The 72,089-nt window shown below is 35.6% G+C and overlaps 1 protein-coding gene across 1 annotated transcript; it reads left to right on the top strand.

Moving 5' to 3' along the window:
- The first annotated feature begins 22,185 nt into the window (after positions 1-22,185).
- Kif5b (kinesin family member 5B) lies at positions 22,186-66,011 on the top strand. Its single transcript, XM_026405164.2, has 26 exons — positions 22,186-22,784; positions 29,673-29,760; positions 36,816-36,889; positions 37,810-37,914; positions 38,412-38,460; positions 39,007-39,062; positions 39,156-39,243; positions 39,428-39,552; positions 41,272-41,376; positions 41,635-41,780; positions 42,601-42,749; positions 44,402-44,595; positions 45,226-45,294; positions 46,760-46,966; positions 49,371-49,514; positions 53,989-54,177; positions 54,786-54,903; positions 55,349-55,410; positions 55,515-55,624; positions 56,334-56,435; positions 57,536-57,596; positions 57,723-57,794; positions 57,931-58,035; positions 58,989-59,205; positions 59,713-59,863; positions 63,315-66,011. The coding sequence occupies exons 1-25, from the start codon at positions 22,659-22,661 to the stop codon at positions 59,841-59,843; spliced, it is 2,892 nt and encodes a 963-aa protein (XP_026260949.1). The 5' UTR covers positions 22,186-22,658; the 3' UTR covers positions 59,844-59,863; positions 63,315-66,011.
- Positions 66,012-72,089: the final 6,078 nt, after the last annotated feature.

Below are 72,089 nucleotides of genomic sequence, written 5' to 3'. Positions count from 1 at the left end.
GGGCCCATGGAAAACTAAGAGAATAGAAACAAATTTGTCTTTAAAGGTTGTCTTAATACAGATGTATCAAGAAGCAGGTGCCAAGATAGGATTAAATGTGCAAGAATTTTACTAAGGAAAACAAATTGTTAGAAAATGTGAAGAGGAGGCTGAGGAAATCCAGGAGAACATTCACCCCACATGCAAGTCTGACTCTGAGTGAAGGAGAGACAATCTCAGATGGAGATTTGCCATAGATCACTGTACAGTCAAGAAAAGTCCAGCAAATATAGCAAAGGATTTTTAAGCCAAAACTGGCCATCAGAGAAGTCTCTTGTCTCACAGGAAGATGTGCGTTAGAATTTCTCCTGCACTGTCACTGGCTGCAAGCAGCCCCAGGTAATGGTGGCCTCAGAGCAATGGATTTCAGAGCAGAGCAGCTGGGGCCCTTGTGCAGTTGCACTTCCTGCAGTTGGAAGTCTGTGGGACACATTCTCACGCTGGTCTCAGAAGAGAAACCAAACAAGTTATAACTTATAAGTGATATGACAAGCACCAAACTGTACTTAAAATCTTTTTAACACAGGAAAAAATGTATAATGCTTAATGGTTCTAATGTTTTGAATTATTATGTACTAAATATTAATTTGACTATTTCATTTTTCTATAATTTATAACTGATAGTTTTCCATGTTTTTTTTGGGGGGAGGGGGTAGTAACTGGGGCACTCAACAACTGAGGCACATCCCCAGCCCTATTATCTATTTTATTTAGAAACAGAGTCTCACTGAGTTGCTTAGCTCCTCGCCATTGCTGAGACTGGCTTTGAATTTGGAATCCTCCTGCCTCAGCCTCTAGAGCCTCTGGGATTACAGGTATGCACCAGCTGTTTTTCAGGTCTCGACAAAAAAATTTTAAAGGTCATGGAGCAACTGTAATTTTTCTTATTAGTAATTAGGATCACTTTGCATGCTTTTAGCCTATACGATCATGTTTATAGTCTTACGCTACTGTGCACAGTGAGGACTGCCTACACAAGTTGAAGGGGGTCAAATGGTAACAAAATCATAGAAATTCATATCCCACTGATGGTCTCTTCCTGTTACTAAAATACACTTCTTTATTCTGTGTTGCAAACTGGTGTGTGTGTGTGTGTGTGTGTGTGTGTGTGTGTGTGTGTGTGAAACCCTAAGGTACTCTATCACCAAGCTACATCCCTGATCCTTTTTTTTTTTTTTTTTTTTGAGGGAAGGTCTTGCTAAGTTGCTGAGGCTGACCTCAAATTTGAGATTCTCCTGCCTAAATCTTCTGAATTGCTGGGCAAACTGTCATTTTTAAAAAGTTTTTATTCCAGGAAGCAACCACTTTTAAGTGGTTTTTGAGAGCGCAAACCATTTCAAAGTCTATATGTTTGACAAAAAATAAATAAATACTTTTTTAAGTATCAGAAAAGTTGCCCATGAATGTATTTTACCACATACATCATGGTGAGAACTATTGCATTGTATCCAGTTCCCAATTTCCTAATAAAGTTTAATGGCTACAGGCAATCACTGCATACTGATGCAATCGGAAAAGCATTTCCTTAATTTGAGTTTGGAAGTAGCAACCTTCGACTTTCTGTTCCTTTTTCCATATGTCTTTGTTCCCATGCCCCTGTGAAACCTGACTCCTCGAATGTTATCTCTAGCCCTGCGTGGACACCAGAACGTTACTATACCAGCTTGGACAGGCCCATGACCCCTTATTCTCAACATGTCTAAAATCCAAATCTTCATTCCAAAAGCCCCCTCTTATCTCAAGTATTTCTTTCGATTTTTTATTTTTCTTTTGATTTTGGTTATTTAAATTCTAAAACTTGAAGTTAAAAACTTCTCTCTCTTCCTTGTGCATTATGTACTGTTAAGAATATTTGTTCACTGGTAGATGAGTTTAAACTAATTAAAAAGTATTTTTTTTCATTTTTAAAATTTGTTCTAATTAGTTAAACATGACAGTAGAATGCACTTTGACACATCATACTTAAATGGAGTATTGCTTCTCATTCTTCTGGTTGTTCATGATGTAGAGTTACACAGGTCAGGTAATCATACATGCACATGGGGTAGTATGTCCAATTCATTCTACTATCACTCCTACCTCTCTACCCCCTTCCCTCCCTTCACTCCCTCTGTCTAATCCAAAGTACTTCTATTCTACCCCTCACTTTGTGAATTAGCATCTGCATATCAGAGAAAACATTCTGTCTTTGATTCTTTGGGATTGGCTTATTTCACTTAGTATAATATTCTCCAGTTCCATTAAATAGTACATAATTTTGGATACCATTGTACTAAAAAGTTCTAAAGATACATATACTTTACATATGCTCACAGATACTCCTATTTAGGTAAATGGGTAGATGAAAGGGGAATCAAGGATTTACCTAGGATGTGAAGAAAGTGAATTAAAGAAAAAGGCTTTCTATCTACCATGACTGTCGAGCAGCCAGTAGGTTGGCAGAGGTGGAATTCCCATGAGGCACCTGGAAGAGTTGCCCTGAGGGAAAATTTGGAAGGTGCCAAGAGATGAGTCAGAGGAAGAGCTAGGGATCTACTTCTTCCAGCTGCTCTATTGACGTATGAAACTTTAGCAACACTTTGAAAGGGCAGGTGACAAGGGCTTGTGGAAGCCCAGGTTGTCAGTGTACATGTGGTAGTGGAAACATGTAACCATGATTCTGTCACTGATCTCGTCTCCAACATGGGCACCACCCACTCTTGGAAATGCCCTAGACCTTCCCTTCCTTCTTTCCACACTAGTTCACAGTCTGTTCTGGAAGTGGAATTAGAAGTCATGCTCTCACCCTTTGGATTAGGATTCCCCAAAAGCCTATGTGTTAAAAGCTTGGTTTCCAGATTGTGGCACTATCAGCAGTTGGTGGAACCTCTAGGAGGTTGGAAGAAAGTTAAGTCATTGAAGGTGTGGCCTTCAAGGAGATACTAAGACGCTAGCCCCTCTTTCTTTCTCATTTCTTCCCAGCCTACCATGAGGTGAGCAGGTTCCACCCTGATGTACTGCCTCACCACAGGCCAAAAGCAATGAGGTCAGCTGACTATGGGATGCAACCTTCAAAACTGTGGGCCCAAACAAACCTTTTCTCTTCTTAAGTTGATCCTCTTAGATATTTTGACACAATAATGGAAAGTTGACTAACACTCACTGGAATAAGTGATTAAATTTTAACAGCTTGGCAAATAAGGAGAAGGGCAATTCTATGTACAGAAGTTCCTCTTATCACCAAGGGTTGAATAAAGTAATTTCTTGGGGAGTCTTAAATGATAACTACACAACCAATTTGTGGCTGTCGAGGAGAAGTGACACATTTTCCCTCTGGATCAGCTTTTTGATTTCTTTTTTTTAATATGTATTTTTTAGCTTTAGGTGGACACAGTATCTTTATTTTATTTTTATGTGGTGCTGATAATCGAACCCAGTGCTTCACGCATGCTAGGCGAGCACGCTACCACTTGAGCCATATCCTCAGCCCCAACTTTTTGATTTCTTAAAGGTTGAAAATCTGCTAAGCATGGGACAGCTTAGAAATTAATGTGGAAAGAGGGGTGAGGAATATGGGGCTATGGGTAGAGATAAAGTGAACGATGAGACCATCAGGTAATATTATAGGCTAAATTGTGTCCTCTCAAATTCATATGCTGAAGCTGTAATCCCAGTACCTCAGAATGTGACTGTATTTGGAAAATAGGGCTTCAAAAATGTGATTAAGTTAAACTAAAATGATCTATCTAGATTAAAATGAGACCTTAATCCAATCTGACTGATGTCAGCAGAGAAAATTTGGACAGATACCAGGGATGTATGCACAGAGGAAAGACCATCAGCAAGGAAAGAAGAGAGGCCTTGGGGGGGGAAGGTGGAAAAAAGGAAGAAAAAATTTTTGCCAACACCTTAATTCTGGACTTTTAGCCTCCAGAACTATAAGAAAATAAATTTCTGTCATTTAAGCCACCCAGTCTGTGATATTTTGTTTAGCAGCCTTAGCAAACCTATACCAGTTGGATGAGCTATTAGATAGCTTTGTAGAGTATACTTAGGTATACTTAGGTAGCACACAACTGTAATCCCAACAGCTCAGGAGGCTGAGGCAGGAGATCCTGAGTTCAAAGCCAGCCTCAGCAACTCAGCAAGGTCCTAAGCAACTCAGTAAGAAAGACCCTGTATCTAAATAAAATACAAAATAGTCTGGGGTTAAGTGCCCCTGGGTTCAATCCCTGATTCCAACAGGAGAAGGAGGAGGAGAAGGAGGAGGAGGAGGGGGAGGAGGAGGAGGAGGAGGAGGAGGAGAAAGAAAGAGAGAAAGGAAGGAAGGAAGGAAGAAAATATATCTGAAAATAAAAAGGTATAAATACCTGTCAAGATCATTAAAAACAAGGAAAATCAGAAACTGTCAGAGCCAAAAGAAGCCTAACTGAAGGCATCCTGGACATGATCCTGTAACAGAAAAAGGACATTAGATTAAAAATAAGGAAATCTGAATAATGTACGGATGCTAGTTAATAAGCATCTATTGATATAGATTTATTAGTTGTGACAAATACACAACATACATACAAGATGTTAGTCATAAGGGGAACTAGGTGTGGGAAATACAGAAACTCTTGATACTAGTATTAATGGTAAGAAGAAGTGTTTTTTTCCCACTCTCACTCACTGCTTAACTTCTGACATCAGATATATAAGATTGTTTTCCTGCAAGCAGTTCTTCTGCAATAGACACTTGTGCATGTCCTCTACCTCAATTCTATTCTGATGCTACCTGAAAATAGTATCAGACCCCATAAGTCTGCCCCCTTCTTAAAATGTCACCTGTAAGTAATAGATGGTCACCTATACTTCTGACTGATCTACTATAATTGGCTTCTCTTGACTCCCCACTTGGGTCCCATTAATTTTCTAGAGCAGCTCACAGAACTCAGGGAATCACTTTACCAACATTGTCCATCTATTTTGAAGGACATTGCAAAGGACACAGGTGAGCAGCCAGATGGAAGAGAAGCATGGGGCAAGGCAAATGAAAAGGGACTTAGAGATTCCATGCCCTCTAATATGCCACACTGCAGGCATCTCCATGTGTTCTGCTATTTGTAAGTTCCCCAAGTTGAAGGAAGCTTCATTATTACAGCCATGATTGGTTGATTAAACCACTGGCCATTGATAATCAGTGCAACCTTAGCCCCTCTCCTTTCCCAAGGAGTTGGGGGATGATGCTGAAAGTTTCAACTCTTCTAATTACAGCTTGGACTTTCTAGAGATCCCCCAACTACCCGTCACTCAATAGTCTACAAAAGACACTTTGCGCTCTGGAGATTCTAAGGCATTTAGGAGCTGAGTGCCAGGACCAAAAATATATTTTCAGAATATCACAGCCAGCTTTGCGATTTTTCTGTAAATTTAAAATTTTATTTTAAAAAAGCATTAATATAAAATCCTAAGAACTATAGTAATAGAAAGCTGATCAGAAGTTTAGTAGGAGAAGGGGTCAGGAGAGAAGATCATCAACAAAAGGGGAGTTAGTGAGGGCAAGGGGAGCTGTTCTATATCTTGATTGTGGTGGTGATCACACAGTTGCACACAATTACCAAAATTCATGGAGCACTTTGTAGTATGTGGATTTTATTGTGTGTAGATAATACCTTCATAAAAGGAAAAAAAGGAACTGGAATAGATGTTGCAAGTCTCTTGAGTTGTTGTGTAAGTGATTATGGAAAATTATTTAAGAAGCAGTGCAGGGAATGGTTTGAAGATGAGATCAGCAAGAAGGTGACTGCAGAAGTCCATGCACGAACAAGCCAGAGTCTGAACAAAGAACTGGTAGGTTGAAATGGAGATGAAGGTTGATTTCAAGCTACACTTGAGAGAGGCAACGGCACTGAAAATAATTATCACTTGCTGACTGCTCATGTCCATTGTCTTGCTGGATCCTCCCAATCCTGGAGAAGGAGAGGAGGGGATCCTTGCCTTACAGGGAAGAGTTGACTCAGAGAAGGCAGGACATGCAAATAGACAGGTGTCAGGTGTCAGGACTCTACTTTTCCTTTGAAAAATCATCCCACGGATTTTGAGGTCTTAAGTCCTTCCTTGATCATAAGATTGGTTTATATTGTAAAGTGTGTTTCTTATGTTAAATATTTCTGAATGGCCATCAGATAGTCCTCCATTTACCAGTTGTGATTCAGAAATCACACAGATTAATGGCAAATTGTCCATCACCTTCCGGAACTGTACCACACTTGACATCCACATTCAGGGAAAAGAAAACAAAAACACCCCAAGTCAGACATTAATAAAGGGTTATATTTTAATACCTGATAATTTAAGGTCATAGGTTTCATGCTTCTCCGTATCTCCCAAAGCATCTAGTGCTGTATATTGTTTCTACTTGAAGTATAGCAATTATTTCCTGATGTGTTTGTCTTGTCTGATGGGTGGGGCAAGCATTTTTCAAAGTAGAACAGACTTTAATAACAAACAAAGAAGTTTTTGTTTTGTTTTGTTTAGAGTTTAGTTGTAAGAATGAAAAGTTTCAAAGGAAAAAGAGCTTAACATTTCCCTTCACATCTGTTGACAAATGAAATGTATGCGTTCAAAGACATGATTGAAGGGTCATTTTTTTGGATGATCTTAGATTTTAGGCTCTCCCGTTTACTGGATGCTTGTTTCTCTGAGTATTTGTTTTAAGAACCGCATTCCTCACTAGAGGAGAGACTATCTGTGTTAGTAACTTATAGTTACTGACACATCTAGGAATCAAAAAACTTGAAACTGGGCACAGCGGCCCCACCTGTAATTCCAGCAACTCAGGTGGCTGAGGCAGGAGGACCACAAGTTCAAGGCCAGCCTCAGAAATTTGGTGAGGCCCTAAGTAATTTAGCAAAACCCTGTCTCAAAATTTTAAAAAGTGTGGGGAGGTGCTGGGGATGTGGCTCAGTGATAATGCACCACTGGGTTCAATCCTCACTACCAAAAAAACAAAACAAAACAAATATCTCTTTATTGAATGCCCTTGGTCATGTGTACTGTGGCAGGCACTTTATCTCACTGAACTTTTTCAACAGCCCGATGGTAAGAACCATTCCCATTAGACAGATGAGTAAACCAGAAGTCCTTAGTGACTTGTGCAAGTTCTTATAGGAAGCAAGTGACTATATCAAATAGGAATCTAAAACAGAACTATCTGATCCCAGAAGTCTGGACTCTTTCCATTGAAGAGAGCGAGGACCCACCATATACATCTCTGGAAAAACTTACTAACCCCCCTGCTTTCCAAATCTTCCCTTCTCCTCCTATAAAAAGGGCCTTCAAACACACAGTTTTCAACTCTTCACTGAATAATAATTATATAATCACATTTAGATCTCCTTTATCTCATGAGTTATAAACCTGCAAGCTGAATCTGGTCCTCCAACATGTTTTGTTTGGCATGGTGATTTTCTTGCAATTGAATTTGAATTTTCATCCAGACCTCACTAGACCCTGTGATCTTGGACCATTTTGTTTATTTATGCTTTGTGCCCAACACCTGCTCAGAGCCCCAGAGGGGCTAAATTAAAACCAAATTCCAGTTTAAATGCTAATGCCCCTAAGAGAGGTTAACATGTCAAACCCTTACATTTGTTCCTTATTGGTGATTAAGTTTAAAATCCTCTACTGAAGAAAGTTTTGAAGGAGAAAGACAGAGCAGTGGAGCAAGGAAAGCAACTTAGAAGGTACTGAAAGCTGGAATTTTCCTATGATCCTTCAGATTCCCTGCATCCTCTCCGCCTTTCAACAATTTCCTTTGCCCAGCTGCCTAACTTTCAGGTAGGAATCAGTAGCTAATAATTTCCCACTAGTTAGCATTCAACTCTCTGGAAAATTAAATAACCACAGTAATTAGAAGGTACAGCAATAAATTTCTATAATAATCTATAACTCAGATATGCCTGATGACTCTACCTTATAAGATTTCACTTTCCTTCATGGTGAAATATGAATAGTCTGAACCTCCATTCTATATGACCCATGGAAGTCCAGTATTTTTATTATTAATAATGATTAACTTTTATTAAGTATTTATGTGCCAGGTACTTTGATCTTAGTTTCAACAAGAAACATGAAATACACATGTACATCTACAGGAATAATCAATAATTTTTAAGGACAGAAGAGAGCAAAACCATATTCAACACCAGGCTTGGTGGCACACGCCTGTAATCTCAGCAACTTGGGAGGCTGAGACAGGAGGTTTGCAAATTCGTGGCCAGCCTCAGCAATTTAGTGAGACCCTGCCTCAAAATAAAAAATAAAAAGGGATTGGGATGTAGCTCAATGATAGGATTCCCTAGTTTCAATCCCTAATATGACAATAAAAAGAAAGAAAGAAAGAAATGTTATTCTAAAGAAATCTTAATTGTCAGGAATTAACTCCCAAAATGAAGACAAGTGTTTCAAATACTGTGCAGAACAGTAAAGCTCCTCATTTTTCTGGATTTTTTTAAAATTATAAAGTGGAATTTTTCTTTACCAAAAAGTCCAGTAACATGTTCTTCCAGAAACCAGGAAATAAGGGAACAGTCTGCTCTCAGAGATAAATTTGAACTTACTCCTCTGGCAACACAAAGTTGAGTCTGTGATTTTATGTTGCTTTTTGTTTTAACGATAACAAGGACCCAGATAATCAGAGTAGCTCCCAGGCTTAAGAGTAACCTGAGCTATATTTGCCTTCCCCTCAAGCAGGCCTTTGTTGTCCCAGATTTGATCATTTTTTATATTTTAATAGGAAATTAAATATTCAAATTTCTGAGATATATAATAGAAAAATTCTGTCATGATAATAGTGAAACTCCGAACTTATTATTAAAGTATAGTACATTTAAAAGTGTAGTGTTGTATATAAGGATCAGTGTACCAGTATCTATAGGTTAACTGAAAATGCACCAAAAGGTGGGTCAATGGATGGATAGAAAAATGTATAACTGGCTGGATACATGAGATAGAAAGAAGAGTGACTCTTAATTGTAGAATCTTAATGGTAAGTGTACCGAGGATTACAATAAAATTCTTTAGACTGCTATAAGTTTTAAAATTTATAAGGTGAGAGAATACACAAATAGATCAGTAAAATCTTATCATCTTTCATCTTAAAGAGCCCAGAAACATAACCAGGGATATATGAATCTTAGTATGTAATAGTAGCATTATAAAGTAGTGATGAACTATTTAATAAATGGTGCAGGGAAAAGAGTCTGTCCATTTAAAAACTTAGATTTCTATCTCAGCTAACCTTGTATCCTAGTCTTTTCATTCCATGGAAATTTGACAGTTCTGCCCTCCGCCTCATTATAACCTCAGGACCCACTGCTTACTAGATGGTCAATCAATATGTGTTAAAGGTGGAATATGAGAATGAAGATGTCAATCCTGGGAAGATACTGCTGTGGGTTGGAGATTCCTCTAATCTGTGCTGTTGCCAAGAGTAGGAGGAAAGAGTGAGGTAGCTGAATTCTGAGTCCACCCTCTTCCCTGTTCCTTGTCAGCTCAGCTAAAGCGCAGACTGTTGATTACAAATAAGAAAAATAAATGATGGGTACTCTAAGGTTGCCCTAGACTTCACTCAGTGGCTGTCAGAGTTCTCTTTCTTGTAACTTTGGACTTGTAGGAATAAAATTTCTTAACTTTTTAGACTTCCAAAAGCTATAATAAATGGAATGCAGAACAGAATTTGGGGAGGTGTAGAAATAATGATGTAGAAATAAATGATTGATCCTAAGTTACAGATATATCTGTATTTACATCTATATCTATCTATAGGTATTTATATATATATATATATATATATATATATATGGATTGACATAAGTATCATATATGTGTGTGAGTGTATATGTGTGTATAAAGAGCTATCAAAGAATTCTAGAATGAGCTTAGCCAGATCTCATATAGATTTTCTTTTGTGCCCTGAAAAGAAGAGCAAGTCATTTCACAGTGAGTAAAATTTGGCAAAAGATAGTTTGAACTACTTTCACATATTGATTTGAAGATTCTGTAGTCAGGACACATATTGTACTTTGATTCTGGTAAGTCATGTGGTTACTCTCAGCATGCCAATGATGAAACAAAAAAGCTGCATTTGAATTATAGATACCATACTTAGAGTTTCCATTTTGACTCCTGAATCAATCAAAGTGTGTTTTCTTCCATTTCATCATAAATATTGGTGTTTGCTTTTAGAATAGTTGAACATTCTTTTAAGTCTACTAAATCTTAAAAGTCAAAAGGATAAACTAAATAAACATGCTCTACAAATGTTTACTTTTCTTTTAGTATAAGGCCAGTGGATACTTGATAAATAGTGTCTCTACTATTGTATATTATATAAACTATGTATTACAGAGACAACTAAAGTAAAATGTATACTTTGCACAAAAAAGAATAGAAGCCTATTTTGTCTTTGCTTAGATAAGACACACATATATCATACTAGGTCCTCCCTTTCTTCTAATATGTAAATCTAAACACCCTTTAGAGTAAATCAAAGAATATGAAATATTGTCCACAAAATAAATAATTAAAAACCATAGTTCTTCTTACCTAAAATCTTTCTTTATTGCTGTTCTAAATAAAATGATACATTTTCCTTCTAGTGGTTTCTTTGTACACCTATAATAATGTCAGTTCTTTAATATCATGAGCTTTGAAATTATGAACTGCAAATGTGCTGAGTACAAATCACTTTCAGAAACATCAAACAATTACATCCTAATGTTGTAAATAAAAGGTTTGGTGCCTAATAGTTTCATGTAGCAAGCAAGCCATTATAACACTAGTTTACTGACAGTGCTATTCAATTACTACCCATAAATGAAATATTTATAGTTCCAGGGTCTTGAAAAAGACCAGATACTTACAAAGATTGAATTTACACAGTAGTACCCCTTTATCCATGGATTTGCTTTCTGTATTTTCAATCATCCTTGGTCAACTGCCATCCAAAAGTATTCAATGGAAAATTCCATTAATAAACAGTTCATATTTTAAATTGCAGGTCATTCTGAGTAGCATGATGAAATACCATGCAGTTCTACTCTCTCTTTTGCCCAGAATGTGAATCATCCCTTTGTCCAGGGTGGCCATGCTATACTGTATGTATGTATAAGAAAAGTAGAGTGTGAAATTGGGTTCAATACTATCCTGCAATTTTAGGTATCCGCTGGGTGCCTTGGAACTCAGATGAGAGGGAACTACTGTATGTCTTTGTTATAGGAATGATTACTTTGAGTATTTATACAGTTGAAACTCAGGGGTGAGGCTGCAGTTGTCCTGATTGAGGTAATGCACTCCTGAAAAAGGTTTAACTAGAACAGACATGTTACAACAGGACAATGATTAGGATGAGAGAAACTTCCCCTTCTTGATTTCAAGAGTCTTCTATTTTAATTCTGTCTATAATTAAGATTGTAGTTGATAAAATATCAGACTATACTTTTATATGGCACCTTAGGTTCTCCAAAATAAGAGAGAAAATCTTTCTACCCCTCTAAATAGGTTTTTTTCTGGCTCCTTATCTTGTGTCCATAATAAACAGAACTGAAAGGGAGGTGGGCAGTGGTGACAGGTCAAGGTTCAAGGCTCCAAAGTTCTTCAACATTAAGAAACACTCTTAGAAAGAGTCTACTATGTCAGTCAGAAAATCTGGAAGGACCTGAATTCTGGAAATGTGTTTCTAAAAATAAATTGCAAATTCTCTGCCTTTCAATTAAGCTAGTTAGCCACTTTGTTTTGATTTTACTTAGTTTTTGGTAAAGAAAAGAGCAGTTGGTAGAAGGGCACAGATTGACAATTTTTACTATATTAAAAATCAAGTCTTTGTAGAAATAAACACTATAGACTCCCCAACTGTTTTGCAACATAGATGTAGTGAGTGCTCATATGTGTTATCTAAGTTCCCCAGTTTTCCATTTATTAATGAGGCTGGTGGTAGCTCACAACTTCCTTGGCAATTGTCTTCCACAGAAGAAAGTTGTTTTTCCTAAAATTGGGCCCCTTCCTCAGAGATAGAAAACATCCCATGTCTAGCCCCTTTTCAATTACAACAAGAAGGATAGTCATCCTGCTTCAAAGCTTCCCCTTAGCCTCAGATGAGGCCTCCATTCCAACTGCATTTCAGTCCAATCTCTCTGCTTAATCCTGCACTCTTCATTCCCTTGTTGACAATGTTAGCTCTCTCTGGTTAATCACCTGAAAGCAAATTTCTGCCACAGATAAGGTATCTTTTCCCAGTGAAACAACCTAAGACACAGGGCAAAATTCTTTGGCATAATTAGAAATAACCACTTTATGTCATTGTAGATTATTGCTTTATTAATCTGATTTGAGTGTTTGGGCTGGTGGCAATAGAATTTCTGCTGGTTTTCCTATGACTTGATCTGCTTAACCCTAGATAGTGGTTGTTATGTATATACACACACATGCATAATACACACACACATATTGAGTATAAAATATATAGAATGTATACAAGTCTTGTTTTTAAAAAATAGAATAAGTAAACTTGCCAATCACCATAAATAAATGAAAAAATAGGAGAGATTCTTCAGTTTCAGCTTTCTGAATTATATCCACTCTCCCAATGATGTAATTAATAGTTAATATTGTATGATTTGCTGAATGCAAACAAAATCATAGCTGATGAAGACATGAGGGAGCTGCTACACCTTGTCAAACCATGAACCCATGATATAATCAGCCCAGTGTTCTGCAAATGAGAGGCAGATTTTGTGAAAGATTTCTACTTTTATGCCTGAAACTAACTTCAAATTGTCAGGAAGTTTTCCCAAAATATCCACTCTATGTTTTCAGGGAACTGCTCTTACTAAAATTACCCCTAAGATTTTGATTATTCTAACTCCCCAATAGACCAGGACTTCCTCAAAGGAAGACTGTTCACATGGAAGCTGTTCACATTTGCATCCTATCACCATCTTGAGCACAGTATGGTAATTAATGGGTTCTTATTGAACTTCAATTTCATTTAATACATGGGATTTAGTGGCACTTAAGAGATCCTGAACACTGAGCTAAATAAACATTTTTGGAGAAGATGAGTCAGAGTCGCTGCCCTCAAGAAACTTGTTATATTCTTGGAGTGATAACTAGAGACTAAGGCAAAAACGGTGGCCAACTTAATATGGCAGATTGAGTGAATTCACATTTACCTTTGATCCTCCCTGAAGCTCCACTAAAATAGTAAAGATATACAAAAATCCTAAAGCTACAAGTATAAGGAAAATTTGATAGAAGACCATCATCAAGCTGGATTTCAGCAAAATTTTGGAAATGTGTAAGTGCCTAAATAGCTGGGAGAATGTTGTGACCTATACTGGCAGGGTAGAAAGTTAAGAATTAAATCTGTTTTCTACAAAGAACACCAGAAAGCCTCAGGAATTACAGATAAGGAAAGGTAGAGGTGCAGGATAGAGCTGAAAATAGAAAGATTTAGTTAGAAGTTCATGTAGAGAGCTGTTAAAATGCAATTCCCCTCAACCAAAAGTGCCAAAATATCTCTCCCTCCCTCAGGACAAAAAAAGGAAAAAAAGTTCACTATCTGGAAAAGTTGGACCAGAGGAGGTTATGGACTCATAGGCACTAGACACAGCTAAAGAGAGGGATGCTTTACTGAAAACAGGGAAATAAAGTCTTCAAATTGAATGTTGAGATTTCTTAACCACACTTATCTGAGAGAAACTGGTAACCAGACTTATGCTAATCTAATAAGAAATTAGAGAGTTCATCTCTGGGGAGAATTAACCAGTTAAAGACATTTAGGTCCATACTGCTCAATGTAATTCCTATCAAAATACCAATATCATTCTTCACAGAAATAGAAAAAGTGCTAAAATTCACATGGAACTACAAAGACCATGAATAGTCTTAAGTAAAAAAGAGAAAAGCTGGAGGCATAATGATTACTGACTTCAAAACACACAAGACTGTAGTAACCAAAACAGCATATAATTAGTGTCAAAACAGACATGTAGACCAACGGAACAAAAAAGGTAACTCTAAAATAAATCCACACCTTTACAGCCAACTGGTTTTCAACAAGAGTACCACAAACAAACCATGGGGATAGGACAGTCTCTTCCATAAATGGTATATTTAATGGCTATTCATATGCAGAAGAATGAAATTAGAACTTGTCTCATACTATATACAAAATCAATTCAAAATGGATTAAAGACTTAAATATAACACCCCAAACTATGTAACTACTAGAAGAAAACATACAGGAAAATCTCCACTACAGTTGCAGAAAAATGATTTTTTGGATATACCCCGAAAAGTACAGGCAACAAAGGCAAAGATCAAAAAATAAGATTACATCAAGCATCTAATAGAAGAAAGTAGACCATAATCTCCATCATGTGGGATTAGGCCCCAACTTCCTTAATAAGACTCCTGTGGCAAAAGAATTAAAATCAAGAATCAATAAATGGGATGGACTCAAATTAAAAAGTTTCTTCTTAGCAAAAGAAACAATCTGTGAGGTGAATAGAGAGCCTTCATCTTGGGAGCAAATCTTTACTCCTCACACATCAGATAGAACACTAATCTCTAGGGTATATAAAGAACTCAAAAAGCTAAGTACCAAAAAAACCAAATAACCCAATTAATAAATGGGCCAGGGACTCAACAGACACTTCTCAGAAGATGATATTCAATAAATCACAAATATATGAAAAAAATGTTCATCAGCACTAGCAATTAGAGAAATGCAAATCAAAACCACTCTAAGATTTCATCTCACTCCAGTCAGAATGGCAGCTATTATGAAGACAAACAACAATAAATGTTGACAAGGATGTGGGGGAAAAGGTACACTCATACACTGCTGGTGGGTCTGCAAATGGTGCAGCCAATATGGAAAGTAGTGACAACAGTAAGTGTTGGCTAGGATGTGGGGGAAAAGGTACACTCATACACTGCTGGTGGGTCTGCAAATTGGTGCAGCCAATATGGAAAGTAGTATGGAGATTTCTTGGAAAATTGGGAATGGAACCACCGTTTGATCCAGCTATCCCTCTCCTCGGTTCTATACCCAAAGGACTTAAAAATAGCATACTACAGGGATACAGCCACATTAATGTTTATAGCAGCACAATTCACAATAGCTAAACTGTGGAACTGATTTAGATGCCCTTCAATTGATGAATGGATAAAAAATTATGGCATATATAGACAATAGACTATTACTCAACAATAAAAGAGAATAAAATCATGGCATTTGCAGGTAAATGGATGAAGTTAGAGAAGATAATGCTAAGTGAAGTTAGCCAATTCTCCCAAACCAAATGCCAAATGTTTTCTCTGATATAAGGAGGCTGATTCATAGTGGGGTAGGAAGCCAGAGCATGGGAGGAATAGACGAACTCTAAATAGGCAGAGGGGTTGAAGGAGAAGGGAAGGGGCAAGGGGTTAGAAATGGTGGTGGAATGTGAGGTCATTATTATCCAAAGTACGTGTATGAAGACACGAATTGGTGTGAATATACTTTGTATACAACCAGAGATATGAAAAATTGTGCTGTATATGTGTAATAAGAATTGTAATCCATTCCACTGTCATATATAAATTAAAAAATTAATTAAAAAAGATTACATCAAGCTACAAAGCTTGTGCACAGCAAAGGAAATAATCAACAGAGTGAAGAGACAACCTGCAGAATGGGAGAAAATATTTGCAAATTACGAATCTGAAAGGGGTTAATATTCAATTATATAAGAAATGTGAACAACTTAGTAGCAAGAAAACAACATATTTTAAAATGGGCAAAGGACCTGAATAGACATTTTTTAAAAGAAGAAATGCAAATGGTCAACAGATACCTGAAAAAATGCTCAGCATCACTAATCTTCAGGGAACTATCCATAATGAGACAGCACCTAACACCTGTTAGAATGGCTATTATCAAAAAAAACCCCAAAAGATTAGTGCTTGCCAGGTTATGGAGAAAAAGAACCTTTACATACTGTTGGTAGAAATGTGAATTAGTACAACCATTTTAGAAAACAATATGGAGTTTCCTCAAAAAATGAAAAACAGAATTACTTTAAAATCCAGCAATCCCATTACTGGGTATGTTTCTAAAGGTGATGAAATCAATATGCCAAGGAGATATCTCCACTCCCGTGTTTATTGCAACATTATTCACAATAGTGATCCCCAGCACTAATAAAGAAATAAATAGATGAAGAAAATGCCATATAAAACACAATGGATACATTCAGGCATTAAAATGAAGGAAATCTTGTTATTTGTGCAATATTGATGAATCTAAAGGATATATGTTAAGTGGGAATATCATAGGCACTGGAAGACAAATACCTTATGATCTCACTCATGTAGAATCTAAAATAGTTGATTTCAATGAAGCACAGATTATAATTGTGGTTTCCAGGGGCTATGGTGCTTGGTAGGGGGAGAGTTGGAAAGCATTAGTCAAATTATACAAAGTTTTATTTTAAAGGAAAAACAAGTTCTAGAGATCTATTTTACAACATGGCAGCTATAGTTAATACTATATTGTGTTCTTGAAAATACTAAGAAAGTTAACATAAAGGGTTCTTGTGGCAAAAATAACTATGTGAGGCTAATTGCTAGATTTAGTCATTCAATATATATATTCAATATATATACAACCCTGTGGCTCAGTGGTAGAGCACTTGCCTAGTATGTGGAGCAGTAAGAAAATCCTACATATCTATGGGGAAGTTGGTGACCAAAAGCCTTGAAATCCAACCAGAGGAATTTGAACTTGTTTGAATCAGATAGAAAAAAAATAGTGGGGGGAGTTGTAGGTTCTTGAGCAATAAAATGATGTAATACAAACAGTGTTTTAGAAAAGTTAATCTGAAAAGGGCCTGCAAAATAGTGGACATAGGAAGAATGCTTTAGTCTTTTCACCGTTGTATCCCCTGTCCCAGCACCTGTCCCAGTAACTGGTCTTGGTAGGAACTCAACCCATATTTATGGAAGGATCAAATAAGAAAGAAGCATAAAGTACTGAATGAAACCCTGGAGTTGGAAGGGGAAGTGGAAATACAAAGGGAAAGACGTGTGTCTTCTACACACTTGAAAAGAGAGAAGCTAGCCTGGCATCACGGTACACACCTGTAATCCTAGGTACTCAAAAGGCTGAGGCAGAAGGATTGCAGTTGGAGGCCAGCCTCAGCAACTTAGCAAGAACTCATGTCAAAATAAAATACAAAGGACTGGGGGTGTAGCCCCAGTATTTAAACACTAGTACCGAGGCGCGTGGGAGAGCAAGGAAGATATGCTATTATTTCCTATTCTAAAAACCTGTTTTAAAAAGTAATTTCACAAGAAATATAAAACATATTTTCTTACAATAATAATGTCCTAAACAGTAGTTATAAGACCTTCCTTCAACTATTTAATCTATAATTAATCTAAAATCGAGTTCAATTTAAATATATTTATTAGATCTAAATAACATTTTACAGATTATTCGGTGGTAAATTTTAAGTTCCAAATTGTAGGTTATTATTTCATTTATCAATTGCTATGTAACAAATTATTCAAAACTGAGCAACTTAAAACAATAACCATTTTATTGTATTTCATGACTTTATGGGTCAGGAATCTGGACAGGCCTCAGCTAGGTGATTCTTCTATTCTGAGATTGTCAATTGAGATTACTCACTGGTATTCAGTGGGTTAATATGCTGATTTGGATAGTCCAAGATGGCTTTATCATAAGTCTAGTCCTTAGGTAGGGATGAGTAGAAGGATAGGATCAGCTGGGACAATAGCTTGGAGTGCCTTCATGTGACCTTTCCAGTACCATGCAGAGTAGCTAGTCTGCTTATATGGCAGTCAGAAAGAGTCTTGCAAGAGACTAAGATAGAAGCAGCAAAGGTTCTTCTTACCTAATCTCAGCATGCAATATCATGCACTTCTGGCACATTGCACTAGTTATAAGTGTATCATAGGCCCAGCCAAGGTTCTAGGAAGGAAACTGCACAAAGGTGTGAATCAAAGGAGGCATGGTTCCTGGGAGGATAATCATTAGCAACTAACTTCCACAGTGATAATATAATGTTTTTAATCTGTATAAGTAAAGGTATGATTTCAATTTTCATATTTAAAAGTTGTGTCAATAAGTTTCAAACTATATGGAAACCTATTATTTCTCTGCTAATGTGGAATAACAAGTCTTTTTGAGAAAAAAACTGGAACTGAGAAAAAAACGGAACTAACCATTTTTTTTTTAAATCAATCTTTTGTTTATCCATGAAAGTATTTCTGAAACCCTTATTGCCTGATACCATTATTCTTTACTAGTGTGACAGGGAAATTTCTAGATAGGTTTTGTTTTTCACATAGGATTTTTCTTTTAAAAAATGTTTGTAGTTGTAGATGAACAGCATGCCTTTGCTTTGTTTGTTTATATTTATGTAGTGCTAAGGATCAAACCCAGTGCCTCACACATGCTAGGCAAGCACTCTACCACTGAACTATAGCCCCAGCCCTTTCTCCTCTATTTTTGTGGTGACACTCATGATCTTGATGCTCCCTTGTCCAGGAGAAGTATGCACAGCAGGTCTGAAAGCAGAAGGCTTTTGCAGGACACTTTCTTTTCTGGCTTTTGTTTTAATGAAGCCTGAACTTTCAGAATCTGCTGTTCAGGAAAAAGGAAGTGGTGTGGGTTGAGGGTCAATAGAAGTTGATTGGTACCTTATAGAGATTCCCAGAGCCTCATTCTGTGGCCCTTCTATTCACCTCCTTTCCCTGCCTATACCCAGAAAGTCTCCTGAGTCACCTCTTTGGAACCTCTGTTTCCATGGAGAAGAATATGGAAATCACTGCTCTAGATCAATTATTCCTCAGATTTCCCAAGCTGGGGAACAAAAGAGAGCAATGGAGTGGAGAACTGAGGAACTTCAGATACAGACTAGTTACCAGTGATTGTAAACTTCTTAACCTGGAAGGATGCTGATTGATTCCAGTCATCAAAACTAGAAAGCTGAGTAGTTGAATTAAGTCTTGGCAGGGAGTGGAAGACAATTCCATTTCTTTTGGCGGGGCAGCGGGGGGGGGGGGGGGGGGGGGGGGGGGAGGGAGGCAGGTAGGTACTAGGGATTGAACTCAGGGGCACTCGACTACTGAGCCCCATCCCCAGCCCTATTTTATATTTTATTTAGAGATAGTGTCTCACTGAGTTGCTTAGCATCTCGCTGTTGCTGAGGCTGGCTTTGAACTCACTATCCTCCTGCCTCAGATGTCTGGAGCTCCTGGGATCACAGGCATGTGCCACTGTGGCCAGCTTTAATTCCATTTCTGAAATGCTAAATTTGAGGCTATAGTATAGTATATATGCTATGATAAGATGGCTAGAGAGATGGGAACATCATACAGATGAAAAGGTAAGGTTGTAGACAAAGAGATTCCAGCAATTGTTGAGGAAGTGAGCTCAGAGATAATAGAGCAGAAGACTGAGGATAAAACCTTCATGACATCCTGCTGCAAAGGCTGAGCTGGCAGCACACCTGTATCTAGCATACTAGACACATTTTACTTATTTATTTAAATTATTATTATATTGATGGCAAATTTAATTTAACATCAGGAGTTTAAACACTATCTAAATTATGCCTTTTTTGGAAAACAGGAAGACTTAACAATGTTGGGCCCACATTCTTCATGTAGAGAGTTAAATAACCACTGCTATTATCAGATGGGGCTGCTTCTGAGCAGTGGGACATAATCCTTTCTAGTGAATTTCACCTACATATACTACAAAAGTGACAAGGTTCTCTTCTTGACTGAACTCTAGTCAGGTTCCTCTGAGGTCTTTCTCAGTTAGGCCTCACCCTTGGCCTATAAGTTCTTGAACAAAATACTAACATAACTTCTAATAGCTGAATGACACATCCCTAGGATGACCCCAGCTGCCTTTAAAGTACATTTCACAGAAAACACTACCAGAAAACAACAGAAGATAGGGTCCTTATCTCTCAGCATCTGTGAAAGTGTAGAAACCTAACCTCTATATATGACCAGTAAACAAACTCAAATAGGTTTCACATAAAACAACTTCCACTTCCTGTTTTTTTGTCATTGTTGTTTGTTTATAATTTTTAACGCTTATTGCAATAGTTTATTACTGATTAAAATCTGTCCTTATCACTTTAGGGTCTGGCTTTATCTTTGACAGAGACTAACAGTCAGCAATGAAAGTGTTAGGTTTTGTTGTTGTTTGAAAGACGGAAAGATTAAGCATATTTGTTTCCTGTTTTTCCTTCAAGGAAGCTGAGAAAAGGGAGAAATTAAATATATAAGAAGCTGATGAACATTGGTATAATCCAGTTATTGGAGTTAGAATTCAGGATGTAAGTGAAAATTAATTTTAAAGAGGGAGATAGCTGTTTTTTAATTTTTCTGAAATTAGAGATAAGGGTAATAGGACATAGAGATAATGGAGAAATAAGATGAAGAATAAAAAGACTGAAGAGGTGAAAAAGAAAAAAGAAAATCTACCCCATCAGACTGGGCTAAAAAACACAGTTTCAAAATGAACAGGGAAAAGTATTTCCTTCAAGGACATGCTGAATCCATAAAGTGTCACAACAACCTCTTTCTTTGATTACTGGTTTCTTGCTGAGAAACATTGTTCTCTAAAATCATAGACTAATCAGAAATTACTGTTACAAATTACAACAGTCAGAACAAAACATTCCTGCCTGGAGAATCTAATATATAGAGAAATAGCCTTGATTTCCAAGATAGGTGAAGAGGTTTTTTTTGGTGGGGTGGGGGGAAGGGTGTTTCTGAAGACATTTCACATCTATATTAAATTTGCAGGTTTCACATCTATATTAAATTTGATGCTTTTACTCATAGTTCTGTTTCTCATGAGGCCTTTCAAAACACTGTGTCATTTAAATTTTACCAGGATGCCTCACGTCTCCCCAATGGCCTGTGATTACTCCACCTTTTCCTTTGTTTGGTGGGATGCTCCACCATCCTGCTGGTGTAAATTCTCCTTCACTTAGCATGTCAAACTAAACCTACAAAACAATAGGTTCATTTCTGGAGGTATTAGGATGCTTGGATGAGCACAGAAGACACTGGAGGTTTTCATAGTCCAATTTTTCATTTTACAAACAAAAACTGAGTGCCGGAGGGAGAGTTTTAAATGTCATTGAAGTTCTCAGCACCCCAGAGCCATTTCCGCATGAAGAAGATATATGGTATCCTTCTTCTAAAAATAATTTTTTGTAGTGGTGGAAATCGAACCCAGGGCCTCAAACGTGCTCTGTTAAGTGCTCTACCACTGAGCTACATTACCAGCCTCTGGAGTGGATTACTTAGACATGTAATCCACAAATTTATCTAGGCCTTTTTAAGAGCATCTTTATGCTACAGGTCAGTCATACCCATCCCAACCCTCTCCCCTCATTGAGATTGATGAATTCTGTAAATCTATTGTTGGGGGAAAGTAAGACCCCTGATTGATTGATTGAATATGTATGAGTCTGCTCCTGTGCAGGTTTGGGAGGCTGCCACCCACCTGTGCGATGCTAGGCCCTGGACAACTGAGGATGACAGAAACTGTGGGGTGAGGGGAGTGGAGGGGCTCTCCATCTCATCCTACTGCTCCACATTTCTTCAGCAACCTTTTTAATTCCTTAGGAGAAATCTCACCCCACACCCCCCTTACTCCTGGGTTCCCACCTATTAGCTGAAGAAGGAGCAACTACGTCAAGGAGAGCCATGCCCCACCCTTCATTCAAACCTCCCTTTTTTGGAAGCGCGATTTAAAAAGGTGATGTTTTCCCCAGGGCAAAAACGAAAGCAAACACTTCCTTATAGGGATCTGGAAATGTATTTAAACTAAAACATTAATAGTTAAACTCCTTCTCTCCCAAAGAAAAGTTGGCTGAGAGAGTCTAAAGAATTCGGCGGCGGGTCGGATTGGTCGCACACAGCCGCCGCTGATTGTAAAGGAATTTCTGCGCTGAACTTCCAGAGATCTTGAATCTGCGACCCCCGCCCGGAGTGGCAGCTGAGCCGCCGGCGCGAAGCGAGCGGGGATTGGTTGTCTGGACGGCCGGGCCACCGCGCCTGCGCAGTCCTCCCCTCAGCGCCACCCTGCCCGGCGCCCAGTCGCCGGTCTGTGGCCTCTAGGGATCGGGCGTCAGCCGGCAGTATAGCCGGCAAGTGGACAGCCGCGCGGGCGGACAGGTGGGCCCGACTTGCTCGTTATCGGGAGAAAGGAGAGGGCCACTTTCTAGGGCCCCAGCATCTCCCCAGTTCCAGGAGCCTGCCCAGCCCCGCGAGGGAGACGCTGAAGGAGCAGCCGCCGGTCTACCGGGTACAGCCGCCGCCATGGCTGCCATGATGGATCGGAAGTGAGCCTCGGGGCCAGGGCTGCGGGCGCCGGCTTCTAGAGTCCCGGCTCCCCGGCCGCCCCTACCTGGGGAAGCGCGGCGCGGCGCGGCGCGGCGGACGGCTGACTCTCAAGTCCCTTGCGACCCCGGACCCTCAGGTCAGGCCGCTCCCTCCAAGACTGAGAGGCGGGGAGTGGCTCCCGGCCTCTGGCCCGGGCTGCAAGGAAGATGGCGGACCCAGCCGAGTGCAACATCAAAGTAATGTGTCGCTTCAGACCTCTCAACGAGTCTGAGGTGAACCGCGGCGACAAGTATATCGCCAAGTTTCAGGGAGAAGACACGGTCATGATCGCGGTGAGTGACCCCCGCCCCCACCTCTCGTGCGGCTTCTTGGAGCCTGACTGGGCTGGGAGTTCAGGGACGTGGCGGGGTGCAGAATCGAGAGGGAACACTGGTGTCCCGAACACTTTCCTGCGGGTTTTCGCAGGTTCAAATCACTCAGTCGTGGAAACTGTTCAGTTGAGTCCAGTGGCATTCCTGGATCGTCCCCACCCGGGTCCTCTGCGCGGGGAGATGGGAGGCGCCTAGGCTCAGCCTGGGACACTCCCCCACCTGGGGCTCTGGGGGAACCCTCGAGCTTAGGGCACTTTTGCCAGTGTTTGTGCTCCTACTGTTGCTGATGCTGTTGGTATCTTGGATTATGCCCCCCGTCTCATTTACCATTCATTAAATGTGTAATATTAATTCCGAGTTTAACTAAAGCATTGAGCCATGAAACCAGCCCTAATGTATCTTAACTCTTACGATGCTTAGTATAAAACTAGTTTTGGAAAGCTAACGTACCTGTCTCAAATGTTCACCTACCTATCTTTTGAGAGATGAATGACTTTTCATTTAAACAGTTACTGTGAAAAATCGAGGACGGTAAAAAGAAATCGTCTTCCTTAAAATCGGAATTATCAATTTAATTTTATGGTAGATTTAAGCAGATTAAGATTTGAGAGTCAGAAAAATTCAGACTCTCAAATTTACTCGGTTTTATGGGGTAGCAGTTTAGGAAAAAGTGTTACCACTGTATCAGACAGAAAGTACTAATAAAAACAAATTTATAAAAAGTAACAGTTGAGGGCTGGGGTTGTGGCTAAGTGGTAGAGGGCTTGCCTTGCACATATGAGGCACTGGGTTCAATCCTAAGCATCACATAAAAATAAACAAAATAAAGATATTTTTTAAAAGTAACAATTGACCATTGTTGGATTCATATTTATACAGTTAAGGTCCACGTTGAAGAAAATTGATTTTGGTAATCCCAGAGATAATAAACCATTGTTCTTTCCTCGGGTAGAACAATTAGTTTTGACTATCATTTAGGAAGACCAGAAGTGAGGATTTTTTGAGATCTGAGAAAGTAGCATTTTTAGTTCTAGTAGATTAAATGTGAATAAGATATTGCATACAATACAGTGAACTATGACTAAAAATTAAATTCATCTATTTTGGTAATGTCATGTGGTAGTACTTTTTTTTTCCTACATTGTTATCAGGGTATACAATTGTAATATGTTAGTACATTGTTTCCTCTAATGCATTTTTTTATTTAGTGTATTGTTTGTGCTGTTTAATTTGGAAATAGAACAGAGAGGTCACAGGAGATGAGACATTGATGACTTGAAAGTATTAATGTAGAAAACAGGACTGAATTTGTTTGGAATTTTAATGTGAAGGTTTCCAAAGTTCAACTTTAGAAAATGAATGTGTTAACTTATCCTCTTAATAGGCTTTTGAGGGAAAAAAAGAAAAATCATTAGGTCACTAATAACTGCAAACTGCTGCTGTGTGAAAACTGTCAAGCCAGTTCTTTGTTAACAAGTCTGCAAGAAAAACTCTAGCTATAAATGACATCATAGCAAGGCGGAGAAGTTAAGCACAGTGATCCTTTTCCTTTAGGAGGATATATTTTCCATGGCATTGACATGGAATGAGTGGATGCATGAGACTCCTGGATTAGTTGTCAAACTTGAGGCTACCAGTTTCTTAAGTTTTTGTGATTACTCAGCAATGCTTTACTTAACATAGCTATTTTTTCTTTCCCACTTGTATTGCCTCTTCAGACTTTTGTTTTTAAACAAACCTATGAGTATAAGAATTGTGTTTGTTGGAATGCTAAAATCTAGGACTCACAAAATTATTATGATTAGGTTAGAAAGTAAACTTTTTTGCTCAAATATGACTTAAAATATGAAGAAAGACTTAAAAGAAACCAAATAATTACCATAGGAACCAAACATTATTCTAGGCCATTTCCTTTGGAAAATTTATGTTTCTTTCAAAGTAGGAATAAATGAAAATATTAGAAGTAAAGGATAGGTGTTTTGTTTATGAATCAGTAATAAGCATTTTGTTCACCTTTAGATAAACTTGTGAGCCTTTTGTTGGTCTTTTTAGAAAGTATAAGGGAAAATACATTATGATTCGGTTACATAGCCTTAAAAAGTGTAAGGGAATGGGTAGTTCATTATTTTCAGGAACTGCTTTCTTGCATATAATAGGTACATTTATTATGTGAAAATTGTGTATTTTGTTCAGTTTTTTCAATCAATCATAGGGCAACTGGAAGGAACAAAATTAGAAAATCTCCAGAGATTCATCTCCTGGTTTATTTTATTTATCTTAAATGTGATTTAAAAACATCTGAATAGTTCTCAAGTTAAAATTTTTTTCATCGCCTTATTGATAAAATTGAAGTATGATAAAATGCACATATTTGAAGTATGCAGTTTGATCAGTTTTGACATGTATGTAAACATTACATAAAAATTTAAACATGTGGGCTGGGGTTGTAGCTCAGTTGGTAAAGTGTTTGCCATGCATGTGTGAGGCACTGGGTTCGATCCTCAGCATCATATTTAAAAAAAAAAAAAAAACCCACAAATAAATAAAATAAAGGTATTGTATCTGTCTACAACTAAAAAATATTTTAAAAAATTTAAAACATGTATTTTGGCTTATGATGTTACGGAATTGTAAGCATAAACAGTGCTCATGGAGAAAATAATTTTTAAGGATTCTGGTTTTCTTCTAAGTTTAATTTTTTTTAATACTTTGTGTAAATATCATTCTGTTACACAAGGAAGCAGTGACTTTAACATAATATTACCCCATGGCAGGCAAGCCTTTTGATTTTATGGTGTTTTTCTTTGTGTTGTACAGCTTTTAATTTATTAGCAATTTAAATGCTTAGTGAAGTGCTATAAATATTACATTGAATGAAATGAATGATTTTTATGGAAATTTTAAAATGATACAAATATAATCAGTTTGTTTTAAATTAGAGAACTTACCCACAAAACAGGAAGTTCAAATGAGCTTGCTGAAAAACACTAAAAACAAAATCAATAGAAAAACTTCTGTGCCTGCTTATGCTCATTTGCATGATTAAATCATTGCTAATTGTAGTTTCTTATGTGGTATACTATAGAAGTTGGCTAGAACCCAAAACCACCTGTTGTAGTTCATTGAAATTAGAAAAAGAATACTAATTAGATCATCTTGCCCATTTCCTTGCCTAAAGCAAAATATGATTTCCCTTTTTAAGTCATCAATGATTTGGGCGTGATTTGATGGTTTACTTTGTATGAAAATCGCAAGAGGGAACCATCATCACTTACCTTTATAATTGTGGAATGTTAACCCAAAGTCATTGTCTGATACAGAAAAATCTTAGGGGATGTGCTTCAAAACCAAATTTGGTATTCAGTCTGGTCTGTTTTAGACTCAAAACAGGCTCACTTCATTTAAGAAATCTGAGGTATGAGTTCTAGTTCAGATAAACTTGTTCTTTTTCATTTTTCCTCCTGAAGCCTAAGTCAGATATGAATGCATCTTATGACTTGAGGTTTGTAATACTGAGTAATTTTGAAGATACATAGAATTATAGGCTGCATCATGTATATTTCAAGTCTAAAAACCAGGTTTTAAAAATATAGCTGTTTGGATAATTATTTTTCTTTGTTTAATCTATTTGAAAAATTTAGATGCCTTAATTATACACCATTACAAATAAATTTTGTTTCACAGTCTTGATTTCAACCCAGGAAGCCAGGGTCAATTAATAACTTTTCAACTAGATCTTTAATCAAAACATTCACCTTGCTTACTAAAACTATAATTAAGTTTTGCAGTCAAGAAGATTACTCGTCAACTTAATGCTAAGCATTTAAGTTGATTTTTTTGTTTAACAATTAATTATATAAATCACTCTCTTTCAACTTATTTATTTTTATATTTGTGCTTTATCTTTTAATCATTGACATTTATTCTGGTGCGGTGGCCTATGGCAGTAATCCCAACAACTAGGGACTAGGCTGAGATAGGAGCATCACAGATTTGAGGCCAGCCTCAGCAACTTAGTCATTGCCATTTATATTATTTTAATAAGGTTGTAGTCGTAGTTTTGCATATTTGCTTCGAGATGCTAATAAAGTAAATAATTGCATGAAGTTCTTTTAAGGCAGGCTTTACTGTTACCCATCATTTCTAGCATATCTCTTTGTAAATGGTTTAGGACCACTATTTTTGATTGATATAAAAATTGAGTTATGATATTAAGCCGAGTAATATTATTCTTTCTGTTTTAAATGTTTATTTTAATAAGGTTTTATTATTTTTGAAGGGATACTTCATAGTTTTCCCGATTTTCTATTCATTAACTTATTCATTTTCTATTCATTAATATTCTTAGTATATAACTTCTGTTGATAATCAAGCTCTACCCAGCCTTATCCTTTATTACTTTTTGAACTCTACAGTCTATTGTATAATTAAATATCATTTATAAAATTGTGTTATTTATCCATAATATCTGATATTTTATAATCATTAAGTGTTTTCTGGATAAATAAAGAGGAAAGATTGTTTTCTTTTTATATAGAAAAACTATTTGCATGGTTTATCTCTGGGTGGTGAATATTCTTTTTTTTGGTACTGGTGATTGAACTCAGGCACTCAATCTCTGAGCCATATCCTCAGCTCTGTTTTGTATTTTATTTAGAGACTGTCTCACTGAGTTGCTTAGTGCCTTGCTGTTGCTGAGACTAGCTTTGAACTCATGATCCTCCTATCTCAGCCTCCTGAGCTGCTGGGAGTGAATACACTTTTAATTTTATATGTTTTCAGTGTTATTTACCATGAATATGTCTTTTATATTTGATTGTGTTTTTTAATTAACCATAACTGTGGAATTGAATATTAATGTTTCAGTAGCACCTTAGCAAAAGATACTTTCATCTATGTTATAGCTAAAGAATAATCAGACATTGATGCCATTTTAAAATTGATGACAAAGTGAGGTCATCTTAATGTATTTATGAGGAATGCTTTTAGAAGTACAGGGAAAACAAACAGTAGTGGCTTCAATACATAGGAGGTTATTTCTCTCACATAACAAAAGTCTAAGAACGGGCCCTTAACTCCTATTTCTAGAACCCTGTTCTGTTAAATTCTTGTCATTCATAACTGTTGAATTTTCATCATAATATTTGTCATGTTTCCAAGATGGATGCTACAGTTCCAGTGATTCATTATAGGAAGGAAAAAGAGCAGTTTCAGCTGAAATGGTCCCTTTTATCAGGAAAACAACACACTTCTCAGAGACCTCTCAGCAAATGACCATTTCAGAATATCCAGAATTAGGTCATGTGACCACTAGTTGCAAGGAGACTAGGCTAGCTGGCCTTCAGGTTTCCAATGGGAGGTAGCAAGGCAAAAGGGAATTAGGAATGACTTTGGATAGCTCTTTAGGGAGTGTCTGCTTCATTTTAACTGTTTTCCAAGGTTTGGGGAGAGGACTATAAGATAATTTCTGAAAAAGTAGATCTTTTCCAACTAAGACCTAGAAAGTATTCTATAATGTTGTTTTTTCTGGGGTCATAATTGTTTTGTCTGTTAGGGCCCAGCTACTTTTCCTTTAGAAGAAACTGAGGACAGGCAAATGGTTGCAAATACCCAGAACCTCCTGTCCTCTTTCTCTCATCTTTAGATACTCACTCTCCCTACTAGATTATTTGATTGTTCCTGCTAGTGTTTATACTTATTCATGTCTGCCCATCTTTTAAAAATATAAGCGAATAAAGTAGACCACGGCCAAATTTTCTGTTCTATTTGGTTTCTTCCCTTCTTCTGTTCTTTTTTTTTTTTTTTTTTTAACCTATTGCAACCTTATACTTTTCAGTTTTGTCTTGGCCTCAGGGCTATATTTTTTTTCTTTGATTTACCTGGATACTATATTGTGATTCTTTTCTACTTCCTTTGGTTTCTTGAATGCTATAAGCTCCTTTCTGCTTTAGAATCTTAAAGCATCTATTCTTAATTCCTACACTACTATCCTTCACTAACCTCCACCCCTTCCTGATTGTTGTTGAAGAGGGTGACAGTGAGCTAGGTGCTACTTATTCTTAGATTCTTAAACATCTCTTTTCTAAGAGTGTTTTCCTGACATTTTCCTACTCTCTCCTAAATTCAAGTTCTCCTGTATTCTCTTAGAACTGTGAAAGTACCCAGCTGCATGAGTCAGAATTCTAGTCAGTTAATAGTCTAACTAGTCTGCCCCACTATTACTTAATCTCCACTAAAGTAAAGAGAGTATCATCTTGGTCATCATTCTTTGGTGGCATCTCACATTCCATAAATATATGTTAAATGAAACAGTGCTTCAAAAGCTGTTGCAGTAAACTGAAAAGCTGAGTAGAGTAGTAGAAAGAGGCCTGATTTTAGTATAATTGTTTTACTAACAAAATTAATGGAAGTATTTGAATTCAAATTTAGTTTTCTCATTAACAATTTTTGTAAGTAACTAGGACTTTGAAAGTCCTAGTTTCCTTATCTACAAAACCATATTAAGCATTGAAAATAGAGACACAATGCTTGCCAGAGTAGATATTAAAAAAAAAAAATCAGCAGTATCTGACTGGCTACCATAGTAGTGCTAATTGTAATTACTGGACTGGGCCCTAGGAACATAACAAAGACTAAAACAGAAATTCTTGTTTTCATAGAGATTATTCTAATGGATTTGTACATGGGGGAACCATTTAAGATCCCTTCTACTTAAGATAAATAACATGAAATGATGCATACTGTGTATGTTACTTTGAAGGTTAAATATATGATGACATCTTTAAGGGAGCTTAGAAATATGCTCTCACCATTTTATTGGTGTAATTGAAATGCTTTTCTGTTTTTCAGTCCAAACCTTATGCATTTGATCGGGTGTTCCAGTCAAGTACATCTCAAGAGCAAGTGTACAATGATTGTGCAAAGAAGATTGTTAAAGGTAAATATATTTAACTTGATGTATGCAGTTTACTTATTATAGTCCAAGCAGTAAATAAAATTTGTTTGTGATTTTTTCACATTTACACAACATTTGCTTTTTCATTATAATGCCCCTTTCTTTTAAATTAGTTGCAGAATAAAAATTTTAAATAATAAATTACTATTTAATTAGTAAATACTCTATAATGCTCAAATACCATGATCTCATTCTCTTATTCAAGGGTGTTCTAAGAATTATCTTACATACTTGTTCTTGAAAGATGTATTTCTGTTAGAAACTAGAAGTTTCCAAGGTAGCAATTCTAAAAATAGAACAGCATGAAAATGAAAACAAAATGGCTAGACAAATTTCAAAAAAACAGTAGAAAATGGCATTTATCTTTCTTTAGTTTCATTGTTATTCCTTCTCCCAAACTTTTGTAGTCAGCAGAGAAACCTTTGAGAAACTTAACAGCATTTGCCAAGGGTGAGAAAAGCATGCACAGTCCAGTTAATACTGTTACCTTATACTAGAATATGTCCCAATTTTATATTTTCTAAAATCATAGAATTCTAGATTTGAAAGGATGCTGAGTTGATTGCTTATTTTCCAGTTACTATAAAAGTACCTTTTTCAAAGGAATCCTACAGTTAATTAGCTATTTATGATACAATTCATTTCATTTTTTTGACACCTGTAGTGTTAAAAGGGGCTCTTAGATTGAAGCAAAAAATCTCTTTTTTCTTGTGGCATTTACTCAAATTAGAGGTTGGGATTTGGTATAAAAGGTTAGATTAAGTAGGAGCACAGACAGTAAGTAGTAACATGAGAAGAAGTGGAGTTTGTGGATAGAAGTGAGTTTATAGATGTGATGGAAAATGTAGACAATCTTTTCATATTAATACCATATTGTCTGTGATATAAGAAGCAAAGTCATCACAAACAATGGGGAAGAGAGGGGGGAGGTTTAAGGAAAGACGTGAAATGGATGGATTAGGAGAGGGTAGTGGTATTAGTTAAGGACTAGATCATAGAAAAATTAGTATCTTAGAGGCCAGGGTGTTTTAGTGAGTCATCTTCTATATGGACACTGAGATCACCAAGAATTGCAACAGGAGTGGTATTGGTGAGAGACAGTAAACTGGGTGTTGAAATCTTTATAAGAGGAGAGGGAATTAACTTGTGACTAGAAAAAAGAGGTATAGGTAGTGTCATCTTATGATGTGAGCATCAGATAATTTTCCAAATGGATCTATTATTGAACATAATTACTACATTCTTTGTGATGTCTTATGTCCTGATGTCTAAAGTAACGTATCTACTACTTTTGTTCTGTTTTATTACTGTTTAGAATTCTAAACATCTGTTTTATAACTGTTTAGAATTCTAATGCATCATGTGTTTCTTGAAATTTTCCACTTTTCTAAAAGATTAGTTTTTTGTTTTGTTTTTTTTTTTGTACAAGGGATTGAACCCAGGGGCACTTAACCACTGAGCCACATCCCCAACCCTTTTTATTTTTTGAGACAGGGTCTCACTAAGTTGCTGAGGCTGGTTTTGAACTCATAATCTATTTCCCTTTGGCCTTCTGAGCCACTGGAATCATAGGTATGTGCCACTGTGTCCAGCTCTTATTAGCTTTTTAAATACAAGGACATGATTGTTCCTTGAGCTGTGGGCAATTTAAATGTTCAGATCTTTTTCACATGAGTTACAGCCAGTTTAAACCCCATTCTAGACTTGTACACCACAGTGCAGGCCTTTAAAGAATAGGTTCCATTTTGTTCATTTTAGCTCCTGATCATATTTTAGTGTTGTTTTGATATTTGTCTTACTCTAGTAACTCTACCAAGTTAGGACTGTTAGCATATTTGTTAAGTCATTTATGGTGTCTAGGACATCAAAGTTTAAAAAATATTATTTTAAATCATCTGTAAATGCTTAGTGGATTGTGGTCCTTAGACCAATTTTCTGAAAACTAGAAAATGCTGGCTTTTAATTAAATCACACTGCTTGGTGGTATTCAGCCAACTTCAGAGCCTGTCACCTGTGCAATCTGGTTCATTGTCAAGATACCTACAAAAAGATAATGAAAAATTTGGTTCTTTCTGTGAAATTGTGTTCCATGACTCTGGTATTTCCCCCACAGTACCAACTGAATGTAAAATCAAACAAGAAATTAAGTTAGTTTGATCATATTTTTTCCTTATGAAATTTTGGTATACTTGTTTATAGTTCCCATAATCTATTATTTTTTTCCTTTTTGGTAATGAGTATAACATTCGAAAGTTATTCATATCCTGTAACCTTTGTTCTCTCTTGACTTTTAAAATTTACCTGCAGTAACTGAGAGATTTTTATCCCTGGAATTAATTATCTTTGTAACTAGAAATTTGGGCTCATTTAAAACCTTTTTTCCTGTCATCCTACCCACACATCAATTCTTTCCAATTTATTCTGGTTTTGTTTTGAGGATCATCTTCCTGGAAGATAGTGATAAAATAGGAACATCTCTGTTTTGGAATCAGTTAACATCCTCTTTCTTAAGCAGTGCAAGTTTATTTGTTCATTAATTATTTTTTTCTGGGTATTGCTTCCAAAGCTCATTTTTGGGCTTTAGGGTTTTTTGTTTTGTTTTGTTTTGTTTTTTGTTTTTTTGCTTTTATAAGATTTATCCTGGGTGTTTACCTTTCACATACTGTTTTAGTGATTTTTTTTTGTCTTTTGTAAATTCTTGATTATATATAGTCTTTTAAATAATAGACTCATACCTACCATTCTCAGAATGCTTTGAAATATGTTGTCCTGATATCTAGGGTACATGTACTACTTTCGTTCTATTTTATTACTGTTTGCAATCCTAAAACAAAGATAATTTATTTCCTGAAATTTCCCTCATTTTAAATTTTTAGTTCCTTTGACATTTTTCTATTTTACTGTTTGGAACTGAGTTCAGGATAATAGTTCTCTTTTGCAGTACGGTTAAGAACATAGAATTTATTATCAGACAGACCTACATTGAAGTCTAAGCTCTTGTTGCTTTTTAGCTGTGTGACTTTTGATGAGTTACCTAATCTTTCATTTTCTCTTCTGCAAAATAGGAGATACTATAAGTTCTTACACAACAGATATCAGCTACTGTTTCCTCTATCTTCTGAGAAAAAATTGTTAATTCAATTTACTGAGACTGTACCTGTATATTTGCACTCTGCAAAATTAGATGCCCGACAAGTGTTGGGATAGAAAGTTTCTGTCATTATCTTTCTTCCTTTTATATGCCAACTTTGTAATTTATATTAGTACAGTGTCACCTGGCTATGACTTCCTTTTGTCTTCACCTCGTCGTCTCTACCATTTTAGGGGAGCCTGAATGTGGTAGCTAGTAGGACTTGTCTTGGCTAAGGATGTGAATGTGACATTTACCACTAAACAGAGGTTTAACTGGACACAGTGGCACATGCCTGTAATACCAGCAGCTTGAGAGGGTGAGGAAGGAGGATCACAAATTCAAGGCCAGCCCTGGCTACTTAGTGGGACTCTGAAAGGGGAAGTACTGAGTTCTAAAATATAGTGAATTATATTCTATGAATGTATAATTATGTCAAAATGAACCCACCTATTTTGTATAACTATACTGCACTAATAAAAAACATTTAAAAAGTACAAATAAATAAAAAGAGCTAGGTATATACGTCAGTGGTAGAGTGCCCCTGGGTTTAACCCCTACTACCACAAAAACATACATACATACATATGCAGAGAGATTTAAGGAAAAAGATGGTGTGGGTGCCTAGAGAAGTGGGAAGATAGGAAATCAATTAAATATAAGGCCAATTGAACTTGGTACAATCATTGATAAATCAGTTAGATGAAGGACACAGAAGCTGTTGGTGGGCAAGATCAGCATTATCATGGGCCAGTTTGAATTTCTCCTGAGATGTTGATTTGACAGGTAAGTTGCCAGAAATGAGTTGAAAACAGATAGTACTCTCTGGGTCCCTGTCAGTGACATTTCATCGTGTTTGCATCAGTTCATAAATATCTGTACAACTATAACATTATTATGTATGGGGCTGTTATCTTTTTGTAAATTCATTAGTAGAATTGCTTCTTTTGAACAAGACTTATCCACTTGTATTCTCTTTTGAATTCTGAATCTGAGTAAGTCCGTTGAATTTGTTGCCCCTATATTAAGTAGTTGTTCATACAATGCCATGTATAACACCAAACCTTCAGAGATTTCTTTGTTTCCTGCCATAGCTACCTGGACTACCTGCCACTTCTGATTTTTCCACATGTAGTCTGCTACATATGATTTTATCTCTTGTGCTTCTTGAGAATATAGTACAGGGATTAAGATTATGTCTCTGCAGACAGAAGTGTGTCTTAAAGGATACACAAAGACTAAGGAGAAGAGAATGGTGCCTTCCAACCAGAGAGATGACCCCTGGACCAAACCATTGCATGTGCAGAAATAGCAAACATTTATACTATGACTTTGAAGTTGAACCATATGAAATTTAAAAGTACCTAATTTTATCTGATTACAGTTTTGTGTTCCCTAGAATTTCAAATAGTTGAGTATTATTTGTATACTTTAAAATATACACACCTAAGGAAAAATGTAAAATACTGAATTCTAGTTAGAAGTGTATATGCATGGTGAAATATCTAAGTGAAAATATACTGAAGTGTATTGATGTCTGCATTTTACTTTTAAATTATTAGAGGAGTGGATAAATATGTGATTAATAGAAGCAGTAAAAATATAAAATGTTGGTGGTAGAGTATTTGATAATAGGATTGTTCAGTGTAAAATTCAGATTTTTACACATTTAAATTTTAAATTTTTATAATTAAATGCTTAGGGTAAAATTGCTGTAGAAAACAGGTTGAGATTTGAAGATAGAGGAAAACATATTATAGTCGACCCTCAGTATTCTTAGGTTCTGCATCCACCAACCTCAGATAAAAAATATTTGAAAAATTATGTCTGTGCTAAATATATACAGATTTATATATTTCCTGAACAATAAAATATAATATCTATTTATATAGCATTTCCATTGGATTAAGTATTATGAGTAATCTAGATATGATTTAAAGTATATGAGAGGATGTGCATAGGTTAAATGCAAAATACTATCTCATTTTATGGAAGACTGAGTGAGCATTTTGGTTACCTGTAGAAGGCCCTGTAATCACCCTTCTTGGATAACAAAAGACTACTATATGCTTCTAATTGATTAAAATACTCATTTAGTACATATGACAGGTCTAAAAATCACCTAATCAATCATTATATCTCCTATTCCCTGAGCAAAGCCTAGATCATAGTGGACACTAAACAAATATTTCAGTGTCAATCTCTAGAATCATAAAACTTTTAAAGATATGCTTAAAATATCATTTGTTATCTCTGGACTTCTCGTATGCTATGTAGTTTCATATAGCATAAATATACTATGATAATGGATATTCACCTACAGATATTTACTTAATACCTATCATGGTAATAGCAAGATCATCTCATGAAAGTACCTTTTAAAGTTCTAACAAAATTTTATGCTTAAGTTTTATGTAATCGATTAAAACATCTCAAGCAGGGAATGTGGCATAGACCTATTGAGAATAGTTTTATATAAAGGAGGTGAATTGGAATGGGTCTAAAAGGTTTATTTCCTAAATAATCTTTTCTGAAGAATTACTGACAAAGGTGTCGCAATCCCATCTATCATAAATGTGCTTTGTGAGATGATTTTGTGCCCCATCTTAAAAATAAAACCAATTTTGAAGGAAAGTTTCAAATGTTTGGAGTCTCTTAAAATTTTTAAATCTGGGCTGGGGATGTTGCTCAAGCGGTAGTGCGCTCGCCTGGCATGCGTGCGGCCTGGGTTCGATCCTCAGCACCACATACAAACAAAGATGTTGTGCCCTCTGATAATTAAAAAATAAATATTAAAATTCTCTCTCTCTACCTCTCTCTATCTCTTTCTCTCTAAAAAAAAATAAAATTTAAATCTTCTGGGGAATTGAGTACTGATGCCTTCTTTTTCTCATTAGCTTCTGTAGTAAATCTTTTGTCTAGTTACATGTGTCTGATGTTGGGAGTTTGTTTCCTTTTCCTTTTAGAAATAATAAAAACAAGGATTCACTTGCTTACTGCTTTAGTTTTTCCTGTCACCATCTGCTGTTTGTAACAGAGGCATTTTATTTTGCCTTCCTTGAAAATATGACAATTATATAGGACCTTTCTTATCATCAAAACCAAAATAACAAAATCATTGAAACTGAAAATCTAAAGGTTGCCTTGTTTGTAACCTTTTTTTTTTTTTTTAAATCTCCTTCAGCCTCATAGTGGAAGATACTTAATATGTTAATGGTAGATCTTGGAGTTAAAAAAGATATTTTTGTAATTTCATAAGAATATTCTGATAATTGTTTTTGAGATAGGGCTGAGTGTGTTATGTTTTATGGGTGGGGTAAAGAGAAAAGTATGGGTTTGTGAGGTTTAACCACCAGTTAATTATAATTAATCCTGTTTCTAAAAACTAATTCATGTCTGTATATAAGGATTTTTTTCTTTTAGGTCACAATACTTTGGAATACAAATGTAATGACATTTGAAATACATTGATTTGAGATGATTGGTTATAAGTAATCTAATTTAAATTTTGTTTCTTAATTGATCATAGAAAGTAATTTAGGTCTGAGGGTAGGAAATTGCTTAGATGGATCATCACTAAGAAAAATTATTATGAAATATATTATTTATTTTCTTTTGATGTCTTTATAAATCCTTTCTGTACTAAACTTTGATGGACCTTGATGGACTCTTTCACTTCAGTGTAAAGAAAATCTGAATCTTATCATTCTTCCTACAAATATTGTATTATTGCAGAGTTGAATATACATGGGTTAAGAACATAGTTGTGTTGGTGAATTTGTTTAGAATGGTTTATATGTCACTAAGGTTAGGTGTGACTTTTCCTATAACATTCTTAAGTAATTTTTTATGAATCTTACTGAAGGAACACATTCCCTGACTTATAAAATCTCTTATTTTCTCATAGATGTACTTGAAGGATATAATGGAACAATATTTGCATATGGACAAACATCCTCTGGGAAGACACACACAATGGAGGTAATACTTTATAATCTGTACTTGAATATGGTTTGCAGTACAGACAAGTCATTCATTATTTGTGAGATTATTTTACTATGCTTAAATCTTTATTCTTTGTTGCTTTTCCTCATATAAATAATATACAGGGAACATCATTGTTGGAATCAAATTAGTTCCTGAGTTTGAATAATAAGGCATAACCTATGCTTGAAGTATTATGTACCTTTATCTTATCAATTAGCATAAGTGATAACATTTTAGAGTATAACAGGGATTTTCTGTCACCCCCTTATTACATGGGAAAATTTGGATTCTTATGTGTTGTTTATTCTATTTAGAGACATTAATTTTTTCTCCATTCCTTGACCCCTCCCTCCAAAATACCTGCAACATTTCTCAGATAAGAAAGTTGTCACAATTATCAGTGCTGCTGTTAATAATAGATGTAGTGTGTTCTAGCTTTGCTTCTATAAAACAGCCTGTGATTCTCTACCACTGGTTCAGGTCGTCTGCTTTTATCATTTATCTGAGGATAGTAAGCAAAGTAGTTGACTTCTTATTTTGGTATAATTTCTAATACTCATTCTCATAAAGTAATAGAGAATAAAGACATTCCTAATGTTTGCATGAATTTGATTTGAAGTAGAAGGAACAATGCAGACTTATATGGAAAGAAACTAAAACCTTTTCAAATATATGCATTTTACAAGCATTGGTCATCTAGATGTTGTGATAAAGAGCGAGGATCAGTTGATAAACTATGAGATTGATGTATGATATTATGTATAATTGTTGAATAGGATTAGGGGTATTTGTAGAGCTATACATTAAAAAATAGCTATTACAAATTTTTTTCCTATTGAATATAAATTATAGATTGAAAGTTTTCATTTTTAATTTATATTAATTTAAGAAGTCTAATTTTGTTTTCCATATAGGGTAAACTTCATGATCCAGAAGGTATGGGTATTATTCCAAGAATAGTACAAGATATTTTTAATTATATTTACTCCATGGATGAGAATTTGGAGTTTCATATTAAGGTAAATCCTTTTGGGAAAATTGTGTTTAGGCCTATACCAGAATAATTTTTTTCCAAAAGAATAGTAAAATTATTTTTTCAGCCATATATAGTTGAAATGTAGTAACCTTGATTCTTATTCATATGCCACTAGATTACTTTAAATACGTCAATTAAGTCTATAATTTTTTTATCATTTATCTGAGGATAGTAAGCAAAGTAGTTAGCCACCTTCTTTTTTTTCTCTAGCCACCTTCTATATAAAATAAAAAAGCTTGTTTTCTGTTCTATCTAGTCTGATTTATTTTAGATGAAGATATAATAATAGAAATTGCTTTTAATTTTAAGTATTTAAGCAACTTAATTAATCTATGTCTTTCTATTAGAATGTGAAGTGTCAACTAATTAATCTATAACTCTGTCCCCCTAGTGTAGTCAGACCTCATTAAATATTTAATGGGTAAGTGAATAAGCTAATTTCTAATTTTAATGGCTTGATCTTTTTTCTTTGCCCTTTAGGTTTCATATTTTGAAATATATTTGGATAAGATAAGGGACCTACTAGATGGTAAGTTAAAATTTTGCTTTTTGTTCATTTTTAAGTGGTACCTGTTACTTTTAGTAGAATGAGACCATTTCTTAATAAGTTATATATGAAATTGACTTAAATGATAGGAAATGGGCATTTAAAGTTTTGCTTTTGAGGTTCTAGGGAATATCTTTTGACATACAGAATAATTGATTTAAAGAATATACTAGTGAGTACTTTTTAAACAATACTTAGAATTGAGAGTTACAGAACCCGAGTTCTGATGAGCTGTCCGTTAGATACATTGTCCATATATAAACTATTGAATCACTTAAGCTTAATGTTCTTATTTATAAAATGTGAGTAATAGAGGTTTGAATGGACCTAAAATTGTATATTGCTGCATTGGTTTCTATTGAATTTCCAATTGTATATAAAATATTGCTTTAGGAGCAGTATTTTTATATTTTTAAAAGTTTACTTTTTTAGGCTGTTCAAGGAAGACTGTTATTTATAGGAGTTATTTCATAGCTAGTGTTAAAGTTTAGAGTAATATTGATCATATTATTTATTTTTAATTTTCAGTTTCAAAGACCAACCTTTCAGTTCATGAAGACAAAAACAGAGTTCCCTACGTAAAGGTACTTATTAAAATAATAGAGAATGTTTAGAATAGCCTCGTAACAAATTTTTTGAAGAATATTGACCTACTTTTAAAAACAATTATTTCACAGGGGTGCACAGAGCGTTTTGTATGTAGTCCAGATGAAGTTATGGATACCATAGATGAAGGAAAATCCAACAGACATGTAGCAGTTACAAGTAAGTAGGAAATTTGTTAATACTACTTAGGAAATAAGTCAAATTTTATATCCTTAAGGATATGAGAATGACTGGATTTATTTCTAGTTGATTAATTGCAAGGCTTTTCTTATATAAACTAATGCTTTAGGAAAATTAATTAGTGAAGGAAAGCTGTGTTTATTATTGTTTATTTTCTTTTCAGATATGAATGAACATAGTTCTAGGAGTCACAGTATATTTCTTATTAATGTAAAACAAGAAAACACTCAAACAGAGCAAAAGCTGAGTGGAAAACTTTATCTCGTTGATTTAGCCGGTAGTGAAAAGGTAAAGTCTTAATTTATATACTCTCATAGATATTTAAGCATTTTTCTAAATCTTAAATTGGGATTTATGTAGTATTTCATTGTTATAATTTGAAAATCTATAATATTGTATTTGGTAATCTGAAAATTTAACTGCCAATGCTTTATGATTACGTAAGTTGAATTATCAGTTTCCAATTCGTCTGGCCGTATTTGGTTCAACCAGTAAGTACTATCTTGACTTAAAATCTATATTTTGATTGTTTAAAGAACCAATAAAAAACAAATTATTTGATGAGCAAAAAGAAGTCTAGCAGAATAGAGAAAGGGGCGGGTGATGACAGGAGGGAAAGGGGGTTCCTGAACTGAAATTGATTTTCATGCATGTATGAGTTTATCGGGTGAACCTAACTATGTATACTATGTATAGCCATAAAGCTCTTAAAAAAAAAAAAAGTTGTTCAGCATATGTCATTATGCATTTTATTAGATATCTCTCTCTTAATTTTGCTATTTATTTTCTCTGTATTGACCATTAAAACTAGTCCCTTAGTCCTTTCTGGTTTCATCCTACAGTTGTTCCTCAGTGTCTGTGGGGGATTTTTTTCAGAAACCCCCCCAAGTCTCTATACCCAAATCCTCAGCTGCTCAAGTCCCTTATATTAAATGGCTTAGTGTTTGCATATAACCTATACTTAACACAATGTAAATGCTGTATAAATAGTTTTTTTTTAAGAGAGAGTGTGTGTGAGAGAGAGAGAGAGTTTTTTTTTAATATTTATTTTTTAGTTATCGGCAGACACAACATCTTTGTTTGTATGTGGTGCTGAGGATCGAACCCCGGCCGCATGCATGCCAGGCGAGCGTGCTACCGCTTGAACCACATCCCCAGCCCAAGTTATTTTATTTTGTTTAGAGAATAATGACAAGGGGGAAAAGCTTCTATATGTGTTCAGTGCAAATGAATTTTTTTTCCCTGAGTTTTTTCCATGGCTGAATGTATGGATACAAAAGGGTCCATTCTGCTTATTTATTTTCTTTCCTTTTGAATGTTTGTCATTATTATAATTCTGTTTAATCTAGTTCTAGTTTATGTTAAAATTTGAATGTTTGGATGTTTTAGTACGGACCTCTGTCACCATTATTATTATATTGTTCTGGTAATATCATTTCTTCGGATTAGAATAATGTATTTATTCCCTTCTACTCAAGTCTTGTATACATATTTCAAAGACTACCTCTCATTGTGCAAGAAACCATTTATTTAGTAACATTGCTAACTTACTGTTCTAACTTATCTTTAAAATGGTATTTAGACATTTTACATTTTTTTAAAAGAAGCAAGTTTTCTTATATGTTTAAACTGCTTTTTAAATTATAGCATCAATATTAGGCTTAGTAAAGTTTAGATTTTTTTTCAGTGTAGCAAAGGGACTAGCAAATTATTTAAATACAAATTTGCATGTCAATTGGTTATCTTCAGAAACACAGACCAAAAATAAAATTTGATGTCTCTTTAATCATATTTTTATGCAACTAGTTGTTTGATAAAGTCTTTAAAAGTAGAACTCAAAACATAGGAGTACCTTAAATGTTTGACAAATAGCATCATGAATCTTTCATTTTTTTCTCTTTTCTTCTGGTTACTAATGACCTATATGAGTTTTTTTTTTTTTGAAATTCAAAGAAAATCATCTTCAACTTTTAATTTTTTTTTCATTATTTGGGATCTTACGTATAGGTTAGTAAAACTGGAGCTGAAGGTGCTGTGCTGGATGAAGCTAAGAACATTAACAAATCACTTTCTGCACTTGGAAATGTCATTTCTGCTTTGGCTGAGGGTAGTGTGAGTATACATATTTTTAATTATCTTGTTATTTTATGGGGAATTATTTAACTATAGATGTATTCTTATGAGTAAGAGAAAAATAATATGTGTAATGTAGTCATCTTTTAATAATTTATATTATTAGTGTACATTTCCTAGTTCCCATCTTAATATCAAGCAGTTAAACTAACTGATTAATTATTTAGAGTAGTATATAACGTATTTATTATATAGAAACCCTTCAATCTTCTGTGTTTTCTTTGTTTTTGACTATAGACATATGTTCCATATCGAGACAGTAAAATGACAAGAATTCTTCAAGATTCATTAGGTGGCAACTGTAGAACCACTATTGTTATTTGCTGCTCTCCATCATCATATAATGAGTCTGAGACAAAATCTACACTTCTATTTGGTCAAAGGTTTGTTGTTAAGAAATCTAAGGCCTAGGGCTGGGGTTGTGGCTCAGTGGTAGAGCATTTGCCTTGAATGTGCGAAGCACTGGATTCTATTCTCAGCACTGCATAAATATAAAAAAGTAAAGATCCATCAACTAAAAAAATAAATAAATATAGGCCTTTTGTTTATTATATTTATTCCTGTCAAATATCTAATATTCAAATTAGTGCATATTATTGATGTGCTAGACTCTACTTTTTAATTTAACTAGACAAACTAGTTAGGTCTACATTTTATTTATGCTGCTTAAGTTTGAGTTGAATTTCATGACATTTAAAGTCAAACATTAACTTTAGCCAAATTTATGTGAGCAACTTTATATTCACCATTAATGCAAATGAGCATATGAAGCATGTAATAAAGCCCAACAAATATAATCCTTCATTAAGCTTCTTTACATGCCTGACAGATTCAAATAATCTATAAGAATGTTAGTCTAGGAAAATCAATGGCAGTGACCTTATCTTTGACCTTTTAGTGATAATTTACTTTTTTAATTTAACTATGCAAATCACTTGAGAATATATGTACTTGTTTTTTTTTTTCAACTTAATGGGTGGTTGATTTTTTTTTTAATTTTTCATAGATTTTTGGGTCTGGCTCAAATTTAGCTGTTTTGTGAATAGAATGAGCACTCTATCTAATAGTTTTAGTATTTAGACTGAGAGAACTCCATGTTAACAGGACAGTCTGGAGCGTTACTTAACCATATAAACATATTACATAAAGATATGAGAAATAATTTCAGTCACATCCTTTTCCCCTCCAATTAACATTTTTTAGGGCCAAAACAATTAAGAATACAGTTTGTGTCAATGTAGAGTTAACTGCAGAACAATGGAAAAAGAAGTATGAAAAAGAAAAAGAAAAAAATAAGACCCTGAGGAACACCATTCAGTGGCTTGAAAATGAACTCAACCGATGGCGTAATGGTAATAACTTCAGAATTTGTCTGCTTACATTTTTTTTTTGAATAGAGATTTAGGCCTATTTTATAAACTTGAGGTTTTTGACATAAAATATAAATAAAAATTACAAAGCATATTTATTTTAAGTTTTGAAACACTTGGGAGTCTTCAAATAAAAAGGAAAATAAATCTTTTACATTAAATTTTGGTTTTACCTGACGTAGTAATTATATAGGCATGGGTGCTAATTAGAAAGTCACAACATAGCAGGGTGCCTAGATAAGGGTGGAGGCAATACAATGACAAGATTTGGTGACTGAATTTCAAAGAATAGAGGAGGATCAAAGATAATTCCAGATATTAGAATCTCAGAGACTGGACAGAAAAGAAAGTTGCTAATAGCTGTTAAAACTGAGTAAGAGAGGGACAGAGCAAGATGGTGACATAGGATGCTAGCAGTCATCCTCTGCAGAACCATGAATCTTGAATAACTGTCCAACAAGAAAATACCATGAGAGTTAAGAAACCAGGTGAAATCACAATACCTGTTTATAGCATAAAACTAGGAAAAGATTTAATGAAGAAGATAGAAAGCACAATTTTATCTTACCTGTGTCATCTCTTTCTCAGTCCCACATATCATAGTGTTTAGGAAAAAGAGAAGGAAATGAGCACAGAATTTTTCAGTGGACCCCAGGACACTAAAACCGAGCAGTAGGCAGGCTCCCATTGCCCTATCCAAGGAGTAACTTACAGACTGAGCCTTCAGATCATCTCAGTGTCAGGTGGAAAAGCCCAGACTCTGGACAGTCCTCAGCAACATGGCTGCTATTGCAACTCCAGTCTTACAGCCTATCCTAACACTAAACCACCCTAATGGCCCCAGACTATACAATTACTTCACAACAGCTTACCCGGAATTTCTGGGTGGGCTGACGGTAGAAGGGCTTTCCCAGATGAACCCAATCTACAATGACTGGAATAAATAGCTATTTCAAATGTGCCTCAAAGCACAGCCGTAAGGGTCAAGAACATTCAGGGAAAGGTGGCATCACCAAAGGGATAAAATAAGTGCTGGTGACTAACCCTAAAGAAATGCAGATACACTGGGTATAGTGGTGCATGTTTGTAATCCTGGCAATTTGAGAATCTGAAGCAGGAGGGTTGCAAATTTGAGTCCAGCCTGGGCAACTTAGTGAGAAGGCTGAAGTTCAGTGATAGAATGCCCCTGGGTTCAGTCCCCAGTACCAAAAGAGGGAAGGCATGAGGAGGAGAAAAGAAAAGGAGGGAAGTAAGAAGGGAGGAAAGGGAGATATTAGCTACTGGACAAAGAGTTGGAATTAACTGTCGTAAGCTGTGGAAATTTCAGGAAAATACAGAGAGAGAGAGAGAGTCCAATGAAAACAGTAAGTGACCAGAGTGAAAAATTTTAGCAGATATTGAAATAATTTTTAAAAATCAGCCAGAAATCCTAGAGCTAAAAAATACAACAAATAATGGGGAAAAAAAAGCAATGAGGAACACCAACAGCAGAATTGATCAAAGCAAAAGAATATGTAAACTTAAAGACATGTTATTTGAAAATATACAGTCAAGAAGGAAAGTAAAAATGAATAAAATTAAAATTAGTTTTAGATAGGTAGATTTTGATTAACCATTTTATTGTCTCATTTTAGGGGAAACAGTGCCTGTTGATGAACAGTTTGACAAAGAGAAAGCTAACTTGGAAGCTTTTGCAGTGGATAAGGATATAAATATTACCAATGATAAACCAGCAGCCACAATTGGAGTTACTGGAACTTTTACTGATGGTGAAAGAAGAAAGTGTGAAGAAGAAATTGCTAAATTGTATAAACAACTTGATGACAAGGTAGGCATTGTTCATTTTAGATCTTTTTTGTTGCAGAATATTATTAACAGGTATTTTTATTCTATTTTTTTTCAAATTTCAGTATTAAGGGTCTTTATGATATTTATACACATTCATTGATTTCTTTTAACCTTAAAAAATTGGTTAACCAGGTGTGATGGTGCATGCCTGTAATCCCAGTGACTCAGAATACTGGGGCAGGAGGATTGCCTCAGCAGTTGCATGAGACACTATCTCAAAATAAAAATAAAGAGATAGGAGGTATAGCTCAGAGGTAGAGAGCCCTCTGAGCTCAGTCCCCAATCATCCCTTCCCCCCACATACACACAGTTTTTTAAATGTATTTTAAACAGATGGTATGTGTAAAGTGGGCTACATGACCATTTTCAATAAAAACTTTAAAAAATCTTTTGTTTTTTTTTTTAGACATTGAAGTACTTAGTGAATGACTTTTATACCAATGATTGAAAGAAATTCTTTTTCTTTCAAAATTTTCTTAAGATGTAAGCTATGTTGAATTTATAGAGATGGTTTTGAAATATTTTGAGGAAAATTCATTTTTAAATTTATATTGGGAAACAGAACCAAGTTGTGAGCTACTTTTTAAACTGGGTACTTTTAAAATTCTAGGATGAAGAAATTAACCAACAGAGCCAACTTGTAGAAAAACTGAAGACACAAATGTTAGATCAGGAAGAGGTGAGTTAAATACCTTTTATGATGCTTCCAGAAAAGCTTTACAGTTGGTCTTTATCCTTTTAATATAAAAGGTGAAGGAATTACAGAAAATACATAAAAGATCGTATTTTGAAGTTTGAATTTCCTCTAACCTGGAGGGGAGAAGAGATCTTTTAAAAATATTCATTCTTTAGCAAACATCTATTGGATTGTTTTAATTATCCTCCACTTTGTTTTCGAAACACATTGCTGTTTATCTTTTTATTCTCCCTCAATAAAAAGTACATGAGGAAACAAATGTATAAACACATTTTTTTATATTCACTCATTCATTTAAACACAAGGTACAGGTCTAAAGTGTTAATTTTGAATATGACTCTTTTTGTGGGGAATTGAAAATGTCATGTGTTGTGGTCAGTTCATTTTTATGCTTATTTCTACTATAGCATTGTTTCTCAAAGTGGTATTTGACATGGATAATTTTTTTGTCTTATGCATTATATAGGACATTTAGCACCCCTCATCCCTATTTCTAAATGCTATTAACTCCCATTATTGACACTCTCACAAAGCTGGGGATGTAGCTCAGTAGTATAGTACTTTCCTGGGAAGTACAAAGTCCTAGGTTCAATCCCCAGCATTGTAAACAACTCTGAACCACTCATACACATTTCCTGATGTCCCTACTGAAAAGCTTCTTACCTGCATGGTTGTAGTATTTTCCTGACTAGTCTCTTCTTGTCCTTCCAGTTAAATTTTTATATGTTGATGCCATAGTTCTCTGAGGCATGGCACAGATGCTACTCCTTGTTTCACCCAAAATGAGTCTGAACTTTTTTTTTTTTTTTAAGAGAGAGAGAGAACTTTTTGATATTTATTTTTTAGTTTTCGGTGGGCACAACATCTTTTATTTTTATGTGGTGCTGAGGATCGAACCCAGTGCCCCGCACATGCCAGGCAAGTGCATTACCGCTTGAGCCACATCCCCAGCCCTAAACTTTTAAGTAATTCTTCTGAGTATATGACTTCTTGTGTCTGTGTATACTGTTCTTGAGTCTAGAATTCCTTTGTCTGCTATCAATTCTGATTTGCACAAGACTTAAATCTCCCTATCCTTAGCCGACTTTTTTATGAATTCCTTCGAGAAATATCCCCCTTTCTTATACTATCAAGCACGTTATTTGTCCCTTTCCTCTTTTATGGCTCTTACATTCCATCTTGTATTGCACTTATTTATGTGATGGTCTTCTCTTTTACTGGATTCTTCAGAGCCAATGTCTTTATTTTAATATCTGCTTTCCAGTTTGCCACAGTGTCTAGAAAAGTGCCTAGACATAATAGGCATTCAGTAAATCTGTTAAATTGATGAATATGCCTAGCACCCACATTTAATTTCCCTTGTGCTTAGCAATGATGAATGAATCAAATAGATTTTTTTTAAACCTATATAATTTCAGTACAAATAGATATTTTACTTTTTGTATAGCTTTTGGCATCTACCAGAAGGGATCAAGACAATATGCAAGCAGAGCTGAATCGCCTTCAAGCAGAAAATGATGCCTCTAAGGAAGAAGTAAAAGAAGTTTTACAGGCCTTAGAGGAACTTGCTGTCAATTATGATCAGAAGTCTCAGGAAGTTGAAGACAAAACTAAGGAATATGAACTACTAAGCGATGAATTGAATCAGAAATCGGTAGGATTTATTTATTATTTTCTTTCTTAAAACATTAGTACAATATTCATTTTAAAATTACTAAAGTATCTTATTTCTATATTAGCCTATGATTGAAAGCATCAATTTTCAAGGCTCTCAACTTTAATTCCATCTGTTTGTGAAGCCTTAGAGGTATAGGTAGGGAAGGAGGATTATTCTTGGGATTCATAAAGGTCTATTAATATGTAACTTAAATTCTATTTTTGAAGATGTTGGCTGTTCTTAAATGATATTCCAAATGCTAAAGGGGGAAAGAAACCTATTTTTTTAGTTAAGCTATTAAATGATTTTTCAAACAGCAAATACAGACATGCACATAAAATAAAATGCTATTTAAGTGAATTCTTTGTAGTAGTCATGAGAATATATAGATGCACATAACTTACCTTTTGTTCACTATTATATACTCACCACCTATGCCTTCCCAGCACAATGTATTAGAATCTTTCATATGGTTCTCCAATAGATGGAGATGTTTACTTGTTGCAATAGGACAGAATTGCCAACCTCTAATACTGATGCCAGGAATAGTAAGTAGCTTTAATTGTTTTAGTTTCACCATTAATGAGCTGTCTTCTTATGTTTTGTTTTTGTTAATGCTAGCTTTTTGTTAAGAAATCAGCACCTAGAGTTGTAGTCAGGATCAATATCCACCACTTATTTCCCTGTTTATGAACTCTACAAAATAGCACTTTTAAAAGGTTTCTTGTTCCTGATGAATTCATTTTCTCTTCTTAATCTCCAAAGTAATTGTTGACTTGAAGTTATATTTAGTACCACAGAGATTGAAGACATCATTATAAATTTTTTCCTGAGTTGATTTAATATTAAGAAACTTAATTGTTATCTGGTAGAAAAACAGAAGTTTCTTAGAAGTCTGTAAGTTGGTCCTTGTCTACTGGTTTTAGTCTTCCAAACAGTGGTAATTATGTCTCAATTGTGGAGCTAGAGTCAACATTACATTGATAATTAGTTAGAAATTACTAGTGTTTAGCATCATTTTATATGTTTAGCCAATATTAATAATAATTTGATAGTTAGAGAAAATGTCAGGCAATTTAAACATATATGATAGAAGCATACTATGTTATGACACTTTCAAGAAAACTGGTATCGTATTGTAGATGAAAGTGGGTGAACATACACTGTACTGATGCTCAGAAACTCCAGGAAATAACCAACCATTAGAAGAAATAAACAACTGAGATGATGGCATCATTACTAAAATATATTGACTAAAAATCATTAGGTTGCATTAGAAATGCATCATCTGGTCTGTGATATAAGAGCTTTAAAGTGAGCCAAAATGGGTTATAATTTTCAATATTTGGTGATTTTTGTACCTGGTAAAATAGCTATTAATTTAAACTTACAGTCATTAAAGTCAAGTAATACAATTACTTCATCACTAACACCTATTGAATTGCATCATGTATCAAAAGTAGTAATATGGGGGATAAGGATGTAGTGCAGTGGTAGAGTACTTGCCTACCATGCAAAAAACCCTGGGTTTAAGTATATTCTTTTAAGTGATAAGTATATAGAGAGTGGATGAGGAGAGCACATTAACCATATAGAAAACTGTTAGTTTGATTATAAGGTTAGTTTGTTATTTGTAAATAACCACGTTATTTCCAGAGATTAATTTTGATGTGTCTCATTTCTAGGCAGAAAACATTCAGTCTCAAAAATCTAGTGAATTTAAGAGTAGGTACTTTATCTCAGTGAAATATAATACAACTGCTTTATGACATAGTTTGTAAGTTAAAGCACATATTAAGCTTGAGATGGGAGCTGGCCCAGTATTCAGTAGATAGTTAGGAACATGATACATGGTTTAGTGCCGCAGTCTGGCTGGGCACAAAATCACGAGCCACTCATAGCCTTGTAGATTCAAACAGCAACTCTTTATTCCCGAACTCTCATCGGTACTCTACTCACACGTTCTGGGGAAAAATCCACTACCTCCACCTGGCTCTGCATTCCAAAAACCCTCTCAATCCCGTGAGAACTCAACTCCAGGAGTTCAACTCCAGGAGCGGGCGCCTGGAGGCCCTATTCCCAGCAGGATACACCTTAAACCTGGAACCGCCCTAAACCCAGATTCGCCCTGGTCCTTGAGCAGGGTCACCTTTCTCAAACATTCATGCAATGTCACTGCAAATGACCTGGGTCCAAGGCAAGCCCATTTCCACAATGGAGAGTCCTCCCTCTAAGCAACATGGGGTAGGCTGACAAGGAAATTGCCATGCGTCATTCCTACTTGGCTATGGCTCTCAGCAGTTTAGTAAGAGCTAGGTGAAAAACTTGAAATACCTGTGAATATTTGAATTTTATATTCATTTAATAGTTTAACTATACTTTTTATTTTTGGTCCGGTTAGGCAACTTTAGCAAGTATAGATGCTGAGCTTCAGAAACTTAAGGAAATGACCAACCACCAGAAGAAACGAGCAGCTGAGATGATGGCATCTTTACTGAAAGACCTTGCAGAAATAGGAATTGCCGTGGGAAATAATGATGTAAAGGTAAATATGATAACAAGTATAATCTATATGTAACTCAGACTTTCGTTTACTACTTAATTTTTACATACTTTCCATACCCATACTTATTCTTAAGACAGCCATGTGTGATGGTTGGTATATGGGGAAAAAAAAGAGAATGAGGTTATCCAAATAAAATCTTCAGTAAGTAGCACTTATCAAGCCTCACGTTTGGCTTTTTTTCCTACTGTGAAAGGATTTCACACTTAGAAATCAATCTTAATAAATTGCCATATGTGAAAGTCTTTGGAACAGATTAGCTCAGGAAAGAAACTATGGTGCTTTAAGTAAAAAATGAGTATTTCATTCTTTTGAAAAATTTTAGTATGAAATATTTTAAATATACAATAGTACAGAGAATAATAATTTGAATATTCTAATTATACATAGTAGTTGGATTCATTTTGACAAAATCATACATGGAGAGAATTTGATTTCAATCCCTATCCCCCCCTTCTAGAGTTAACAGTTTTTAAAAATCTGCCACGCTTTATGCCCTTTTTTTGCCCCTTCAAATAATCTTTTGTTGTTGATGTTTTGTTTTCAGTACTAGGGATTGAATCCAATGATGCTTTACCTCTAGCCCTTTTATTATTTTAAATAGTCTTGCTAATTTGCTCAGGCTGGCATTGAACTTGGCTTCTCCTGCCTCAGTCTCTCAACTTACTGGATTACCCATGTGAGCTACTGCATCTGGCTCCTATCTTTTTTAAGTGCTAAAATATGCCATTAATATGAAAAATTTGTATGTTGTAGTAGTTATTCCTTGGACCTTACTTTTTTGATTAAAACAATTATATGCCTGTAATTCTAGAGGCTTGGGAGGTTGAGGCAAGAGGATCATGAGTTCATAGCCAGCCTCAGAAATTTAGCGAGGTGCTAAGCAACTCAGTGAGGTCCTGTTTCTAAATAAAATACATCAAAAGGGGGAGCTGGGGATGTGGTTCTGGTTAAGTGCCCCTGAGTTCAGTCCCCATGTTTTAGTTAGCTTTTTCACTACTGTGACTGAAATGCCAGACCAGAATAACTGTAGAGAAGGAAAGGTTTATTTAGGGGCTCACAGTTTCAGATGTCTCAATCCATAGACAACAGGCTCCATGGCTGAGGGTGAGGCAGGACATCATGGCAGAAGAGTGTAGCCTAGGAGAACACCTCACATGGTGATCAGGAAACAGAGACTCCACTTTCCAGATACAAAATATATACCTTACAGCCACACCCCCAGTGAACCACTTCCTCCAGTCACATCCCACCTTCCTCCAGTCCCCACTCAGTTAATACCATCAGGGATTAAACCACTGATTAGGTTAAGGCTATGACCCAGTCATTTTTCCTGCAAACCTTGCATTGTCTCACATGTGAGCTTTAGGGGGAACACCACATCCAAACTGTAACACCCCAGTATTTCTTCCCCACCCCCACATGCAAAAAAAAAAGAATAATTATAATAACATGGAAAATGAGCTTGTACTTGGGTTTATAGTGAGCGCCTACAAAAAGTCAAGTTTAACAAGAGTTAGAAATGAAGATAAAGGTTTTTTTATATGGAACACACATTCTTTCCATTTGTTTATTGTTTAAAGTTGATTTTTGTTGATGAAGGCAAGGATTCTTGTGACCTTTCGAATATCTGGTCATTTCTTCATTGACTTACCTTTGAAACAAAGGAAAGGTATTATTAAATTATGGGTGACTTACTTTACACTCTCTTTACCATCAGTCTGAACATTCTGCCTTATCCTGTTTATGGTGAAGTTATATGAGATACAGAGATATGTAGGGACCTCTGGGAATGGAAAAGATTGACTTCTTTTCATTAAACACTAGAATGGGGTTGTTCAAAATTTGCTTTATATATTAAAGTACTTCTTTTAAGAAAAAAAAAGCCTTTCCATTTTGTGTTCAAGTAATCATAATCTAAGTGAAAAAATGATAAAGTTAGAGAAATAAATAGAAGTAGCTTATGTTTAGTGGCAGAGCCAGAGATAGAGTATAGGTTCCCTGATTACTTGACTCCTTTATTCACTATGCCATTTATAGTGTTTTTTGAATGTCAGTCTTGCAAATAGGTACTTGGATAAAAATTTTTTAAAATGAGGATCCTCAGTAATTGTACCATTTACACATTTATATTTTCCTGTTAGCCTCTACATTTTTTTCCATATAACAATTCAATCTTTGTTTTACATTTGTATGAATAAAAATTGTATATGATAGCTCCATCATTACATCATTATAGTATCAAATAGAATACTTTCACTACCCCCATGCTTTTTTTAACCTATTCACCCCTACCCCCGAGACTTATGTTTTTACAAGATCTGTGTTTCTCATTTCCAAAATGTTATATAGTTGAAATCACACTGTAAGCTTTTCAAACTACCTTTCATTTGTGATTCTTTCATGTCTTTTCATTGTGCAATAATTTATTTCTTTTATTACTGAATAATATTACAATTTATGAATAACTTATCTATTCACCTACTCAGTGGCTTCTACTTTTTGAATTATGCATAAAGCTGCCATAAATATTCATGTGCAGGGTTTCTATGGATAAGGTTCTCAATTCAATTGGGTAAAAATATCCAGCAGTGTGATTTTGAGTGTGACTGCTGGATTATATGTTTGGAAACTCCCATACTGTATTCTAAAATAGCTATAGCATTTTACCTTCCTCCCAGCAATTAATTGAGTTCTTGTTTCAGATCCTCACCATCATTTAATATTATTTGTTTTTTTTGATATTAGCTATTTTCTTAATGTATAAGGTTAGGTCATTGTTATTTTAATTTGTAGTTGGGTTATTTGGGTTTTTGTTGAATTTTCAGAATTCTTTGTACATTTTGATTATGAGTCTTTTATCAAATAGTGTTTTACAATACTTCTCTAGTCTGTGTCTTATCTTATTTCTCTTAACAATGTCTTTTATAGAGCAGCAATTTTTAATTTTAGTGAATTCCAAATTAACCTTTTTTTTCTTTCATTGATTGCATTTTTTGTATTATATTTAAATATTTACCCCCAAACCCAAGGTCACCTATATTTTCTCTTTTTTATTGTCTAAAAATTTTTTAGTTTTGTATTTACATTCAGGTCTGTGATCCATTCAGAATTAAGCATTAGGTTTCATTATTTTGTGTGTGGATGTGTGGTTATGGCATCATTTGTTTAAAAGACTATCTTTTGTTAGAGATCTTATTTACTATATTTGTGTGGGTCTATTCCTGTGTTCTCTCTGCTATTCCATTGACACAATTATCTTTTCTTTTGTCAATACTTTTGTCTTTTCCTCTTCATGGTTTTGCTTTCCAAAGTTTCAGTTACTTGCAGTAAACCATAGTGTGAAAATATTAAGTAAAAATTTTCATAACTAAACCATAAGTTTTTAGTAACTTTTTACAGTATATAATTATAATTGTTATTTTACTGTTGTTGTCAGTCTCTTACTATGCCCACTATATAAATTAAACTTTATCATAGGTATATATTTATAGGAAAAAACTTGGCACATACAAAGTTAAGTAATATCTGGTTTCAGGCATGTGTGGAACATCTTAAAATATATTTCCCTAGGAAAGAGAGACTACTGTACTATCTTGATTATTGAAGCTTTACAGTAAATCTTTAGTGTCAGTCTTTGTTCTTCTTTAGCATTCTGTTCATTATTCAGGATCTTTGACTCTACTTACAGATTTCAAAGTCAGTTTGTCAATATTCACAAAATAGCTTTCTGTGATTTTGATGGGAATATATTCTTTCATCAGTGTTTGGTGTTTCTATATGTAGATCTTCTACATATTATGTTAGACTTACACTTAAATATTGTTTTTTCTATTCTTTGGTGCTAATGAAAATGACATTGTATTTTTTAATTTCAAATTCTAGTTATTCATTGTTGATATATGGAAAACAGTTTACTTATACATCAACCTTGTATCCTGCAACCTTGCTATAATGGCTTATTAGTTCCAGGAGTTTTTCTTGACATTCATATCATCAACAACCACAAAACCCAAAAAACAAAAAAAACAAAAAATTTTTTTCTTCTTTTCCAAATTCCACTAATAATTTTGTAATAAAATCTGTAAAAGTTACAGAAGTAACCATGGTTCCTCCTATTAAGCTTAAAAGTCTTCTTTTCCCTCCCTAAGCACCCTTATTAAGTTTTAAACTTAAGTTGCATATTAATGATTTTACAGAAGAGGTCCTGTGAAGAAGAAATACAGAAGTTGAAAGAGGTATAATGCATCAGTATGTTCATGTTTATATTCTTTTTTTTTTTGTTTTGTAGGCATAGATTAATATTATTTCAGGGTTCAAAGTAGGAAAGGAAAAAGTAAGCTCTTGCCCTTTATTAAAAGAGTAATTATAAAAAATTGCAGACTTTCAAGTCTAATAAGAAAACACAAACTTGAATATTTTGGGCTTTAAGTTTTATTTCATTTTTATCTCACAGCAACCTGAGGGAACTGGCATGATAGATGAAGAGTTCACTGTTGCAAGACTGTACATTAGCAAAATGAAGTCAGAAGTAAAAACAATGGTGAAACGCTGCAAACAATTAGAAAGCACACAAACTGAGAGCAACAAAAAAATGGAAGAAAATGAAAAGGAGTTAGCAGCATGCCAGCTTCGTATCTCTCAGGTATGTGTGTTACAGAACAAAATTTCTTTATTTTTTAAACAAACAGATATAAATTGTGCTTCTGTAACTAATCAAATTGCCAGTAACTAAATCAAAACCTTAATTTAATCAAGTTGTTTACCTAATCTCACTATAGTATAATAACTTGAATGACTTAACTAGTTTATATTTGCCAATATGTATATACAATAAGTATATTTAAAGATATGACTGTTATGACCATTAAAGACTAGAAGAATTTCAGAATGGGCAGGATTGCAGGGCACCAGTTTTCCATTTTGGCTGCTGAGTAATGGGTCATTCACCAAGATAGGAATTATTCACAAAGGGAAGTGGATGACATTAAATGGAGGTAGTGAGAAAAATATTATATTGTAATCTTTCATTGCTTTAGTTTACAACTGGCATAGCTATACATGTAACCATTGAATTGAATAAATTCTTTAATGTTTTAAATCTGGTACCTGAACATTCTAGAGTGAAATACCTTCAGATCTATTATACATTTACATATATTAGTAAAACTTATTTCCTTGAAAATATTTATAACAAAATGTGTGCATGAGATAGTTTTTCCACTTCATATCAGTATATTTTTTTCTCGAAAGCATGAAGCCAAAATTAAGTCATTGACTGAATACCTTCAAAATGTGGAGCAAAAGAAAAGACAGCTGGAAGAATCTGTTGATTGTCTCAGTGAAGAATTAGTCCAGCTCCGAGCACAAGGTATTATCTTTCAATTATCTATGAGTTATATCTATATTAATCCTTTTTTACTTTAATGTAAATGTTGTATACTTATAAAGAAAATGGTAGGAATATAGATAACTTGGAATGATAAGCAAATCATAATACTTTAACATGACTTTAAAATATTTTTTAAAATTGTGTTAGAATATATAAATGGCCAATCTAGGAATGTCCCACAAAGTTATGTAGAGAAAGAGAGTATGTACGTGCGCATGTATGTGTTTAAATCTTAATATAGGGATCTGAGAGGCTATTTTATTTCCCTTCCATATTATCAGCACAACGGATATAACTAAGGGTACTAGTCAACATATCATTGATTGGAGGACTGCTAAGAAAAATATAACACAACCCATTTGTTTCCTTGGCTTGGTGAGAAACTAGAAGGTTTATTTCATTCTTTTCTTCCTTACCCAAACAGAAAAAGTCCATGAGATGGAAAAAGAGCACTTAAATAAGGTTCAGACTGCAAATGAAGTTAAGGCAAGTCTGATGTTACATTTGATTCTAATGGCTTTAGTCTATCATTATTAATAGTTTTTATTAGTCTCTTTTTAATATCTTTATTTTTTTTCTGAAAATGTTAGCAAGCTGTTGAACAACAAATCCAGAGTCACAGAGAAACTCATCAAAAACAAATCAGTAGTTTGAGAGATGAAGTTGAGGCAAAGGAAAAACTTATAACTGATCTTCAAGAGTAAGTATTATACTGTTTCTTTCTTAGAATAAATTAATTCATAAACAGTGGTTGTTTAAGCAGGATGAAATAATAAATTCCAACTGACAATCTTAGAAACCTATAGATTTTTTACTTGAGAAATAAGGAATTTTCATACTTATGAATAAAACATCTAAGTTCCTGGTCAAATTCTTGAAAATTTAGGTCATTTTATCAAAATATTCAGTAAAAAGAAAAAAGAAATCTATGTTAAACTAAACTCATTATAACAAATAGATAATTTCTGAGTCATTTGAGAAAAGTCTTTACCTGGGAATGGTGGGATTTAAAATGCTAATGTTTTAGTAGAAATTGTCATTTCTGTTTATATAGAGTACATTTTGCCTACTTCCATAATCAGATTCATACCCATAGACTGAATACATTAGAGGTTTGCAACCATTTAAGTAGGAACCGTAGGAGAGTAAAAAACAAAGTGGTGACAAATTTGGGACATGTGGGTGTTGTATTAATGCGTAATGGAAGCAGGAATAGGGATTTCTTGAATAAAATCATTAAATCAAAATATGAAAAATATCATATGGCTCTAACTAGGCATGTCCCCTTCCTTTCTGCCCTGATGGGATAACAGAGGAGGCCTGTAATTATATAATTTTAGCCTTCAAAAAATTGTGACAATGACATCCAGAAAATTGAAATTGAGCTTATATTTCTTTTCTTTTGTTAGCCAAAACCAGAAAATGATGTTAGAGCAAGAACGTCTAAGAGTAGAACATGAGAAGCTGAAAGCTACAGATCAGGAAAAGAGCAGAAAATTACATGAACTTACGTGAGTAATTGTTTTCATTAAAATTTTAAAATAAAACTGTATATGTTATGTATGTAGTTAATATCAGTCTTCTGAGTTGATTTATATCTAAAAGCTTGCAATATACACTTGTACTTCAGTGAAAGCAATGTTATATTTCAGTGTAGTCAAGATTTAGAGTCCTGTTATCAACCTACTTACGATTTCTTTGTTGTCATATTACTTCAGGAGCCATTATAAAAATAAACCTAAAACATGACAGTAGTATAGAAAATTTTGATACCTGCCACAAAAACTGACATTTTGTCAAATTTGATTTTATTAAAGGAAAATTATTATTTTAACCTTATCTTTTCAAACAGGTTTTCACTGTTGACTTTTTCTCATTTACTGAGTTAATGTTCAGTTTTCCAGAATCTGAGCAGATAAAAAACTTGTGGCTATAATTTTTCACATTTCTTGAATTTCTAAGACGATTTACAGTGAATTACTGTTGAGATTGTTACACCATCAACCAGTTCAGAGAAGATTTTATAAATATTCTGCTGAATTACAGCCATAATTTTGCTAAGAATAATTTCAATTTAAAATGTTAATTTTGGACAGTTTATAATCTCTATTATATATTAATTAACCAGTTTAACCAGTATCATTTTGGTCAAGTAGCAGTATACTACATATGTGGCATATTTCAAAGTGAAAATTATCGATTTAAAAGAATATATAAAATTCTGGGCATGGTGACACACACCTGTAATCCCAGCAACTCGGGAGGCCGAGATAGGAGGATTGCAAGTTTGAAGCCCACCTCAGCAATTCAGTGAGTCCCCAAGCAACATAGGGAGACCCTATGTCAAAATAAAAAATAAGAAGGGTTAGTGATGGAGCACAATGGTAAAGCCCCTGGGTCCAGTCCCCAGTAATTGCTCCTCCCAGGTAAAAGGTTATAAAGCATATAAAAATTTCTTTGGAAAATACAATATGGATTAACTTAAAGTATATTTCATTTATTTGGATTTAATGATCAGTTCTTTCACAAAATATTTTGATTCAGCTCTTGTGTTAAATAAAACTAGAATTTATAGAATCAAACTTGAAAAAATACATTCTTCTACTTGTAGTGTTATGCAAGATAGGCGAGAACAAGCAAGACAAGACCTGAAGGGTTTGGAAGAGACTGTGGTAAGAAAAATGTAAAAATGAGTAGAATTGGGGAGGGGTGTGTGTGTGTGTGTGTGTGTGTGTGTGTGTGTGTTTTCCCTGAATTTAAAGACTGAATTCCAAAAATATTGCTATTCTTAATTCAAGGCAAAAGAACTTCAGACTTTACATAATCTGCGCAAGCTCTTTGTTCAGGACCTGGCTACCAGAGTTAAAAAGGTAATAATAATGCTGAGGTGGTTATTTTTTATTCATCAGTGAAACGATTTTACATTGTCATATTTATGTAGATAGGCTTAGATTTTGGGGGGGATTTTAAATTTTTTCACAGTATTTATCAAACTTCTTTTCTCAGAGTGCCGAGATCGATTCTGATGACACTGGAGGCAGTGCTGCTCAAAAGCAAAAAATCTCCTTTCTTGAAAATAATCTTGAACAACTCACTAAAGTACACAAACAGGTAATAGTTTATTTTGTGGTAACAGATTTTAAGATTGAAGTACAAAGTATTTTAATCTTTCAGTGTCGTAAGAATCTGAGCTATTCCATCATTGTAGTAAGTGATTATAAAAAAGAAACCACTAAAGATTGCCATATTAACAACCCTAATATCAGCCAAGGCCAGTGAAAACATGTATTCTTATTTCCCCTGCAGGATTTTAGATCTGTCAGTTTTATTTATTTCTTTATAGTAATTTTTGGTAGGTGAGTATTTGTAGTTAAAATAGAATCATCATCCCCATTTTTGGTCTTTTTACATTTACTCTCCTGCTATCTAAAATAATGAGGCAGTCTTTTTTTTTTTTTTTAATAATTCTGTGTTTTTTCCTGATTTTTAAAATTATGGCTTGATAAATGATTTTAAATTACCTATTAAAAAGTAATTTATACCCCAATGATTCAAATGTATGAATTGCCAAGATCATTGTAATGTCATGTGTAGCTAATAAAAAAAAATTAAAAAAGTTGAACACACTCCATTTTTTTTTTAACTTTATTGCTATCTAGCGCCAGAGTAAGATAAACTTATCTTCAATACTTAATTAAGGGACACACTAAGTTTATACTTACTTGTGCTTTAATATCCTAAAAGGATATTAATTTCACCTTTTGAACACTGAAGAAAGCACTATGCACTATCACTATGTGTACTTTATTGTTTTTGCTTAGTAGGAGAAAGGAACAATCCATTCTTCCCCCAAATTAAATGAAAGTATATCTTTGGGAGAAATATGTGTAAGTAGGTATGAATATTTATAATGTTGCATGTTGATGCTTAAATTCAACTAACTAAATGGAAAAACCTTACAGAAAATGTAGTTTTACTTCTTTTCTAAAAAGAAATTTTGAAATTCTCTTATTCTTAAACCATCTTGTTAAAGCTAGAATCTGTATTTTGTTTGTATACCTTAGTTGGTACGGGATAATGCAGATCTTCGCTGTGAACTTCCTAAGTTAGAGAAGCGACTTAGAGCTACAGCCGAGAGAGTGAAAGCTTTGGAGTCAGCACTGAAAGAAGCCAAAGAAAATGCATCTCGTGATCGTAAACGTTATCAGCAAGAAGTAGATCGCATAAAGGAAGCAGTCAGGTCAAAGAATATGGCCAGAAGAGGGCATTCTGCACAGATTGGTTAGTAGAACATACTGAAAACCTTTAAGCTATGAATACTTTGAAGTATAAATGCTTTTGTGTAGTTGAACATGATCTGAAATTTGATGTCTTCTCATGGTAGTATTTGTGTTTTGTTTATAGCTCTCCAGGGTGACACCTTTAGGAAGGAAAAGAGAAATTGAGAAATAACTACATAACTAGGACAAGTAGATAAATAAGTAGATGCAAGCAAGAATGGTTAGGGATACGAGAAACTATAGATAATATTAATAAAGCAAAAAGAAAATTACAAGAAAATAAGCCATCAGTGTTTATTTCATGTTTCAGAGTAATTACTGCTGCAGGAATAAGAGTTTTAAGGAGCTAAGGATTGTATAGGTTCTGGAGAAAAGGATGTGTTCAGAAAGAGAGAAATCAAAAAGGCAAAATATATTGGGAATTCTTTAGAAGGAAAAGGAGACCTAAACAGTCACTGCAGTCGTGTGTTAAGCTTTTTTCTAAGTCAGTTTTTGTGTTTCTTAATAGCTAAACCTATTCGTCCTGGGCAACATCCAGCAGCTTCTCCAACTCATCCAAGTGCAATTCGTGGAGGAGGAGCATTTGTTCAGAATAGTCAGCCAGTGGCTGTACGAGGAGGAGGAGGCAAACAAGTATAAACATTTACACATCTTCACAGGTTTGTAGTTTATATCTGACTTTTGAATCATAGCTGTACATGGAAGTGTTGAGCCGTTGGTTGTTAAACAGACTTTTGGACTTTTTTTTTTTAATTTATATTACTGTCATTTTTTCCTTTCATGATTATAGAAGGAACTTAGTATGGTTTCTTCCAATCTTTTTTCTTTTAAATTCAGATCATACTATACAAATTTGAGTTCTTACTGCTTTTAAACCTAACATTGGATCATTTGTAATAGTTCTTGGTATTCTCTCTAATGAGTAAGCCATGGTTTATAATTATTCCTTTTTCTTGAAAATTTAATGAAATATAATAATTTTTTTCATATTTGTTATTTTCCAAAACTGATATTTCTATATATGATATTTGAAGTATGAAGCATCCCTCATCTTTTAGATTACTTTCAGAAGATTGCCAGAAGTGCAATTACAAAGTGTGAATATATTTAAGGCTTCCTAGAAAGATTGCATAAAATCAATGAGTCAGATATACTATTTGGTTGCAGTTTTGGTAGCATTGAGTATTAATAGTTTTTAAGCTTCTAATTAAAATAGCTGAAATAGCATCTTAATGATCTATTGGTCCATTTATATTTCATTTTTTATGAGTTTTTCATTTTTTCATTTACCTATTGTAGGTGATTTATCTAACAGATTTCCAAGTTTTATTATTTTTTAAAATATCTTTATTTTGTTTATTTATTTATTTTTATGTGGTGCTGAGGATGGAACCCAGGGCCTCACATATTCGAGGCAAGTACTCTGTCACTGAGCCACAACCCAAGCCCTACTTATTTTTTTTTTTAATTATATAAGTACTATCTGTTCCCTGGAGAAAGATAAAAATTATCAAAATAGAAGAAAAGTATCAAAAGAACTACCCAATAAATTAGATATATCTTTGAAGAGCTTTCTTTATACATTATGATCTTTTTTTTTCCTTTAAGTTATAGATGGACACAATACCTTTATTTATTTTTTTGAGGATTGAACCCAGTGCCTCACGCCTGCAATACTAGATAATTTTATGGTTAACTGTTACTGTCCTGACAAATAATCAGGCCAGTTTCTCTTAATCTAACTTGTTTTTGGCATTTTGCATAATACTGTCCCTAAATCTGAGTAAAGAATAAAGCATTCTACTAAAGGATTCACATTTCCAACAATTTAATATAAAATTGGACCATACAATATAAGGTTAAAAGCCAAAGATGTAAGAAAAGAGTGTGGACTTACGATTTCATGTAAGTTTGAATCTGACAATACTTTTATAAACTTGAGCCAAATAATTTTTTAGGTTACTTTCCTTCTCATTTTGACTTTATAAAAAATTCTTCAGCATAAAAATAAATTATGGATTTATGATTTAATTATTTAATGAATCTAAAATACTATTTTTTCAACATAGCCACAATGATACCTAATAAAATCATTTTTAATATTGTCTAATACCAATCCATGTTAGGATTTATTTTATTTTATTTATTTTTGTAGGGCTGAAGATTGAACTCAGAACCTTTTACATGCTAGGCAAGTGCTCTACCCCTAGCTCCTCTCTCTTTTTTTTTTGTTTTAATATCCTATACAGCTGATTTTTCTAGAACAGTGTATAATCCAAAACTGGATTTGAATTTATCCAAATGTGTACTTAGTTTTATCCCTTACATCTCTACTAATTTAGAATAACCCCCCTTCTTAATGACTCTGACATACTAAAGAGAACTAGGCCACTTATTCTGAGTATACACTTCCTTCAGGATATGTCTGATTGTTTTATATGCCTTGTTCCTCTATCCCCCTCTATTTTCTGTGTATTGAAATGTATATCAAAAGTATTGGTTAGATTCAGTGTACACATTTCTGACTGGACTAAGTCATAGTTAAATAAATACTACTGACCTTAACACATGTGCAACAGTTTAGCCCATGATAGAGATAGGTAACCCAGTTAAACCCAGTTTTGAAGATTTGAAAATTATAATAACAGTATCATTGTTTATAGGTTTGTTTTATTGCTGTTCCAAAGGATGGTGGTTCTTAGTTTCTTATACCAGTCAATCTTCAACCATGATGGAAGAATGTAAGATGTATTTAGGTGATAAATTGTTGAAAGTTAAAAATTCTGTAGAGAAGATTTTAAGTTATTTTTAAAATGTTAAACATTTCAGCTGGGTGCATTGGCACACCCTGTAATCCCAGCAGCTCAGGAGGCTGAGGCTGAAGGATTACAAGTTCAAAGCCAGCCTCAGCAAAAGTGAGGTGCTAAGCAACTCAGTGAGACCCTGTCTCTAAATAAAATACAAAATAGGGCTGGGGATATGGCTCAGTGTTGGAGTGTCCCTGAGGTCATTTCCCAGTATCCCCCTCAAAAAAAACCCACATTTCATTACTCAGAAGGCTGAGGCAAAAGGATCACAAGTTCAAAGCCAGCCTCATTAACTTGGTGAGGCCCTAAGCAACTTAGGAAGACCCTGTCTCAAATTTAAAAAAATCTTAAAGGGCAGGGGTTGTGGCTTAGTGATTGGGGGCCCCTGGGTTCAATTCCTGGTACCCAAAAATAATTTTTTTTAAACATTGTATTTATTTTGGGGTAAGATGACAATGTTAATAATACTAATACCCTTAATTCTCAGTTTTACATGATACTTCTTATGTCTTGGACCACACTTTGAACAGTTTTTTAGCTAAATGCATAAGTAGCGATTTAGTATGAAGATGACTCCAGAGAACAACTACTATAATTGTTTATTTTACCCATCTCTTTTCCTATCATTTTATGTTTTTTGTTTATGCCTATCCCTCCACTCCTCTCTCCCCACATTTTTTTTTTTTAATAGCTACCAATATGTGACAACTAGTTGCTGGTTAGTGGTCCTTGATTTAAGAATGTCACTAACAGGCCAAGTGTGGTGGTTCATGCATGTAATCTCTGCAACTCAGGAGGATCACAAGTTTGAGACTAGCTTCAGCAACTTATTAGCAAGAGTCAGCCTCAAAATAAAAAATGAAAAGGGCTGGGTGTATAGCTCAGTGATAGATCGCCTCTAGTACTGAAAAAAAAAAAAAAAAAAAAAAACCAGAGTGCACTAATGACTGTATATTGCTTTAAAAATTAGCCAACCTTTTAATTTGAGGAGGAAAAAACATAAAGGATTGAACTTTTTATTTTATTTTTTAAATATTTTTCAGTTATAGTTGGACATAATACCTTTATTTTGTTTATTTATTTTTATGTGCTGCTGAGGATGGAACCCAGGGCCTCACACATGCTAAGTGAGCGCTCTACTGCTGAGCCACAATCTCAGCCCCAAAGGATTGAACTTTTAAAAAGTGGTCAAAGCTGTTGGCTAAAATGTTCATAATCTGTTGGCATATTTAATTTCCTTCATGATTGTCTCAAACATGAGTTTTGTAAAACTAAAAAATTTTCCCCGTTTTCTCATTGTCAGGTGTTGAAAGTAATTGAAGTATGAAGAGGACATAGTATCAGTCATTCAGTGACTGTCACTTCTACCCCCTTGGGATTGTAGAACTATAACTTTTTAAAATGTACAAATTATACCTGGCCTGTACAGCTGTTCCTACCCGCTCTTCTTGGAAACTCTGCTGCTTCCCAACACAACTAGAGTGCAATTTTGATGTCTTAGGAAGAAAAAATGACAGTTTACAACTGTGGCCCTATTTATTACACAGTTTGTCTTTTGTGTCTTAAATTAGTCTTCACTGTGCCAAGCTAACTATACCTAGTAGGACTATGCTTTTTGTATTTGCTTTTTTAATGGATGTTTAGTTTTGAGTTTCTGTTTAAGTTACCTGGTTGCTACTGCTTCCTCTTTTTCTTTTCCTATTACATGTCTTCCTTTTTCTTTCTTTCTTTCTTTTTTTTTTTTTAAGGGAAAATTGAATCTTTAGATTAAATGTCTTACATTTTACCACTTCCAACACTACATGTCCACAAAATATATCAGGTCAGTACTGTATTTTAAAATCCCTTGAAGTGAAATCAGGGTTAAAATGATTTGTATTATCTCTGGTGTTTGCTTCTGAAAATTGCTGTTTAAGCACTGAAACCTTACAACTGCCCTAAGTAGGCATTTGAGATTGAGTGAGCACGGCTACTTGATTGTTATCTTCTGAAATGCTTGTTGCCCACTTATTGAATAGAAATATTTTACATATCAAAAGTAAATCTCAGTTTAAGAGGGAGTTATCTCCCATCCTCATTTATGCTTAACATAGCTTAACGGAATGAAAATACCTTGCTTCATTCTGATGAGCCTGCTAGCTGATATAAGAATTGGGCAGGTATCAATTTGTCATCTTTCATATAGTAAAATGAATTAAGATACTATAAAATTAAACAATTTTATATTGTTAGCTATTGTATGGGCTGATCTAAATTTTTAGCCTATGAAAATTTAGGGGAAAATGAATAAACAGGACAGATACACAGTGAAGTTAAAGATGTGTAGGTAAATTTTAGTCACAGTCTCTAAAGGTGTTTTTAACCTGCTACACTAAGTCATACACTATAATTTATTTCTCGTTTAGTCTAGAAATAGTGAATTGTTTGCAAATCACTAATAATCCTCAAACAAATTACATTGTTGACCATAGCCCATAATTTTGTGCATATATATATATATATCCACATATATATGTATATATGTGTATGTGTATATACACACACACACACATAGTTTATATAAAACTATGTACCAGTTTTTGCCACTTCTTCCTCAGATCATTATACTAAGTCAACAGTTATTTTAGGAAAGAGATTTCAATGTTTGCTTCACCATTGGGGTGGGGAGTGACTACAACTACATTAGCAGAAGTTTGCAGTGAATGTAGAGAAACTGGAGAATTCTGTTATTAGGATATGGCTGGCAGAATTAACTTTTTGAAAAAGTTTTATACACAGATATTTGTATTATTAAATTTGGAGCTATAGTCAGAAGACTCAGATCATAATTGGCTTATTTTTCTATTTCCTTAACTATTGTAATTTCCACTTTTATAATAATTTTGATTTGAAAGAAAAATTTATTTATTTATTTTTTTAACAATCAAAAATCCTTGCTGTTGTAGTCTGCAGCCTTTAAAATGATTGTTGCTTTTAGAATTGATTAAAAGAAACACTCCATAAATTGAGATGAAATCTTGGGTGCAGTGAAATATAAGTACTACAGATAAGAAAGTACTACAAGCCTCTTTGTGGTGATAGTTTTTTAAATGGAGAGACATTTGGCTGCTTTCACATAGACATTTATATTTTGTTCTCAAGTGAAAACTTGCTTCTTTAGCAATATTCATAAAAAATTTTTTTTCTCTTGTCTGAATACAGTAGTTTCTTGTAAGATGTATCATGGGTATGGTGCTGTGTAACAAACAATGAATTGTAACTAGCATGTGGTTCAGAATACACAGTGTTAGGTTTTTTTAAATATCTTAATGGTTCTTTTCTATTTATAATTTCAAAATTTCATAAAGTGTACCAGGAGTTTCATAAAAATTGTTTTCAGTGAACTGTTCTTTTTGTTATGGTAGGTCATTAAATATAGCATTTACTCTCATAAATTGAAATGTCTGACCATCTAGAATATTGACACTTATTTCAATTTACAGTCCTTTTTTTTTTTTTTTTTGACTGGATATATTAATGTTACTCTGAATGGTATTGAGTAATGGTTCAGAAGATAAACTCAATGAAATAAAAGTAATATTTATTCATGGTGATCAATTAAATTATTTGCTTAACTTAAGGAAACTGACTACTGTGCATAACTCTTAATTTGTATGTGACTCTGAATTTGACATGAGGTGACAGAATAGAGTCTGAGTCTACCTGTGGAATATGTTGGTTTATTTTCAGTGCTTGAAAAACATGCAAAGATAATTGGTTTGGGAAGACACCATATAATTTTAAGTTAACCTGCATGCTGTAAATGTGTTTTATGTTTCAATAAAGAGGAAAATTTTTTTTGAAATATAATGACTTTTTATTGAAAACTATTTCGAGTATCAGGTTGATTTTACCTGAACTAATAGATGGCCCTCTGACCTGTCAGAATAGTGACTGGTTCATATAAATTTTGAGTACTAATGTATTGCAGCTTTTTAAACAGCAGGTAGGCTGAAAAATTAAGAGCTAGAAATGAATTTTCAGCCTCACTTATGTTTTTTTACTTTGGTGTAGTTTTTCCTCGTTTAGTCTAGAAGTAGTGAATTGTTTTGTTTAGCTGAGTCTGTTTTATCAACAAATATAAGAATAAATACAAACGAATTCTACTCCAACTACTTCCTGGCAGCTTCATATCTTCCTATTTAATATGTTCAGATAGCCAAGGATCACCACACATTTGAGGAACATCTGGGGTAAAAGGTAGCCTCAAAACAAGCAAACAGAACAACCCAGTATGTTGGAAAGGGGGACTATGAAAGGAGAGGAGAACATTTTTTAAAGAATTGCCATTAATTTCTCAGGTAAAAAATTAGTAGTTTTTCTCCATTACAAAATAAGAAATATCCAGAAAACTAAAAACATCTTGAAATATAAACTTAAAACTCAATAGAAGGATTAGAAAATGAAGTTGAGGAATTTTTTTTGACAATGTACTACAAACAAAACAGAGAAGATGGAAAATAGGAAAGAAAAGACCAGAACAAAAGGCCTCGTGTATGAATAATAGACATCCTATAAAGAGAGAACTGAGGGAGGAGAGCAAAGAAATGATTAGTGAAATAATTCAAGGAAATTTACTGAAGGCCATCAGTTTTCAACCCCACACTAAGGTTTATCATTGTGAATTTTAGTACAAAAACCCTACAATAAAAAAACTACTTTTCATACAAAGGATGGAAAATCTTAATAATATGATGCCAGAAACTAGAAGAAAATAGATCAATACCTTCAAAATTCTGATGGAAAAGTCTCTCTGTCCTCAATTGGTAAAAGGGTGGGTAAAATTTCTAAGACATCCAAGGTCAGGGTTTAGAAATTTTACTTTTTATGCCCTTTATTGGGAAAGTTATTGCTCAACCAAAATGAGTGATTAAGAGGAAGATGTGAACAAAAGAAAGACCCAGCAATACAAGGGAATGACCAAGATGACTGCATAGAAAACCACCAGTCCACATGGAAGAAGGCTACCAGAGATATATTTTTCACCAAAAATTGACAAACTGATTAACATATTTAGAGAAGAATTATATATTTGGTGAGGAGTTTACGGTTGAGTAAATAACTGGTACATAGAACATTAAGAAAAAAATAGAAAGGAAAAGTCATCATATTACACTGCTCAGCAGTAATTTTTATTTCATTGGATTGTGAAATAAATTCACAATACAACCTAATTGGGAGAAAAGGAGATTGTGACGTGGATAGGGTTGTTGATATTACTATCAAGTTCCATTCTAGTCTATAGTAGTGACTTGAAAATTGATAATGCTTATACATTGATAATTAGAGATTTGGAGGTAAAAAGAAGTGGTTGATCTGGAAGTGGAAAAGAGGCAAAGCTGGGCAGGGACCTACACACACACACACACACACACAGTGTGTGTGTGTGTGTGTGTATTTTTAAAGTGGAATAAGATTATCATACATCATTATGGAAAATTGAAGTCCATTCAGGCAAAATATTCAAGAGCTATACCACTGAAGAATAGAGAGCCTGCTCTCTATTACTTGAAGTCCTGTCTGGCCCTTTGCCCCGGCTGTCATAAAAGTGGCACATTCACATCCTTTTTCCTGGACTGAGAACATTTGTCAAAAGTCTGGCGCCAAATATCACCACCCATCATGCCACTTTTTTCTCCACCACTGCTTCAAATCAGTGAAGATACAGAAACTGAGAGATAACTAGAATCAACAGGATTTTATGCACATCATTAGAGAAGGAGGATAGCAATGGGAGGGAGGGAGGAGAGAACTAGTAGTGGACATCAGAGCTAGGTCCAAATGCAAGGAAAAGCCTAGAGCTCAGATCAGCCAAGCTAGACATTAAAGGGGCTTTATTGAGTATCCATAAAGCTCCAGTGTGGGGTGCCTCAGATCCAGCACAGTCTAGATTGGTCTCCAGACTTGGGTCCAGGGCTTGGAATGGGGAGCCAAACCCAGCATTCCCTCCACTCTTGTGAGCTGCAGGACCCACAGGACTGGAGTTATGCTGGCAAATAGTGAAGTGCCATCTGTGCTTGGCAAGTCCTTAGCCAGATCATGTGACTGTACCTATACCTGGGTTCCGGGGGAAGGCTGGCCAGCTGTTAAATGTTCCAAATGGGGTTGGAGATGATATCATATGCCCAATTCTGTCTGCCTTGTGCTGCCCAACTCACCAATTGAGCTATGTCAGGCTAAGCCCATAACCTGTTCTGGGGTTCCTGGAATGCCCAAAAAGAAAAAGTTGTGCTGTCACTGCCCAAGAGGAACCCTAGCTATTGACTAAAGGGTGCCTCCTGCACCCCACCTTGGAGATAAGCCAAGGCAGTGCTACCACTGGGTGAAAGTTTCCCAGAACCAGAAATCACCCTAGAATGTGGGAGACCAGAGCCTTAGAAGGAGAGGTGGTGTCCATAGCAGTGTCAGTGGCAGGGTTGAAGGATGATGGTGCAAAGGCTCTGCCTGGTAGTAAGGAAGTGAGTGCATGATCCATAACTGGCAACAGGAGAAGCATTGCAGTGTTGCAGAGAGGGGGTCACCTTTGTTACCCAAGAAAGCTCCCAGAGGTTGGCTGAGGAGTGGTTGCTGGTACAAATAGTGAACTGGAATGGTTGGTGAAGGAGACCCTAGGTGTAGGTGGGCCTGTGGGGAATAGACCACAGCCAGTTGCCTGTGTTGCCTAGGCCAATGCACCTGGGTGAATGGGGAAGCAGCTCCCTGGAAAGTCAGGGACAATTCTGAAGACGACCACCTTAGAAAGCAGAATAGTACCTATGGCTGTGACCTCAGGATCTCCAGCTGGCTCCTGGGACTGAAGCACAGATGTATTGGCTCTGGTTGTGGAAGTGACACTTCCAGAGTTAGGGACTGGCCAGTGCTCATCGGGTTGCTGGTGGAAGGGACTAGAGGAGGAGTAGGAGAGAAAGAAGAGGAGGATGAAAGGGAAGAGGAGAATCTATGCACATGGGGATTGGGATTTCCATTCTGCAGGGAGAAGCCTTGCCAGAAAAAAGGCTGAGATACAAGATATAGGGTTGTAGTAAACCGGAAGTGCTGTAGCTCTTGCCAAGTGAGTGTTGACTGTCACTGGCCAGGACCCCCATCTTAGGACTGGACCTAAAAAGAGGAAGAGGGCTACTAGGAAGAACAAAGGAAGACAACTAGGGATTCCCCTCTCATCCCTATTGGGTGTGGAGGTGGGGAGGCAGAGGGACAGAATCAGGGGCCCAGCAGCTTGGTTTGCCAGTTGGGAGGTGGCAGGAATAGCTAGCTGGCATCTGACAAATGTCAGTGGGTGGGGTCAGTGGGTCTGCAGTCCCTGTGGGAGCCAGGTGGGGAGAAAGAAAGGTCAGGCTGAGTACTGGTGCAGTCTGCCACAGCCTCCACTGTAACCTCTGAGGTCTCTGTGTTATCCTCCAAACTGCTATTCTTCTTCAAACCCAGAACCTACTCCTGCAGGGTGCCAAAGTCTTCCTCCAGAGAAAACAAGAAGAGGCTTCGAAAGTGGGAGCAGCTCATCTAAATTTCTCGGTATTGGCAGCGGCAGGGCCATTGGCATGGGCCTCTTTCTCTCAAGGGGCCTCCAGCTAGCAGCTATGGGCAGAGGACAGCTTCCAAATGGGCCACAAAAAGGCTTTTCTCCCTGCACCCCATTGCCTGATGCATGGGAACCTCGATAGCTCCCCAAATGGTGTTCATCCAGCCTTCCTTGGCCCCATTCTCTGGCAGCACAGAGCCTGGGGCTGACTGCATCAGACTGCCCCAGATTCAGCACACCCCAGCAGGGCTGTGCCTGTTGGGGACAGCATGGCAACCAGAGCACAAGTTCCCACCTGGGTCCTTTCAAAGTGTTTCCCTCCTGAGGCCCAGGAATGGGCTGCACCACAGTGAGGTCTCCCTGGATCTCCAGGGGCTTGGCTGTGCTGCTTTTCTGTTTTGAGAAGCATGCTTTCCTCATTGTCCTGCTCTGGTCTGTCTCTTCCTAGCCCTGATCCTCCTCCTCCTCCTCCTCACAGTCATCCCTACTTCGGGTTGCTCTGGGGTCCTCACTTCTGTTTCCTTGGGAGGAGGAAAAGGGAGGCCAGCTGGTGTCATGGGCTCCACAGCCCCGTGGACCTGCTCAAACGGTGAAGGTAGGAGAATGTGTTTGCACCGTGGAGGAAGGATCCTTAAAGTTCTGGGAGATGGGAACACCCATGAGTTGCTGGTTGACAGCACGGGCTTTTTCTGGGAATCTCCCTAGGACACCAGCTGGACGATCCCCAGAGAGGTGTGTGCAGCCTGCAGGAGAGGGACTCTGTGGCAGCCAGCAGACCAAGAGGATGGAGATCCCGGCTGAAGAGCGTGCAGGCAGGGCGCTTGGTAGATGATGGAGCCCCAGGGCCATGCAGACCTGCGGGCCAGGCCAAAGTGCAAACCTCAGTTGGACAGGGGCAGGCAGTAGAATGACAGAGCAGATGCTTCCTTCAGGAGCGACCAAGGGAGCTTGTCTAGGACACACCTAGTGGAGGCCCAACGCACACTGTTCAGCCCAGGTATAGTGACGTCTGGCTGGAACATGTGACCGTAGATAGGGCGGTGCAGCCATCTTGAGGAGGAAAGGTTCACTACCGGGCTTCATTTTTGAGCTCTTAGGGACGTGCCCCTACTCTTGCATGTGAGTAGCAATGTGTGGGCCTCTATGTGAGGATTGTTGGGACTGAGGTGCTATCCAGCAGAGCTTCTGCGTTCTGGATGGCAGGTTCTGAAGGCTCTGCGGTGCTCGGCCCAGGGCGCTAGCTTGGGTACCTAGTGCCTTTGTGTCACCAACACTCTCCTCTGGAGCGCGGAGGCTGGTGGAGTGAGTGGGGCCATATGGGGAGTTGGAGGTGGGGAGAACTTAGGGGGCGTGGACTTTACACAGCAGCAACAGTGATGTTGAAAACCTAGTGCCAGGTGACTCAAGATCCTGCCAGGCCCCTCCAGCCACCTCTCCAGTGCCTCAATGACGCCTTGCCACCGGTGTTCCTTTTCCAAGGAGAAGGAGCACTGTCCTGAGGCTGACTGGATGCTGCCACCCTCCCCACCCCTTCCATCTCGACAGGTTCCATTCACTTGTTGGAGGGCATGTCCTAAGAACACAGTGAAGCCCAACACCCTTCCTCAGGTCCGTCACCTGATAGTGGCCCAGCCAGGCCTTGCACCCAGGTTGTGTGATTCCAGAGCTCATGCTCTGCCCTCTGGTGCCTCTGCCTGGTATAGATGATCCTGTAATAACCTTCTTTTCATGGTCCTGAGAAACGTGTCTTGTCAGTAAGGGTTGAATTCACCAACCAAGAGGAAGTCAGTTCAGGAGCAGACAGAGGCCCATGCGGGGCTCTAGTCTCCTTAAGAAGATGTAAGTCACCAATTGTCAGCAGAGATTCATCCATCCATCCCTCTTCTGAATGTACCCTGGCATCCAGATTTCTTTTCCATTGATTTCCCAGGATCCAAATATGTAAAAGTTGTATTCTGGACCCACTGAGGTTCATGCAGAATGAAATCCAGTGCTGTGTTCTTCCATAGAGATAAGCTAGTTGATGTGGGCTTCCTGGAAGGCATCTAGAAAGGCAAATTATAATGGATTTTCAAGTGAATAGGTTTCTGCTCATGACCTGTGTGGGGAGGAAGCAGGTAACCATCAGTTGGCCCAGTTGGAAATAAAAGCTAGGAAGTAATATTAAGAAATAAACACAAAAACCAGGCACAGTAGCACACACCTGTAACCCAGTGGCTCTGGAGGATCATGAGTTCAAAGCCAGCCTCAGCAATGGCAAGACACTAAGCAACTCAGTGAGACTCTGTCTCTAAATAAAATACAAAATAGGGCTGAAGATGTGGCTCAGTGGTTGAGAGCCCCTGAGTTCAATCCCTAGTACAAAAAAAAAGAAAGAAAGAAAGACAAAATACATAGGAAATTGATTAAAGCAGGGACTTGACAGGTGGAAGAGACCTGATGGGTCTGATCCAAATAAAGGGAAAAGCCCTCAAATGCTTTATTTATAGTGCCCATTGGAAAACGATACTGTTTTTCAGT

Source organism: Urocitellus parryii, chromosome 9, assembly GCF_045843805.1.
Source record: "Urocitellus parryii isolate mUroPar1 chromosome 9, mUroPar1.hap1, whole genome shotgun sequence".
Taxonomy (NCBI): domain Eukaryota; kingdom Metazoa; phylum Chordata; class Mammalia; order Rodentia; family Sciuridae; genus Urocitellus; species Urocitellus parryii.
This window is presented reverse-complemented; position numbering and strand designations above follow the sequence as displayed.

Bases quoted from the DNA above. Each gene is read 5' to 3' on its own strand.
- Kif5b (XM_026405164.2), top strand. From the start codon at position 22,659: ATGGCGGACCCAGCCGAGTGCAACATCAAAGTAATGTGTCGCTTCAGA. The intron at 22,785-29,672 runs GTGAGTGACCCC...TCTGTTTTTCAG, and splicing joins AAGACACGGTCATGATCGCG to TCCAAACCTTATGCATTTGA. The intron at 39,063-39,155 runs GTACTTATTAAA...ATTATTTCACAG, and splicing joins ACAGAGTTCCCTACGTAAAG to GGGTGCACAGAGCGTTTTGT.